General features: G+C 33.6%; 6 protein-coding genes across 7 annotated transcripts in view; 2 read left to right on the top strand and 4 right to left on the bottom strand.

The window, feature by feature from the left end:
- Positions 1-10,071, bottom strand: part of LOC130648907 (uncharacterized) — a 19,107-nt gene extending 9,036 nt beyond the window's left edge. Inside the window, exons 1-5 of the mRNA XM_057455036.1 lie at positions 9,737-10,071; positions 3,425-3,646; positions 2,583-2,887; positions 1,369-1,541; positions 175-352 (exon numbers count right to left, since the gene is read on the bottom strand). Coding sequence (XP_057311019.1) covers positions 175-352; positions 1,369-1,541; positions 2,583-2,887; positions 3,425-3,646; positions 9,737-9,806 — 948 coding nt within the window. The 5' untranslated portion in view covers positions 9,807-10,071. The remainder of the gene's footprint in view (positions 1-174; positions 353-1,368; positions 1,542-2,582; positions 2,888-3,424; positions 3,647-9,736) is intronic.
- Positions 10,072-32,273: 22,202 nt separating this feature from the next.
- LOC130648414 (uncharacterized) lies at positions 32,274-37,381 on the top strand. The gene is made up of 5 exons (XM_057454464.1): positions 32,274-35,582; positions 35,656-35,817; positions 35,990-36,175; positions 36,372-36,507; positions 36,609-37,381. Exons 1-5 carry the CDS (start codon positions 33,693-33,695, stop codon positions 36,902-36,904), a joined length of 2,670 nt encoding a protein of 889 aa, XP_057310447.1. The 5' UTR covers positions 32,274-33,692; the 3' UTR covers positions 36,905-37,381.
- Positions 35,656-39,903, bottom strand: LOC130648415 (uncharacterized). Its single transcript, XM_057454465.1, has 3 exons — positions 39,587-39,903; positions 39,288-39,386; positions 35,656-39,178 (listed from the first exon to the last, which is right to left on the bottom strand). The coding sequence occupies exons 1-3, from the start codon at positions 39,843-39,845 to the stop codon at positions 38,118-38,120; spliced, it is 1,419 nt and encodes a 472-aa protein (XP_057310448.1). The 5' UTR covers positions 39,846-39,903; the 3' UTR covers positions 35,656-38,117.
- Positions 39,904-48,750: 8,847 nt separating this feature from the next.
- On the bottom strand, positions 48,751-50,548 carry LOC130649260 (uncharacterized). Its single transcript, XM_057455513.1, has 2 exons — positions 49,460-50,548; positions 48,751-49,040 (listed from the first exon to the last, which is right to left on the bottom strand). The coding sequence occupies exons 1-2, from the start codon at positions 50,433-50,435 to the stop codon at positions 48,823-48,825; spliced, it is 1,194 nt and encodes a 397-aa protein (XP_057311496.1). The 5' UTR covers positions 50,436-50,548; the 3' UTR covers positions 48,751-48,822.
- A 7,804-nt stretch (positions 50,549-58,352) lies between these two features.
- Positions 58,353-67,444, top strand: LOC130649031 (L-threonine ammonia-lyase-like). Of its 2 annotated transcripts, XM_057455223.1 has the most exons (12): positions 58,353-58,493; positions 61,734-61,974; positions 62,291-62,364; positions 62,719-62,764; positions 63,291-63,532; positions 64,058-64,220; positions 64,357-64,453; positions 64,557-64,632; positions 64,833-64,958; positions 65,038-65,205; positions 65,753-65,810; positions 66,561-67,444. In XM_057455223.1, exons 2-12 carry the CDS (start codon positions 61,744-61,746, stop codon positions 66,672-66,674), a joined length of 1,395 nt encoding a protein of 464 aa, XP_057311206.1. In that variant the 5' UTR covers positions 58,353-58,493; positions 61,734-61,743; the 3' UTR covers positions 66,675-67,444. The 2 variants fall into 2 exon arrangements, with proteins under 2 accessions (XP_057311206.1, XP_057311207.1); XM_057455224.1 differs by lacking the exon at positions 66,561-67,444 and having other exon boundaries at positions 65,038-65,159.
- LOC130649030 (uncharacterized) lies at positions 67,262-71,895 on the bottom strand. Its single transcript, XM_057455222.1, has 3 exons — positions 71,099-71,895; positions 70,353-70,823; positions 67,262-69,409 (listed from the first exon to the last, which is right to left on the bottom strand). Exons 1-3 carry the CDS (start codon positions 71,169-71,171, stop codon positions 68,442-68,444), a joined length of 1,512 nt encoding a protein of 503 aa, XP_057311205.1. The 5' UTR covers positions 71,172-71,895; the 3' UTR covers positions 67,262-68,441.
- Positions 71,896-71,941: the final 46 nt, after the last annotated feature.

Genomic DNA, 71,941 nt, shown 5'->3' with positions numbered 1-71,941 from the left:
CCTTAAGATGATGTTAAAATGAAACCCTTGTAAATAAACAATTGTAATGGAAATCCATCATGTCGATAATTTTGATAGGAGGAATTCAGTCAGTCAATTGTGTTTAAAAAATGGCCAGCTAGAGAAAAAAAGTTGTCCCTTCTTGGTTGGTGCAAATTAATTTAAGGTACTCACAAATACGTTGACATTGTTATGACTTCTCATCATTGATGTTGGAGTCATGCAATACGGATGAGGAGTTGTGTTTACTTCGGGTTCTACATAGGCTTCATTGCTCAGCATTATAGTAAGATCTTTCATGTTTTTATTGCAGGTAGCGTCTGTTGTAAGAGCAATGGTAACAACGAACTCACTAAAGAAGGAGATTAAACATTAAAAATAATAAGCTTTCGAAAGTTTTATAAACAAAAGTTGTGCTTGTGAAAATTCAAAGGAAGAAAGGCGAATAGCATCTACACTTTATGCGATAAATGTGAACTCGACATTTTGCTGACACGAGAATATTTATAGGTCTTTGTTTTCCATGACTGAAGAGAACGGAAATTTTCGATATTTGAAACAATTCACTCGTTTCGAAATCGAAGGGTTGGTGACCTCATCAAAACCCTAAAGTATTATTATGTCTTCAGTTTTTTTCCCCGCAATTTCAGAAAAAGTTTTTTCTGTCGTTGTTTTGCTCTATGAAGGTTTACAGTGAATTGACCTCAAGTATTTGTATTGAAAGAAATTTTTGAAAAAACAAATCTTAATGACCAAGATGAAAAAATTTATCGCTAATTTATAATAAATTTATTAAGCGTGAAAAAATTCATGGATTATTGCCGCAATTTGCAATTTTAAATGCCGCATTTTCTTGCACAATACCAAATTCAGAATCTTTCCCTGCGCAAACTTTTCAACTCTTAAGTTACTTTTCAAAAGTTGAAAGTTTTTTGGGTTTGACTAATTGAGTGCAATTATGTGTAAATACTAGTGAATTTTTAATAGAATTTTACGTTATTGGTTGCTTAAAAATGGGTGTGTGAATACCCGAAACGTTGCATTTATGTAATTTCTTTTGTTGTTGCCAATATGCTATCGCAGCGATTCTTCATCTTCGCAGTGAATTTTTAAGGAAAATTCAATACCAGAGCTAATTGGAGTTCGAGATTTGAACACTCGGCGTTATACTGTAGTGACACAATATAACACATAATAAATTGAAACAATCTAATACGAGTGTTACAAGCGTCCTAGGCGTGCTGTGCAGAGAATGTGGCGATACTATGTATTGAAAGTGACACTTTCCATTTCTCAACCTAACGAAAGTTTGCGTGAACAATATAGCGTGCGGTATAAAAAATTTATTTAAAAAATAGTTGTATGTACCTCGTTGTTGGATCCACATAAGATTTAGATTCATTAAAAGTTATATTGCATTGAAATGGATTACTTCGTGTGATGGTGAGTGGCTTTGTTATGTCAACACTGATCATTCTATCATTTGACTGGATTGTAGCGAAATATAATGTGCTGCTAGCTGCATCATCATTGTCTGATATCTAAATTAAAACGTAAAAGTTTTACGGCTGGCGAGGGGTGGTGGCCAGTGTTATTTCTAACAAATTTTTTTTACTAAAACTTAGGTCGGTGAAAAATTTTTTATTCTATGTTTTATTTTAACACAAGGGAATTGCTTGCCTGTAAAATTTGATGGTTGCACTCTCCTATTGTATGGAGGTTAAAGATAAATCCTAATAAAATACCTAGATGTGAAGGCCTCATCTTATTTCAAAAGAAGCGTTTAATTCTATTGTGTGTTCACAAGACATTTCTTTGCAATTCGTGAACTCAGTGGATTCAAAATTAGTGAAGTTATGTGAATAATATTACAGCAAAATACTAATTTCAGATCATTTGAAATTGTCGTAACGGTCATTGAAAAGTCATTGTGGGGTAGCAGTATTATTGAGGTACCTGTATTATTGAGGTACTTTTATTATTGAGGTACATGCAATATTGACGTACCTGTATTATTAAAGTACCTACTTTATTGAGGTACCTGTATTATTAAGGTACCTACTTTATTGAGGTACCTGTATTATTAATGTACCTGCTTTATTGAGTTATCGGCCTTTTTTATGGTACCTGTGTTAATGAGGTACCTGTATTATTAGGGTACCTGTGTTAACGAGGTACCTGTATTATTAGGGTACCTGTTTTATTGAAGTACCATCATTACTTGAGGTACCTGTGCTCTTGAGATAGCTGTAATAATGAGGCACCTGTATTATTGGTGTACCTGTGTTATTTTAATATATTCTATTAACCGTGTAATAGTTATTCTATTACATGATTTGTCGTTTAGTACATATGCTTTCAACACTTCTTAGCATTTAAACTGAAATTGACGTAAGAGGCTTTTAAAAATATACACGGGAGTGCGCCTATCGGTATTGCTACTTGCAACTTTCATCTTTGGGAATGCGATTATCAGTATTGCTACTTGTAACTACAATCGTTGGGAATGGGCCTAAGGATATTGCTACTTGCAATACCATCCTTGGATTACATACAGACAACGGTTAAGGCGAATAATTTACCTTTATAATTGTACTTGCATGCGGGTGAAGAAAACCTTCTCCTGGATCAGGTGTCAAGACATATTTACTTTCAGTTCTTGTCACATCATGTCTCTTATAATTCAAAACTTTCACCGGTACAACAGCAGTGATAGGAGTTGTAGAAGAAATAACAGCGTACTTTGATTCTTCTAAAGGCGTGCTCAGGCTTTCAAATCCATGGATCGTGCTCAAATCATTTCCTCGAACGTAAATGCGTTGTGAGATCATAGGCTCATACGATGATGATACTTCAAGAACATTTTGCGAAATGGTGAAAGGGTCAACTAAAATTACATGCATTACAACATTATTAACTCGGGTTAATTTTAGCAAGGAGTTCTGATATGTCGCCTGAAAATGGATAACATGTACTACTTATTGTCGGTCTGAATAGCAACAAGGCATACGCCATTTAGTTCTACGATTGTTGTATCAATGTAGCTCTTGCAATAACGCGGAAAAGAAGTGATATATTACGCACAGTGTTAGTACGACAGCTAGCTTATCTTTACCAGTGTTGTAGTGGAACAAGAATTAGACTGTGTAATTTTGGATTAAGGACAACATTAGCATAACTCTGTGTCTGCAAGTACATGATCTCTGTTGTTGTTATTTTTTATTACAGTTCGGCAAGATTATGTTACTTTGGTTAGATTAATTAATGCAAATTTTTCCCCGCAAAATTATTTGTTATATTATACTCGCGTAAAATTCTCTTGAAAAAAAGAACAAATTTGTATTATAAATAATTTCAAGTAATAACCTACGCGAAAAATCCCTATTTCGCCCTTTTCCCTTTATTATTAAGGTGGTATACTTACAATTAAAATGCACATGCTGATAGCTACTACTGCTGGTTATAGTTCCGCCATTCTCTATACTGCAGTAGCAACTTGAACCCTGCGTTGATGCAAAAATCACTTTTCTTTCTACATCTCTCTTCCTGGTGTAGCAATCTTTTGCGCAATTCTGGTGGGAAGAATAAGTCACAGACCAGTGAGCGCTGTAAGATTGAGGATAACCATATTGCCAGTTCACAAAACCTGTCATTAAAAATAACAACACATGCACGTAGATAGTAATTGCAAATTACGTTAAACTCCTATCAGGCACGTTCTCAATGCAATTAATTATCAAGTTTTAATTTGTTCAAAAATCGTTACAGGACTTTCATGCTGGATATTTTTTTGCCAGAATCTCCGAAACAGATCTTTTTTTGCACAGCTAAAGGTTAAACATGCATGGTACCAATTTTTTGTAATGATCGTTGTAGGTATTAGCCAGTAAACATATGCATGAAAAAACACGAGGAAATAAAAGTTTATGGAGACTAATTGTTGATGATTTCATGACTGTTTATTTGTATTTGTTTGAAGATGAAATAACCAAGCTCACGGAAAGCACGGATAATTTCGAATTTGTCTGAGTTTCGCTACCTTCATGGGCAGCGACGTGGATTATTTCGTTGTAAGGGCGCTCTTTCGAATTCTACTGTGGAATTTCACACGCTCTCTACCTATCACGCTCTCTACCTATCGCGTGAGCAAATTGCTTGCAGATTAGAAATATGAAATAGTCCAGTATTTGGCCTTTGTTACGTCACCAGTCACGTCACCTAAATTGTATAAAAAAGGGACTAATTTCATTGGAACAGAAATTCTGCTCTAACTACTCCCAGTACTGAAGAGCAAAAGAAACTTTAGCATGAATAGAGTTACTCGAGGCCTATCTGTTGTATGACCTAACTGCATCAAATTTTTTTTTAAAAAAAATAGAGCTAAAAAGCTGTATCTAATTTGAGCTTTAATTTACAGCAAGCGATAAAAAAGTTCAATTTGTAATCGAACATGGCTTCATTTCGAACTTTTGTAGTTCAGAAAAGCAAGTTCAAATCGTTATTTTTAATAGTTAGAATCATATTTGATGGCCCCAAAAATCTGTTTTTTCGTTTTTCACATTCCTTATTGAGACAAGATTCAGTGTTAAATATTTTAAAAGAATACTAAACACAATTTATTTGATATATTATTAATACTACTATAAAAAAGTAAATTTTTACTGTTACTGTCTTATGTTTTATATGACTTCAAAGTGACATAAATACGACCTTTATCGTCTTAAAATATGGCTACAAATACCTACCCCTAATTCCGTAAACAAAGACTAGGACAAACGTGGTTTGTTTGTTTAAGGAAGTTTTGTTCCAATCGTTGATAATTTCGATTAAATATATATACTAGCAATTTAGATTTATTTTATGCTAAATAATCTAAGTTATTCACCCTTCTGTTGTACAAGTCGCTCACTCGTTAGACAAAGAGCTCAGTTTTCATAAGGTACCTTTAAAGAAAAACAAACGCTCTTCGTTAAACATGGTTGCAAGCAATAAGAAGAAAAGTGATCTTACTAAAAGTTTCTAGATTTTACATTTTACACCTTACTGACGATTTGTTCCAGATAAATATGGTGGTAGGACAAAGTTTGTCTGAATTTCTTGAATGCAAAAAGATATAGTTTTCTTCGTATGTGCATTTATTTATGGGTCATCAAGTCTATGCCATTGTATAACTTATGTTCACTTTTATCGATCTTATTTTACTCGTTTGCTCCCCTTTTCCATTCTTCTTTCAACATATTCTTTCAAAACTCACAAAATATAGTTTTTTATTTTAGTTATACGTCAATAAGAATCTTATTTTTGACAGAGGGTAAACACTGTAACATTATTTTGCTAGAGTGATCACCTTAAATTGTTTCTCATTTAATATGCAAATTCTCCATGTGAGGTCCATCACATAATAGAATAAAAAAAGGTATGAGCTTCTGTTCTCCTTCACCGATGTGGTCTCATTTTTTTCTTATAAATTTTGCGAGTATAAAAACTTGTAATCAACGGGAAAGTCACAATACATCAAAAATGTTTCAAAACAACCAAGTTTTTATGTTGATTATTTGAGAAAGTGATTTTTATGATTGTTGCTTTTAGTGTTTTTCTTGACAAATGAGAATAATAAATTTTTGTTAAAAAAAGCATTCAATTTTTATATTAGGATTCATTGATGTGTTCATAAATTTACCTTTAAAAGGTGTTTGTTAGTATCAAATATTTGCGATCGCTTGACGAACAATCTGAATCGTAATTATTTTTTGTTTATAAAATTTAGGTTAAAACGAATCGTATTGGGTAGGTTTCTTACTAAAATCGCCCCAATGTCTTCTCTAGAATTCATACTTTCGTTGCGGTTGGGCGAGTTCTATACTTTGCAACGTCCTTGTTGTTACTAGATCCAGTCTTCTTTTTTATGTGCCTCATTGAAGAAAAGCCATACAGTCGGCGCTCGTTATTTCGACTACCCGTTATCTCGATCTTTCCGTATCTCGACCAATTTTAAAGTCCTTTTAATACAATTTATCACGTTAGCACGACCTTTTCTGTGATTTTCCGAATTTTCTCACACAAAAAAATTCGATCAGGTTAACGAACATTCGAATTTCTCAAACTTTTCAAAATCAAGTTTTCGAATGTTTACAATTTTCTCTTCGTTTACACATCATGTCTGGGATAAAGCGTAAGGTCGAGGTAAAAACTTTGGTCCTAACAAAAAAGTTGGCAGGATAGCTCCTTGTTCGAAGAATGGGTTCGAGAGATCGATCGAAAATTCCAAAGAGAAAATCGGAAAATCGCCTTGATAATTGACAATTGTCCCTTAATTCCTACTACCCAATACAACGCCAGTTTCCCAACCTATAAACCAAGGAGTCATTAAGTGTCTTAAAGCTCTATACCGCCGTCATTTGGTAAAGATTATGATTCAACGTCTGGATCAAGGAAAGGATTTGCCGAAAATTTCCCATACTTCGTGGAATGCAGCTGCTTGTTTCCTTATGGGAGGATGTATCAAAAGAAACGGTCATTAATTGCTTTAGGAAGGCAAAAATTTCTACCAAGGATCAGATTGATGCTATTGAAGATAATGATGATCCGTTTAAAGAAGAGTTGAAGCGTTAACAGCAGAAGAATTTGTTGAAAATGACTTTCAGGTTATTACAACAGATAACCCGGTCACAGATGAAGAAATTATCCAATCTGTAATAAACGAAGACGACAAAGAGGGGGAGCATTATGGTGACGAAATAGAAGTGTATGATGATCCAATTAAAAAGCCATTAAAAATCGAGGTTGATGCTTCCCTAGAAACATTAAAGACTTTATCTTTTTTTAGCGGCAACGGCAATGACATGTGCTCTTTACTACAGCGTTTAGAATCCTTTGTAAATAAGGACAGAATATCTGCTATAAGACAAAGTAGCATTTTGATTTTTTTTAAATGATTAAATTCATATAGCCTTAGAATAGTAATAATTGATTCTTCTGAATAAAAGTCCAGCCCTGACCAGGTTTAGAAATGTGTGCATGATATTGGAAACTTTCCTTATCTTGACTATCCACTACCTCGAACTTTCCTTATCTCCACCTTCTTCACCAGTCCAGTGGAAAGTCGAGATAACGAGCGTCGTCTGTGTTACTGGGAAAGAAATTGTTGTTATTGAGGTAAAAAGAGACATAATTAAGGTGCACTTCTTTATTACTCTCCTTTTCTTTTTAGTTCAGGAAAAAAATGTTGACACTCATCGACACTCCGATATAGAATAATGTTAAAAGGAGTTATTAACGTAATATTCTAAATTTCCAATTAACATCCGGGTGTGCTTGAGTTATGTAATGACACAGGGGGGGGGGGGGGGGTGTTCTTAATGTAAATCTCACCCCCAGTGATCTTAGTTTTTTTGTAGTGATTCTGTCTTATTACAAAAACCTAACACACCCGGGGAGAAGACTGTTTTGACTTTTAAAGCCATGAATTAATGTAATGAAATTTAAAATTGGAGAGAACAAATTTGAAATTAGATTTTCAATTACTGTTTTTTGATCTTTTCTAGTTTTAAACTAATTGATTTTTGATTTTCATATTAATTGAAAAACAAAATTACTCACTAAACAAATTTTAATTATTGACTTTAAAATTAAATTGAAACAAGACGTATGATATACGCAAACAACCTCGCCAAAAAAGTGTATAAAAAGCTGAAGTTAGACACGACATATTTTGCTATTCGGATAGGCAATAATATTGATAGAAAATTTCTCGAAATTTCAATTTTCGTTAGGTCAGTCTGTAAACACGTCCTCGCGGGCGAGATAGTAAAAAGAAAAAAAAAGTAAAAATAGTTACCAAGATGAGATTCGAACATACGACTACTCCCGTGTCGGTGCTCAGAGAGGCAAAAATTTCCATTCTTGTAGGACACATTTGCGTTTTAATACAAGCTCACGAGCTTGTAATAATTAAATAATGCTTAGCAACTATTTCTGATTTTCAATTTGAATCGAAAATCTCTACATGTACATGCATCTTTAATCTTATATTTCAATTAATTATTTAGAGTTGAGGAAATTTTCATGATGTATTTATGTGTATTTATATCCAATGGTTTTATATTAAAATCACCCCCTTGTTTCTTATACACGGAGAATTATAACTGTTTAAGTTTCAAAATCGATTATGATTTTTTTTTTTTTTGCGTATTACAAAAAATATAATGCTATAAGTCATTTTCTCCAAAATTATCTCCTTAAAGGGGCTACGAAACGGCTATTGGTTTTCGACTTTAGTGACTTACACGAAAGTCAAGCTGTAGGCGGTGAAAAACAAACTGGTTATTTTTCCGGCATGTACGTAATTTACAGACTCGAACATATAGATATATCTAGAATTTTTATCTTCTCCAGCCTTGGTCATGTTTTCATCCAGAATGAGTCTCGCTGAAATATTTCTTTTATAATATACTTTTCGAAAAAAAATATTGAACCAGCGAGAAAAGTGCGCTGGTCCGTTCATTGCGCAAAACGCGTTTGCCGGATTTTTATTATATGCGCGGAATATACGGAATGTGAGCATTTTAATATACCTGTGATTCGACGATGAAAACTTTCTTTAGGGTATTAAGACTTTTTTTGCCATAAAATTGGGCTGTTAACGTTTAGCGTTTTGGATTTGTTTGCGGTTCTGCAAAACATCCCGTTAGTAAAATACTTTTCCGTTAAATATTGGTGGAGGTTTAGTTAGTGAATTTTGGAATAACTTTTCATTGAGAGTATTTCCTAAGATTATTAAAAAAACAACAACTTGATTTGGCTTGATTTTTTTTGTGTTATTACTATCAACCAGATTTGTTTTAGGTTTCAGTTTTTCGCGCCAAGCATGTGCATAAATTATTTACTGCGCTAAAGCAACCTAATTTCCTTGAAAAAGCTCTCTCTCTCACACACACACACACATACGGGTGATGCAATTTTTTCCAAACATTGTAAAACATTGTGGAGTAACTAATAATAATTTGGCTACTATTTCATCAAAATTAGAAACAATGTAACTGTATTTACATAGTCAGAAATTTTAAAAATTTTATACTATATAATTTTATATACTATTAAAGACAACGTTTCTCTTTACGTTATCGAAGCGTTCTTCAATAACTTTTAATAAGTGTAAATAGATGGTTATAAAGTATCACAATAGAAAAAGCGCGTACTTTGTAATACAGAAATAAAGACAAACTGATAAAACCGCAAAAAGGATAAGAAAGAGAAAGAAAAAAACAAGAAATATCTGAGGACTTATTTTTTTGTAGCCAAAGCGCGTTATCATTAAATTCATGTGTGTGTTACAAGTTGACAAAAAACACTGTTTTTTCTCAAAACCAGGAAATTTACCTTCATCCTCGAGTGTTCTTACTTTATCTAATTATCTAAGTTTTAAGTCTTCTAGTTGATTCTACAGTGCATTATAAATTTGTACGTAAAATTTCTAAAATAAAAAAAATTGCTTTGAATTGAATATTATTTCTTCCTGCATGTTGTGTGTTTTAGATAAGAAGAAGAAAACAAGGAAAATTTTAGCCCTGTCATTACTTGTCTTTGCTTAAAGTTTAGCATCGTACTTCGTAGAGAAATCTTCAACACACATTTTATCCTGTAGTTAAAAATATGAAAAGCCCGGAAGGAGCTAACTAGCTAAAAAAAGATAAAATGGAAAAAGATAAATATGAAAAAAATAATTAACAGTACTTACATTGAAAAGAATAAATTTTGGCAGCAAATAATATAACTTGAATTATCCTCGCCATGTTCTCTCTCATCATCAACTAACTTGTGTTGCTAACGTAACAAATGATAAACTGACAAACTACATTTAAATAATTTATGAGCGTCAAAATATTTTCTTTAGTTTTATAGAGAGATACTTTTATGACATTTGCGTGTTGATATGACTTTGACGGAATAAGAAGATTTAAATTCTACGAATGCGTCTTCAAGGAAGTAAAAACGCACATCTAGGAGTGTTTTCCCCACAACAACGTCATGTTTACAAATTTTCTGTGCAGATTCTGTAGAATCAAAGCTCCTAATATCCGTGGTGTTATTATTTTTTATTTTTCATCAGTTTTTGATTCATAATTTTTTTAACTTATTTATCAAAAAATAATTGCTATGGTAACAGAATGCGTATGTTAATATGGTACACACAGTTCGTACTGTGTTATTGAACATTCTTTCAGATTGATGAATATATACTTTTACTCAATGATTAACACTCTGGCACACTGTGTAATTACGAAATTGACATCTTATATTAGATGATAAAAAACCACAGGGCTATACACCACAGAGTTTTGATTTCAGGAGGTTCTGAAAAGTGTTCGCAAAAATGCGAAAAAGTAAATTGTGAGAATTATTTAATCCACTATTTTCAATCCACCAAACGCAAATATTTTACATAAAAATATCAAATTAAATGACGCAAAAGAAACATCATATAATCGTTTTAATGAAGCAATTCTTTGTGAGATCAGGGTACAAGCTTCGCGTCTAACGTATCTAACTGGATAAAATCCACTGAAGCAAGGCTGACTCAGTGAACGCAAATAAAAACAATTTCCTCTCTGTCAATAAGAAACATTCCCTCTCCATTACGTAGTTCTATAAAGTTACATACTACCAGTGACGTACGATGCAACGTCTGACGTGCATACATCATCAGCACAACATCCGGCAGTATTTGTTATACGATGAGTGAAGGATTTTCGGCCTTATTTATGATCGCGTTAGAACTTTTCCTTAGGTGCTACACAGCTGGCTTACTTTTTACAGAAGTTGAAACAACTGTTCGGCACACGTCGTACGTAGGGAAAGCTATGAAAAGAATATTTGAAATCTTTTCACATTTTCAGTTCCTGATATTTTCTTACTTTGAAGTTTTCTGTACATGCGTATTTCAGAATTTTGGTTGGATTACAGTCTCCTTTCGAAAACGCAGGCAGGATTTGGCAAAAACGTTGGTAGATCATATAATGGAATACGGGTTGAACTTGTTGGTTTTAGCAAGGACTAAACTTAAGAAGAAAAAAGCGACATTTGTTTCGATGCGTTTCAGGTGTCAACACCTGTTTTCAAGAATAACCAACATTTAAAAGTTAAAAAAATTATATAGTATAGCTAAGATTAAATGAAGCGTAAAAATAATTAATTGCAAAATTATGTTTTTTCAACTAACAATTGCCATGGAATGTATGTTTTTATTTGAAATGAGTATATCACGCATAATGACCAGGCTCTCTTTGAATTCAATATCAAAAGATTTATTCTTGTGAGCCAAAATAATGAAATCATCGAACGATAATACATGGAATCAGTGCAGTGGCGATATTTACTTGCACGCGCATCTAAGTCTTGAATGATGGTACCGCAATGCGGTATAAAAGGCAGGGCGAATCCGTGGATTTTTCCACGGGCCACCGACTAGTTAAATTAAATTTGATAAGATGAGAAATCACTCTTTACATATTTTATATCGACCAATTGTTTGGAACTTTAATATATAAGACACAAAACTATTCGATTAATTTTTATTAATAATTTTCTTGCTCTACGCATGATGGGACCACAGTAACAATAGCTACCCCTGCGCAATATTAAAGCTGCCCTGCGGACACACAAAATGCAATATATTTATTAAGGACGGGCGCCCCTGTTGATTTATCCACGTCTACTAAAACCGAGTCATGCTACACCGCACACGAAATCTTCAAGCTAAAAATAATGGATTATGTTTTTATCGACCTTGCCGTGGCGGTCGAATTGATGTGGATTTGCCACGGGTTAACCTAGACTCGCCATAAATTTACCGCGGGCTATTTGGATTTCGATTTGCCACTGGATAACCTGGATTTGTCACGAGATAACCTGGATTTGCCACGGGATAACTTGGACTAGCCACAAGTTAACCTGGATTTGCCACGGACTAACGTAGATTTGCCACGAGTTAACGTAGATTTGCCACGAGTTAACGTAGATTTGCCACAAGTTAACGCAGATTTGCCGCGGGCTAACGTAAATTTGCCACGAGTTAACGTAGATTTGCCACGAGTTAACGTAGACTTGCCACGCGTAACGTAGATTTGCCACAAGTTAACGTAGATTTGCTACGGACTATAATAATTGCTGTCCGATTGTGTTTCTAAGATGGTAGGTGTAAGTACGGTGGGGATTCCCGTAATTTCCTGTGGATTTACAACTTCGTAACGTTTTAGCTCACTAAGGACTAGAGAAGTGCAACAATTCTATCAGAGGAAGTTTTGATTATACTTATAAATTATACCCACTCAAAAATAGTCAAACGAGCTTTTTCTCCAATGATTTGATTATAATAAAACCTATAGTCATATTAAAAATTGTTGATGTCGATCTGAATAAGCGTCCCCTTTTCTTTTTAGTATCGCATTCTCGATTCTAATTTAAAATTCGATGTATTTGTAGTCAAAAAATTCTGGTGTAACGTAAATTTTGTAGATCTTTCTACAATGTCACGACCATAGGTGAACTGTTGTGTTTCTCTTGTTAAGATTTTAACTTGGTTATGATCTGTTCGTTGTAATTAAAACGCGTTTAAATACATGCATGTACGCGTCTAAATTTGAAGATGATCAGCGTTGATTACTACCGTCATCAGAGTTTCCGGCCTCTTCAAAGGCTGGACTTACTAAAAACATATTATTATAAACACGGTACTCATGGCAAAGTTTGTGCAATGAATTTGTTCCTACATTTTGTTTTTATAGCATGTTTCTATCAGGATTGCATCGCTCCTGTTTTCCTTTCCTAAGAACCCCGAAATCCGAAATACTCTGAAGCTTAAAAAGTATTAAAAATTCTCGTCGTATAAAGAAAATTAAATTAAAAAAAAACAGATTTGTCACAAAGAAATTAAAAAAAGTGTTAGTTAATAACATTGGAAGGGTTCCTTCACGTTGAGTGTTGTCAGAAGAAAGTGTGTCTCACTTGGTTTTGCACCATCGTCAGTGCACCACCAACATTTGACGTTTTTCTCTATTTTCTCATTAATTTACGGTGAGTAGTTTAACGAGTAAATTTCGTAATAGTTTTAAAAATCTTAAACCTTTCTCATAAACTTTTGAATTTATTTTCGCATGTATTGGCTAGATTACAAGATCTTCTAAAAAGATTGATAAAGCCATAGATGACCTCCACAAGCGAAAAGAAATGTATCCGTTTTGCAGATAAATCTCAATCCGTATAGGCTGTTGTCGACGAATATTTACCCGACGATCTTGCCAGCGATTCGTAGGATGATAAAAAGATAAAGGCGGCGGAAACCGTGCTCTAAGCAAGAAAAAGGAGACGAAGAGAAAGTCATCCTTAGAGCATGTTCCACGTCGTCCGCCATGACAGTCTTCCTTATTTACACCCTTCACAGCATCAACATTTTATCCCATTCAGATCACCATCTCCACCTATAGGGAAGCCTATCTTCAGTCTATCTCAACAGCAAACAAGATTATAAAAGCGGATACAAAATTGCCTTTTTCAGCACCCCTAAAAAGGCTTCTTTCAAAAACAACTCTTGGGCTTTTGACAATGAAGATTTTGTAAATAAGGAATTACCCGAATTCCTAAAAACCGGTAGAATAAGAGTGATCACTACTAAGTCGCATGTTGTTAATCCACTGATCGTTAGTTCGTTCAAAATAAAAAGATACTTATTGTTGATTTGAGACATGTAAACAAACACGTGTACAAACAAAAAATCACGTTCGATGATTGGAAGATTTTCGACGAGTTTACTGAGGAAAATGGTTACATTTTTAAATTTGACATAAAACAAGGCTATCACATAGAAATTGCCCTAGAGGATAAAAAATGTTTAAGACTTTTTTGGGTACGACAAATAGCGAAAAAAGGTATTTTGTTCTTACTGTCCTACCGTTTGGTCTTTCTTCTGTTCCCTTTATTTTTATAAAAACAATGCGAGTCCTCGTAAAACACTGGTGAGAACATATTATAAAAATTGCACATTTTATTGATGATGGCGCTGTCACAAGCAATGCCTATGAATAGACTCTGAGGGCGTCAAACTTTGTCCGAGATTTGCTAAAGAAAACTGGCTTTGTAGAAAACATCGAAAAATCTCAGTGGATTTCTACTCAAAACATGACATGGCTCGGCATTAATCTAGATCTGAAAAAAAGAACCTTCCCAGCGATTAATTTCTACTATTTTGAGTTTGCAATTCATTCTTAACTCCCTACCGTACATGTCAGCACGAAAATAAGCAAAATTTTGCGGCAAAATCATATCCATGAAATTTGTTATGGGCACTATGGCCCAACTAAAAATTAGACGAGTTTATTATCTTATTGAGTCGCGAATGTCATGGGACTCCCGAATTAGCATGTCACGCGCTTCAGAAGCTTTGAAAGAACTATTTTTTTGGAAAAACAATCTGCTAAAACACACTGAAAGACCCATGACACGGGAAAATAATCCCTGGTTTATCGTTTGTTCGGATGCTAACGATACAGATTTGGGTGCGCACACGTGGCACAAAAATAGAATGCATGTTTTTTTTAAGAATTTTACTTTATTAGGTAAGCCTAATGCACTCCACGTGGAGAAAACGATACGCTATACAATATTCACTACAATCATTAAAACCAACTACTTTGGAAGACGTAACAAAGTACTGCTACTTGTGATCTCACAAATGTAAAAAGAACAGTTTTACGATCAGAAGCCAGAAAATATTTTTTCCAAAGTTTTAAGAAGCAGATTTGCCGCAACTTTATCAGCGATTTTTAAACCGCTTTTTGTAAATTGTCAGTAAGTCAGTCAGTATATATTTTTTATTAGATTTAAACTTTCTAGCATCTTTTATATTAATGCGACAATTGTTTACATAAGACTGCAGCAGGGAGGATGATGTGTCCATTCTTCTTTTAATGCGACAACTGTTTACATCTGAGTGCAAGAGGCAAGGTGATGTGTTAATTTTTCTTAAAGGCATAGCCGAAAAAGTCATTATTTATGACGTTATGGCACGACGTCAATAACATAACGTCAATCGCTTAATTTAACTTAATGAAGTCATTACAATGCACCTAAAACTTTGAGGCCAAACAAATTAGTGATGTCAGAGACTTTTCACCGCGCGGGTTTCACAATCCTGGGTCACTCAATTTGTTTCGAAATGGATGATTATTTTGGTCAGCGTTTCAATGTACACACAATAACTGCAACAAACTAACAAATTCCCTTAAATTAATAAGATTTCGGACTACATGCGAGATCTTATTAAAACGGGCGATTTTTTTCTTCTTCTTCTTCTTCTTCTTGGCCGATTTTTTTAACCGAATGCCGTAACTTTACGACTTTTAAAGTCCGACCTGACCCCATGACCTAGCGCTACGCCGGCTGTGTGCGTATCTTGATATTCGTGAAGTTGAGAAAGAATGAAGACTGTGTTACGAATTTGATCACAAATATTAATTTAGACTGTTTTTTGAATATTTTGATCAGCTATGTTTGATACTCCTACAAAATTTCGTTTCCAGTTATGTTTTTAACAAGGCGGATTTTGCTCAACTAAACCGAACTCTGGGGGTTAAGGTACGAATCGTTCCTTTCGAGCGACCGAGTTAAAGGATGCCATATTAATTATACTGCGGCTTGTTCACCAAGCTGCAAATCATAATTTTTTATGAAGCGAAGAGAAATATTTGGTTGTGTTAGTACAATTTTTTAACTGCTTAAATTTCAGTTCTATCAATGTTTAAGATTCTCTTCATTGTGTCTATGTTTTCACATATTAAGATGAAAATTCATTACGTTTTTTAGCCATGTGTAAATCTAAAACAAACCAATTTCAAGATTTTTGCTGGCTACAAACGTAGATTTCAATGCAACATCCTGCTGAAGCCAACTAACTGTAACTAGCCTTACTTATTCTTATTATTTTAAAGTTTGGTATATTATTTTTTATTTTTATGTTGGAGTTGTGGCTCTCTAGCTAGCTCTCTAGCTACGGCGGTCGGAAGAGTAAAATTAGGCAAATGCAGTTTGGCTAGCTACAACAAAATTTTTAATCAATATTTCTTATGTTAAATGTAGTTAGTAGGCACCTTTTATTACTGGCAAGAAAACTTACTCTGAAAAACAATTGGTGAGTGATTGTTTTAGCTGGACATGGTAACGACAGACTGTTTCCCGTGCTTTTATTTAAACCAAAGTTGCAACAAAGTTTTTTTGAAAGGAGTAGTATGCCTATACATATGTGCAATACCGTTTACCTCTACAAGCGCTCAGCCCGTTGTCAACAGATTGTTTCCTGTTTGTTTTGTTTAAATGGAAGCTGTGATAAGTTTTTTGAAAAGGGCATTCTGCCTATATGGATATGCAAAACGGTTTACCTTTGAATGTATCCTGTGTTATTATGTTAACCGAAGTTACAATACATTTTTTTTTGAAAAGGATATTACCCATAAACGCATTGACGACACTGTTAACCAGTACTAAGTGCTCAGTCCAATTTTAATGATGGCTGCTTCCTGTGTTTCTGTTTAACCGAACTTACAATAAAGTTTTTTTTTAAAAAAAATATTATTATACCTATATGGAACGTTCTCCGAAAAAAATAAAGGTTGGCCAACTGTTTTTGCTATGTCAGAGTGGCAACGAGGTGTAAACTTTGTTTTTATTTCAGCTAAAGTTGTGGAAAGTTATTTTTTGAAAAATATATTAAACCAGAAAGACCATAATGCTGTGCGCCCATTTTTTTAAAAAATATATTACACCTGAAACACCATAACGTTCTGCGCCTCACTCGATTTATGACATCTATACTAAAGCGCTCCACCTATATGGGTGGCTCAGTTTACAGTTCTTATTAATCGCTCCTCCAGGCGTTCAACGCCGGGTAACATAGTTATTTGTGGCTTAACACGGCGTTTCGACTCCAGCTCCTCCGGCTACTCTAAATATTAATATCACGGAATTGCATTTTGGATTTAGTCTCTTTTGTTAATTCTAAACCCCTGAACGTAGCCATAACCTTTCTGTTTCTTTCGCCTACTTCTATTTCTTTTTTGTTTTTAAACTTTAGGATCCAATTTTATGGTAAAATCTTAGATATCTTCAAAACGGTTTTAATCTTGTCGCAGATATAATAAAACATTTCTGAAATATCGCTACACCACAAGCAGTAATATTTAATAAATTGATATGCCAAAACGTCTTGGTTTCTTCATTGTTTATGTTAAGTATAGCGCAGTATTGTTAAAGTATTAATTTTACAGATTACTTTTTACGAGCATCTGATTCTGAAGTCTGCGTTTTTTTACCACTTTGAGTTACTTAAACTTGTGACCCTTGCTTTGCCCGCTGACAGTGTTTGTTCTAGCCTGCATCTCACATACTACATGAAACATTTTGCAAGTTCAAGATAATACCATGGGATAAACCTATTTATTTGAAATGACTGAACAACATTGTAGAAGGTCTATACAAAACAGGCTACGATACGAACAAGAATCGGAAATCTTTTAGCCTGCAAGGGCTTTTCATTTTATTTAATAGCAGAAATACAACAGTAAACAAGAGACACTTCAGAATTCTCTGTTGCATTCATTTTCGACAACAATATATTAGAAAAAGTCTATCAAAATTCATATTTTTTTATTTTTGTTTCTGAACGAGAAAAACGCGTTTTGTTTGCTGAAATTACCATTTGAATTTTTGTCTGGTAGATAAAATATAAGTCGTGGGTTAGCGCTTTAAATTGTTAATTGTAATAGAATGAGATGAATAATAAAAACTTTATGGATAGTCATCGCCCTAACACACGCAAGTTTAAAACGCGCCACGATAAATTTGTACGGTTATAACACACAGCAATAGCGAACTTACGGAACCATCTGCGACAAAGAAAATAAAAATTTCCAACGCGCATGTGCAAATCAGGGCAAACTCCCAAGCCAAAGAAGAACTCCTTCGACTGAAAAAAAAACCTTTTAACGAAGAAAAAGCTTTTTTTTTAAATTTTGTGTGTCGTTCTTTTTTTTTGTTTTTTTTGTCTGCAATGTTTACAATAGGCATTTGTTTGGATTTTATTTCACGTTATCGCGCTCGTTTAATTTTTCGTAGTAATTATTTCGGCGAGTTTTCCATATGACGGAGATGTCATGAAAAGTTACTGACAACGTCGTTGCTGATTAACCATGTTCGTAAACTCCCTGATGTTCACTTTAGAATGGAAAAAGACAGGGTCCGTATGACATATTCACTTAATAAAATTACAAATTTCAACATCAAAATTTGTTCTAAAGCAATTAAAAAGTGGATTTTTCATAGAATCTTTTAAAGAATTTTTTTACAATACACAGTTATTGCAATAGTATGTAAGACGATAATTTAAGGTGCATTTCACGCATCAAAGAAAAAATATAACACTCTGTTTTAATGTTTACAAAAATTTTGTTCAGGGCAGGGAATGTAAAAAGAATGGTGTTCTCAGTAAATACAGCGCTATACATCGCTGTTTTTATTGTGGTGTTGCAACGACACACTTAAAGTTCGAATCATTAACACTCCTGTTAAAGACAATTATAAACCTCTGCTGAATGATTATTCTCACGCAAAAATATGTCCCATAACGTCCGGGTATGTAAACGGTATGTAAACAATATCGTCAATAACGCAATGCAATCTCTTAGATGTTACGCTGAGTTGAGAGGTTATGATTTGTATCAAATCCAAGAGAAGTCAGATGGCAACTTTACGGGATTGTAGGGGTGGACGATTCCCAAGCAGTGTCTTCAAAAAGACGTTACTTTAATAAAAAAGCAACATTGTTTTATGGCGTATTTGCTCTATCATTACGATTATGCTATTCATCTGGACGCAGATACCGGTGTTATCAACCCCAAACATTGTTTTGAAGAGTATATCACACCGGGAATTGATGTATTTCTATTAGAAAGAGTTCACTCGGGTGAAATACAATCTGGCCATTATATTGTAAAAAACACGACGTACGTGCGTGATTTTTTAATGGAGTCCTACAAACTAATGATTAAACCAAAAAAAGTCGAAAACAGTGAGACACTTAAAAAAAGAAAACACTTAAAATGATGTGGGCTTATATGCAATAATCTAGTGTGTTAAAAAATAAAAACAACGATTTTAATAAACACAACATATCTTTCTAAAAGTATAATAAAAACAAACACTAATCTATCTTAATATAACGATCGCCTTCTTCATTCTCGTCTACGATCGTCTCTAAGGGAGCCGCATCAATTATTTCATCGGCATCTGGGATAAATGAGTTGTCTTCTGTCTCGTTTACCAGTTGTATTTGTTTATTAAGCATTGCAAGACCAGCCTGACAGGGCTGATGCTCTTTGAAACAATGGAACTCTCTATCCTCGCTCCCATCAGTAGCAGATGTTACGACACACGGTTTGAACGATTTACGTATTAATTCAGTTGGCAGTTCCTTCCAAGAATCAAGAATTAAATTTACAATTGTGCTGCAAAGCAGAGGTTTCAAATTCCCGCCATCGGTTACTTGACGAATTTAAAGTTAAAGTTAAACTGTCCGAGAACGGTGTTTGTCCAACTAACTGACCGGTTGTCTTCATACTAACAGTATTTTCACACCATATCCGCCCACCATATCCGCCCAAATAGTGGTCTCATCAAATGCTATAATATTGACTGGTTGGTATAAATATTTCAATCGTAATTATCTAAAACGTATATGTACGAGACGATTTTAGCTACTAAAAGATCGGGATCTTTCTGTGCTATGGAGGTTTTTCTTCTTAACGATAAGTTATTTCGTTTCATAAATTTAAAAAGCCAACCATTCGTTGCTTCAAATTTTTCATCATACCTATCTGGATCTGTACGTTTCAAACCTTCATAGACAATAATTGCTTTCTTCCTGATAAGTTTACTTGACACACAAAGCATCTTCTTACGACGTTCAACAATTCATTCTAGTACTTTTTCCTCCATTACATCGCTCAACGGTTTTCTGCCAGCCCTTGTAAATGTTTTCTTTTCTTGTTAATGTCTTTGAAAGTTCTTGCAAATTCTTTTATTTCTTCCAATCACGAATACAATGGCGGTCAACTTTATATTTCACCGCAGCAGCCCCAATTGATTTGTTTTCCGCAAATTTAACAACTTCAAGTTTAAACTTAATCGTATAAGAACTTATTTTCTCTCCTGTGTGAGAAGTTGTTGCTGTCTCTCCTAGCTCCATTTTTGCAATAATAATAATAATAAAAAAAAGGAACAAAATTCTATTCAAAAACAAAACATTTGAATTACCTAAACATTTGAATTCGAATCCTTAGAGCGAGAACGATACGATTACAACGTCACGACGAATAAAACTTTCAAAGATGTCTAGAGCACTGTCAGTATCGTATGAAATGAATTTTAAAATTGAGTTCCAGACAGCTATCCGTGGACATCATATTTATAAAGATGCTTGGGCACCACATAATGGACAAAAATTATTATGCAAAACAGACAAACGGGAAGAAGCAATCGATAATGATAAAAATGCTATTAGTGTTTTTAAATCAACCGATGAAGTAACACTACTGTTTGCACATCTACCAATAGAGATTTCTTGTTTATTTACAAATTCTCTTAACACAGCGCCTGAAAACAAACTTGAAGCATTTGTGGTTGGAAAGAGAAAAAGAGAGGTCGGACTTGTTGTTCCAGCAAAGTATGTTGCTTTGACAGGGAGCAAGATATTCGGAAATATATTGTTCGACAAAAAAACACCCTAACTTTGAATTGGATATTATAACCACGAGTGTTATTAATACCTCAACCTGCGAAATAAATATCATTTAATTAATTGTTTATAGTAGTATTTTCTCAGTCCCTATCAACTATATTGAAATTACTGTGAATTCGAATAGCCCCCATGGGGGCTTATTCAGGAGTGGCGGCTTATTTGTCAACATGGGTTCTGGGGAAGGGAGCTTATTCGGGAGGGAGGTTATTCGGAAGTGGGGACTTAATCGATCATTTACGGTAGAAGAGCTCATGGATTTGTTAGAGATGCGTGGACAAGTAATTTCACTTAGTCTGACAACGACTTTTTATTGCATGCGATGAAATATGGAGACGATATGTTCTATCTACAAAGAAATTATCATCTCAAGATTGTTCCAATAGCACTTGGTTGCCAATAAAACATCTTTGTTTGCAAACATAGATACTATGAAAAGCATATGGAGAAAAGCTGATAAAAGTTTTCCAAACAACAAACTTGGTATTGAAGAATCCGATATAGCAAACTGCTGGCCTCATTGTTAGATCATTGTAAGTGCCAGGTAATCAAGTCGGGACGATTCGATGCCGTGGAAACATTTCTTTACAACATGAGATATATAGAACTTTAGCTGATTTAATTTGGTAACTATGTTTTAACTTATTCTCTGTAATTATTTTCATATCATGTCATACGTTAGGAACTGAGACTTTAAGGCAAAAAAAGATGGCGAATTTTAGTATTCTTTTTAACTCGTGAGTGTCATAATAACATCCTTTGTATGTTTAGAAATTTCCGTGTGCTTTGTCATCAAAAGTATTATAAAACAGCAAGAGTTACATGAAAACGAGACTGAAATAATATTCTTTCAGTGACGTAGTTGATTGGTCTTAGTGAATCAAAAGCATTGTAAATCTTGCTTTTGTTGTGACCAGAGGAAAACCCGCTAAAAGGGGAATTTATAGAAAATGTACAAACGTATAACTTTGTAAATATATACATTTCTATTTTTTACACTTGTTAAATGTCATTAACAATATTATAAGATAGATCACACTTCGTTCCCGGGTCTCTTTTGTCTTTGATTTTCTTTTCAAAATCATTAAGTAAGGGACAAAATTGGGACGAACTTTCCTTATTTTTATTATAACACATGTTATTATTTTATCACATTACCCGTCGTCCACTGCAGCAACCCAGGAAAAATCTATTTGTTATTGATGGTATTACTCGCCGAATGCATTTTTCCAGATGATTGTGTGCAAGTCAACAAAACTGCCGATACGCAGAATACCGATAAGTCTAGATAAAAGCAGATTTTAAAACACGAGTGTGCGAAGTTATTTGATGGTATGTAAGACTTTACTTATTCGGCATATTATTCCTTCTCGGAAGTCTACGGCTCTTCCTGTCATGCAGAGACACCAAGGTTGTCCAAAGAGTATTCTTCAATAATACAACAGCATAAAAATCTTCGCGGTCCCTAATACATTTAAAATAAATAAAAATAGCAACCTTGAATTTAAATGTTATTATGTTTTCAAGATGAAAAAATGAAACGATTAATACCTTTTAGCTGGAAAATTCTTATTTTGTCAACCTTGTGGCAGCACAAGTACTAATACAATAATAACCGATTACCCCGTGTGGTACCGCAAAATATCGCCCGAGGTCTAAGTGCCGACCGAGCCTGCGAGGTCGGTGCAATGACTGAGGTAACCAAAAACCTGAAGGAACGAATCTGCAAATGAGAGAAGATGTATTTTTTATGATTCCGTCGCCCTGTATTTAGTATTTTTGGTAAAACTGGATATCAGATCATCGTTTTTTTTATAGACAATGCAGTTAGTTAACTAGCCATATTAAAGAAGCAGCAAGACGAAATGTTGGTGAATCTGGTTATTTTAAATGTTAACCTGACATTGTTTTGTATCTATCCCATGAAAATATTTTTATCGATAAATGTATTGTAGGAGTTAGATATATAATCATTTCCAATGCTTCTTAAATATTTTTTTTCGTGCTTGTTTACATTTTAAGCTACCATCTTTCTTGACGACGGGCAATACAGCAATATATCAGCCTGTCATCAAGAGGGCTAAGTCAATCAGAATGCCTAAAAACCTGTATCGTCTGCTTGAAAAATCCAGATGGTTAACAATTCACATGAGAAGATATTAATTCACATTTTTTGCAAATGCTCCACTCACTGGCGTCTATATGTAAGGGAGAAGCAGTAAAGGGAAATTTGATATTTATAGATGTGTCGTTCTTGCTCAAACTGAAAGTCAATAATATTCGCATTTCTGTTTGTAGACGACATGTGAACGATAAACAAGAAGGAATGTGACTTGAAAATTTCCGCAATTAGCAACTCAGGAAGAGTCAGGAATAAAACAACTGGGAACATACTCTGAAGCCGGCAGGCTACAAAGTCGCTTATTTTCCACACAAGTAGGCGAGGCAGAGAGCGTTGAAAAGTTGCTAGTCACATTCTTTAGCACGCCTGCACACCGAAATAATTCACGTCAGGGACCACGAAGGCCCCGAAATTTGTGATTAATGGCTCGTCAGCAACAATTAGTACATTTTAAGAATTTTGTATTTACCAAATAACCTAAGATCCTAAGTCCACTCTGAGAATTGACAAATGAACTTTGACAAGATGTGTGAATCTAATATAGAATGATCCTACCCAATTACTTGTGGTGGCGAACTTCTAAATTCGTTGCCTTGTCCAAACATATTGTGACCACGATTGTAGGTAACTCTGAAATTTAGCACGAAAATGCTGGAAATTCATCTCGAAAATCCGTGTTATGTAAAATTGAAGACTTGAATATAATGTCTTCTGAACAAGGTCAATGAAACAAATGTTTCAATATTCTATTAGTTCCGCAATGAATATATGGTATTTGAATGTTTCAGTGTTTAGGCGTTTAGATTTTTTGAAAATTGCTGATGGTTTAATCTGAAAAAGAAAGAGAACATTTTTAAAATGAGTAAGAAGATCACAATTTAAGTAAAAACAAGATGGTTAAGCCAATGGTTTTGAGTTATAAAAGGCTAAAATTCCTCAAAATTGGAACAATTTTTCCTATCCAGGACCGACGTATTGATCACATCATCAAAAACCTTTAAACCATAATATCTCTAAAATCATTGTCAAAAGCATATGGTCATATAATCATCATTTCAAGATTTACTAAAGAGTAGGAACTGTCTTATTAAATTTCGCACGTCATCACAATTCAAGTTTTTCATCCTAATGGAATAAATTTTTTCACAGGTTAATCAACTATAGTATATATTATAAAAAGAAAAATACATGTCATGATGTACAAGACATGTATTTTTATTTTATTTAATTAGAAAATTTCTTAGTGATAAATGATCGATTAAGACTCCACTCCCAAGTACCCCTCCCCCTCTTCCCTTCCTGAATAAAGCCCCCTCCCCCTTAACCCATTTTGACAAATAAGCCCCTTCTCCTTAATAACCCCCAATTCGAATTCACAGTAACTTCAATATAGTTAATAGGGACTGAGAAAATACTAATAAACATTGATTATATCGTATTTATTTCGCAGGTTGTTATAATATCCAATTTACAGTTAGGGTGTTTTATTATTTATCCCAGATATCGAGGAAATGATTGATGCGTCTCCCTTAGAGACGATCGTAGACGAGAATGAAGAAGGCGATCGTTATATTGAGATCGATTAGTGTTTGTTTTTTTACTACTTGTAGAAAGATATGTAGTGTTTATTGAGGTCGTCGTTTTTATTTTTTTGCACACTAGATTTTTGCATTTTGTGAACATCAAAAGTAAAATGAGTCCTGTAAAAAGACATAAAACTTGCTGGGGTTAGACTGGTGAGAGATTCCATTAACTATATATTCCATTATTCCATTAATTTTCTCAGCCGATGACAGAGGAGGTAAGGAAGAAGCTAATAATTATTAGGCTGATAAAAAAAAAATCATTTGCTGATAGTATTTTTTTGAAAGAGAGAAGTGACGCAAAAAAGTTTTTAGGTTTTTGACTTAATTTTAGAGATAAGAATGCTCATATTCTATGTTGTAAACAGCAGAGGAATATTTTTGTCGACGATTTTGACGTCGAAGGTCAACGATTTCGAAATTCTGGTATTTCATAAGAATGCTAACTTAATAAAAACGCTTGGTAAGCATAGGTGAATTATGTATGTATTTTTGAAATGCCAAATTCAGAAAAAGTGATTTTTCGTATTCTTTTAAACTTTGGCGAACGTCACAAGTATGTGGTGTTAAGGTCACCCAGACAACCTTACTTTTACACCGCAATTTTTCATAATCAGAGTCGGTAGAACTACAACCTTGTTTAAAAAGTTAATTGAATAAATACTTAATTTCAAAGATTTTATATACCCACAAGCAAAGATTTACAATGTTTTCATATTATACACACACACATTAAACTTGTGACAGTTGAATTTTAGATTATTTGGTTAGATCCTATACGGCGATAATTCTTGCCTGACGTCAACATGACCTATTTTCCCGCTTTCCTGGACTTTCGTGGGCCTTTGCTTAAATTGTTCCACAATACTGACATCGCAGAAACACTTCTGCGACATTTTTAACGCTTCTTACTGGCCCTACACATCTGCCAAAGCTGAACTCTCCCAGCATTCGACAAGAGATACTGTTTTACTATTTCAAAAACAGAACTTCACACAGTGGAAGTGAACGCTCTAACGCAAGGGTACCAGTCAGTAATGCTTGTTGTCTCCTCACAGCCAGTACCCACTAATAATATCACGCTTTGCTTTAAAATTTTCAGCAAGTTGGCACCCTCATGTAATTTTTCTATAAGATCTTGAAAAATAAATAATTTGAGCAAGTTCAATAATCTCTCAGAACTTCTAATACACAATAGCTAATTCTTGCTAACCACCATCCAAACACAATTTGATACCTCTTATGTTCTGGTAGCTAGCTTGCTAAGTGAGCATAAGGGTGGTAGCTAGCAAGCCGTTTAACTTTTATCCAGCTAAAGCTAGCTAACAAATATGAAATAATTTTTACCTAATATAATAGATGACTTTTACAAAGAGTATAAACTTCTATTTCACAGAGGCTAGCTCACCACCCAGCAAGAATGATAGTTATAATCTGGTCACGGAAATTTAGCCGCACGAAGAATACAAACCATTCGTAGGCAACTGACTGGTTAAGAATGAGAAAAGGTGTTCTTATGGCTTTTGAAAAAATGGAAATTTCCCGAGGTTAATTTCTAGCGCGGATACCACTGATCTTGTCATGCATAAATCATGCATATTAATGTTTTTACTCTACACCTCTGACGCACTTAAAGCTCAATAAAGATTCTAGTTATGTAGTCAATGTAAACAAACTCAGTAAATCCTATTCGCTTGACGTGACGTTTATGTGGGCTTGTAATGGGTTATTGCGTTGTTCGAATAGTGGTGTTTTTTTGTAAATCTTAAAAAGATGCAAACATGTATATGTCGTATTAGTTATAAAATTATTTATCACATGTATGTGTCACCAGGCAGTTAGGTGTTGCTAAGGAGATATGTTGGCCCTAGGGATAAAATACAGACTAGATTTAAAGAAAATATAGATCAATAGAAATGACGTCATCATATTGGAACATCGATAGTTTGATCACATGACCATCAATATTTCAGGATATAAGCATATCTTTTGCATTAGAATAGGAAACTTACTTACGAACACGACGTCATTTTTCATTCTAATGACGACATTCAAAATTCCTCCTTATTATATGAAATCGATTTGTTTGTATTAAGTGAATAAGTCTACCAAAACTTAAGGACATTTCTACAGAAATCTCTTTAATAATAGCCGTATTTTGTCTGTCTGTCTGCGAAAGCCGCCTCCCGTAACGGAAACACGAAATTTTTAAAATGTGCACGAATATCAAATGCGATATATTTTTACCGACTTTGTTTTGACCGCTCGCGCGTGGAACACCATTCACAACGCCTGATTCTTTAAAAAAAAAACAAGATTTTCGCGACCAGAAAGAATCCAAGATCTTCGCGGAACGAAGGCCATTTTGATAATGGTCGTGTTTGTGGTCAGTGTGTGAGGTTTGTAGGCCTGTTTGACTTTTTTATCTTCTAAAAGCCTTATATATTTGTAATATTTGTTTTCTGTTTGTTTTCAATGTTAGGATAAATATATTGTCACGTTTTTTAGCCACGTACAGATCTTAAACGCACCAGTTTTAGGATGTTTGGCTAGGAACGAAGATTAGCTACTAGCTAGCTAGAGCCTCACTTATTGCTATTCTGTATGGTATAAGAGCTTTTTATCCTAGCCAACATTTATTTTTATGTTGAGGCTGTGGCTATTTAGCTAGCTCCTTAAAAAGTGAAAGTATAAAAATGCAGTTTGGCTACAACAATATTCTTAAGCAATATATAATTTTTATGCTAAATGCAGTTAGCTAGCTAGGTATAGCTACATATTTTATTATTTTTCTGCAAACTTTTTCTGCAAATGAAATGGCTGAGCGATTGTTTTGGCTGGATGAGTAACGACAGGCTGTTCCCTGTGTTTTTATTTAAACCGAAGTTGCAATGAACATTTTTGGAAAAGGGTAATACGCCTTATGCGCCTGTTCAACTGTGTTTAACTGTACTAAGCGGTTAGCCCAGTGTTAAAAACAGACTGTTTTTTGTAAAAGGCTGTTACGCCTATGGGCATGTGCAACACCGTTTACCTGTATATACTAACGTCAGCCCACCACTGTGACAATTAATTTTTAAACTTTCTTGGGAATCACGCCTGGACTAACCGCTCAGCCCTGTGTCTGCGAGAAAGTTTTTTTCAAAAGGGTATTATTACTATACGCTGTACAACACGGTTTAACTGTACTAAGCGCTCAGCCCAGTGTCACAATTAATTTTTTAACTTTTAAAAAGACTTTTCCACAAAATAAAATAATATTGACCGATTGTTTTTGCTATGATGGAGTAACAACACTTTGTAAACTCTGTTTTTATATCAGTTATCGTTGCGGGAAAGTTATTTTTTGAAAAATATGTTACAGTCGCACACTATAATGTTGTATGCGCTTCAAATGATTAACGACATACTGTATACCTGTACTAAAGCGCTCCACCTGATCGTGTGGGACAGTTTACAGCTCTTATTAAGCGCTCCACAGAGTGTTCAATGCCGGATCACACCTTTACTTGTGGCTTAACCCGGCGTTTCGACGCCGGGTTTCCCGGCTAGTCTCTTTAATAATAGCCGTATTCCGTCTGTCTGTTTGTGCGTGAAAAAAACGTTTTGCTACGGAAACACAAAATATGCGGACGGACGTGGATTTTTCCACGGGCTACCGGCTACCGACTGGTTATTTAATCCATATGTTATATTAAATTATTATAAACTTTACGAGTGACAACAAAATAGCTAGCTAAACAGCGAAACAAAGTTCTCCGTTTCTCAGACTGATACATCTATGATATGTCTGTATAATAATACGCCAGTTCCGTCTATCTGTCTGTAAAACATCGCCCATAAAATTGTTCTGTAATTTACCAAACTTTAACGTTAATGTAATATTACGTCAAAGAAAGTATATTATATTAATGAAGCCATAACAGTGCATTTAAAACTTAGGGTTTTGACAAGCCATTGCTGACGTCAACAAAATTTTAAACCCCTATATTTCATTAACCCTTCATCAAAAGCACATGATCATATACATTTTTTTGGTCAGCATTTTAAGCTCTACACAATAGAAGCAACGTGAAAACAAGGTTCTCATTTTATTTTATTTTTGTGGATGGGTTGCTGATGTCATCAAAATTCAAATGACGCTCCGGGGCGTAGCCAGTGTCAGTCAGGCTCTGCGATCGACTGACTTACTTTTATTTCAACACGTCGTTTTTTCCACTGCACATGGATGGGCGCACCAATTGTGCATCTGGCGCAAATCTTTTCCCGGGCGTTGCACAGAAGCTTCGCGCTTCGCACGTCGTTTTCGCAGGATTTAACAGTATCCAATTTGTTTTGCAGGCCGAGGCGTTGAATCTCTACTTTGATTCGCAGATAGTTTTTTTCGCAGGATTACCTGCGAAAATTATGCCTATGTGCGGTCTTGTGTCTTCCATTTATGGTCATTTTGGACGCATTCTATTGGCTAGTAAATTTCGCAGGGAGCTTAAAAATTCGCTCCATATATGGCTATAGAACATACGCAAGAAAGTCAAAAAAAAAAACAAGGCTAGCAAAGTTGTGAAAGTGAAGAAAGCATGATGTTGCTGTCAAACATGGATCCGTATTTAGCTTTATAACTTGTATAGAGCTTCATGAAAATTCTCTATATCCGAAACATCCAATTTTTGTACCTGTATGTAAATCTTCAGATTTACTTTCCTGTGTAGAAAGCACTTTCAAGTTTTCAGCTAGCTAGCTATTCATCCTCTTCTGTTACTCTGTGTAGACAGCAGATCTTGTAGCTATACGGAATAGAGCTATTCTTATAAGCCTTTATAACAGTTTATTAAAGAGAAATATTTTAACTTTTTATCTTGATTGTGGTCAGCTATGATTCAAGACGGTTTTAAATCAGAAGATTTTTCCTCATCTGCTTTCAAATAAAAATTTACAACCAGTATTTATTTTATTTTGCGACAATGCCAAACATTCTGGGCAATTTAAACCTAATCCAGTAGTTTCTTTAAGTTTGAGTAAAGCTACGTTAAAGCCTTCTGCTCAATATTTTAAGCTAGGTTGTCATACGTTATGACAACAAAAGAAAAGAAAAAGGAAACGTGTGTATCATCTCGAAGTTGTTCCTTTTGCATTAGCCCAAACGTTAGTTAATCAATGTGGTACTTCTAGCACCAATGACAAGACTTCTTCCATTTGTAAAAAGCAAACCTTTAACTTAAAATCTTTTTCGTCAAAAGGATTTCTAAATCGAAACCTATTAAACCTAAACAAGTTTTATCTGCAGAACCTTGGTAGATTCATTCCCTTCACGTTTTATTAACGGTATTGGGAAATATAATGTAGGCACTCACTACAACAAACTCCACACCTCAGTGATCACGATTATTCTTCCCATTGTAACTTGCGAGAGGACGTCTTAAGGTTTATTCATTGTAGTGAAGGCTCTCAGGTTTGTCTTTTTCAAAGCTCATTTTGAAAACCTTAGGAACTTTCTCTTGATGTATATACAGAATTGATAAGGTCAATGTTATGACGATGCTGGCAATGTATCTGTTAAATTAATAGTTGTCATGCTAACATTTTAAAGCAAAACAGATTAGCTTTATAAATATCCTTGTTCTTCTAGTTGCTTAAATTTAGTTGTCTGTAATTCATGTTTTGTGCATTATTTCTGAAACATGATGAATCGAATCTAACGTAACATATTTTTACAAATTTTCCAAAAGTATAGGTTAAAATTTTTACGCAATAATCTAATAATCCCAACTTTGTCCATAATTTTAATGTTTGTAACACGATGTGTGGAACAAATTATTAGCACGAGGGTTTTCAATGATTTGTATGAAGGCATTTTGTCCATGGTTTCATTTCATTATATTTTTGAATTTTTTATTATATTTATGAAGAAAGAAGATTTTGAATTGGTTATTTTTTAATGACCTCTAATCTGCAGAAAACTTTATTTTGGTGCTAAATATGAAGAAAGAAGAATGAACATTTTAATTATTGCTGTAATAACTTTCAATCTATAAAAAATATTATGATGGTGTTGTGTTGTCTTATTGCTAGTTTGATTACACCCTTGATGATAAAGATTTCAATGTATTTTATGTTGTCATTTCTCCCCCTTTTTCGATCAATTCGATCAATACTTAACGTCTATTGCGTATGTCAGAGAGTCGGTTTTCTGGTGTTTCAGTGCTTAAAGGGCGTAAAAAGACGTTGGCTGGAACCGTTGGGGGCTCACAACGCCCCCCAAAACCCCCAGTCGGTTTTAGATTTATTGAGCTGAAAAGAAACGCAAATCAGGGGGTTACTTTTTACATTTAATTCTTTTTTCTTATTACTTTTAAAAATAAAACTCTTTTTTTTTTGTTTTATTTTAATTAAAACTAATTTTTTTTAAACGTTTTTATTTATTTATTTTTTATTTTAAAAGCCCCATGGGGTTGTTATAGTTAGAATACGTTAATTACAATGTGCGCGTCATATCTTGCGGAAACAAATTGTTTATCAACTGAAAAAGGAAACCAAAGCGAAGAAGGTTGTCTCTTTTTTAAAATAATCCTGATAAAAGTTATTTGAAAAAAGGGTTACTCATCATAAGGTTAGCTTCCAGCTCATTTTTGTGTCGTACGATGATTTCAAATCAGTCGGTAGCTATCATTCTTTCAGGGATGAAGCAAAGTTTAGTATTCGAAGTAAAAAACTAGTTGGAGTTTTATTGAGAGAACGTTAGCAAGTTATTTCAAACAATGTTATTATGTATGTCACGTTTGCGCATTACGAGGATTGCTGTATGCGATAGACTATATAGCTGATTTGGTACGATGCATTAGAAACTGTACATTGTGGAAATTTTGAAATAACGGTTTTTGTGTAACTAAACGATTTTTCCTAATGTCTGGTATACTATTTTCCCTGGTGTACTTCTGGCATGGTAGAGCAAGTATATAGTTTTAGCAGATTTAGCTTTTTACATAACCGTTGTTAGACACCTTATATTATGTTAGACCTTTTGCATTTTTATTTTATTTTATTCTTATTTTGTTAAATTTTAAACGTTTTTTTTAGCGGGTATAAATACAATGCAGATTGTGAGCAACCTCAATCCCAGGGCTTTTTTTCTCCCCTATTATTTTTTGTTTTTATTGACGCACATGCTTTCTTTTTTGACATTTTGATCCAGAGGTTATAGATATAAAACAAGAAGCCCGATGGCTTGAGGATTTCCGCCATCAGCAGAGATAATAAGTATGGCATTAAAATATGTCATATAGTGTGAGATTATCCTCAGGGAAAAAAAACGCGATACATGTTATCTGCAACTAAAGTTTAAGAAGTTAAACAAAGAAAAAAAAACAAAGTAAGCCCGGCGTAATTATCTTTTGTTGTGAGGACGAAACAAAGTATATTTGAAGCTTATCTACAAATTTTTTTAATAAAAATATTAAAAAGTATAAAAATTTCAAGTGCTACACTCTGTAGTAATTATCATCAAATTAAGGTAACACCGTAAATTACAGAATAACTGCCCCTGCTGAATAAGCACTACTACTTAATTAAACACCCTGCCAATTAGGCGCCCGCCCCGAAATTAAATAATCTCCCTGCCCAGGTGCTTATTCGTCATTTACGGTAAATTAGAAACATCCCAAGAATATTTATATGTTGCATTTCAACCGTTAAAAAAATGGGCTTTCTTCCCAACCTCGTCCCCAGGGCATCTTGTATCTTTTCTGACCCCGGGACGGCGATACGAACATGGCCCTGGAGGAGGCCTCGTCACGTGACCCTCCAATACACAGTATTTCTGTGTGTAATATTTAATGAGATTTGTCTCAATGTACCAAAGTTTTAATATAACCTTGCAGAGCTAAGCGAGATCGGCCTTTTACGTCACAGATACGTGCGGCGAGTTTGTTTTGATTCCTCTCATCGCAACACACAAACTTCTCGCATATTGCCCTTGATTGTTTTGTGTAAATGTATAAATATACAATAATGTTATTTAGGCTGCTGTTTACTTAAAAAAATTCAAGCAATTTAGTTATGTGTATTTCACTGAATTGGTTGACTAGCAAGCACTGGGTTGCAAAACTTGTAGCTAGGGGAAACTTGGAAATTAGTAAATGATTTGCCCATCTGAACATAGCACTTCGTTGGTTCTCTAAGGTGCAGATATGGCTACATAATTTTCAAATGTTCGTATCATTCTAGGTGCCCGACTGAAAGTAGCTAGGCAGAAATTTAACCTCATATTAACATTTACATTTTTTATTCATTTTGGCTGAACTTTAGAATTCTCATTTACCGTGAGTTCATACAAGGAGGTTTAAAAAGAAGGAGAGAGAACTCGCGGCGTCCCTTTAAATTTTCTATTCAATTTTTTATTGTTTCGGCGCCCCTTTGAACTGATCCGTGTCTCTGATTTGGCTCAATATTTACCTACCGACTCTGAAACGAGTGTTTTAACGAGAAAAGATAAATCTTAAAAATCACACTTACAGCAATGCGGAAGAGCAGGAAAACATGTAGTTTAGTTAAACTACAAGATTCAATGAGGGTGAAGTTTGTTTTTCCACTTCCATAAGGACGCGGAAGGAGTAAAGTGCCTTCAAAGTGCGAAAAGCTGCCTTGGGAGATCGTAAAGTTTTACAACTTATAAACTATTTCGTATGTCCCCTCCTGGGAAAATGTTAGTTAAAGGGTTGATTAACGTTTTTGTGCAGGTCTCGTCAGGAGGGGTTATTTATAAAATTGTTTTTTTTACTCTCGAAGTAGACGAATTCTCGGTAGGGTGTCGCAGCACGTCGCAGCACTCGGTGATGTTTTCCATTGTCATGGAACAAAAGAAAATAATTATTAGTTCTAATTATGTATATTTAGGTAAAAGTTTTAAGCAACTTTTTTTCTTTTTTCCCCAGTGGGAGTAGATTTTCTGTTTATGTATATTCTTTCTTTCTCTCACACCAGCTGTATGTTTTGAATATATATTGAATTGAGTTTATAATTGTTTTTTTATTAGGTGTTACATAACCAGCTGGCAAGTGGTTCACATTTTTTTTTAATTCCCTTGACACCTTTGTGGGTTTTTTATGAAGTTTTTTTGAAAAATAAAGTATTCATATTTGAATTTTGCTGTGTCAACATGTCTGCTTCACATTCAGAGTATATTCAAAAGCTATGTAGATTGTGTGGGAAGAAAATTGTGAAAAGTAAACATTACGTTAATTTTAAATCTTGTGATATTTACAGTGAAGTGTTTCAATCTATATATGGAATAAATTGTGAACAAGAAGATCCTTGTGTATTTCCTAAATTTACTTGTAATGGATGTAGAAGAAAATTAGATGAGATGAAAACGTCAAAAAAAATAATTGGTACTGCTGCATCATTTTACCCTCATGTGGATGAAAATTGTGTGTGCATGAATTATGCTGTAAACAGAAAAGACAGCTTAAAAATACTGGAATTAGATGTGAGTATGAAGAAAGTTGGTTTTAGTATATGTGATAAATCGGATAACTATAAACGTGTCTATACCCTTTGTCAAAATGAAAAAGAATTAAACCATTTGCTTACAATACGTATAGACAACAGCAATGGTTGGGATTTCTCCATATATGGGAAACCTATGGAGAAAGAAACAATACAACTAACAAAAACTCTGCCATGTGTTTTGAAAAATGATGATATTTCAACTTTCTCGTCATTCTGGAAGTCAGTCAGTGTTTGCACGGGGTTACAAGGTTATGAAGATGTAATCAAGTCGAGATGTAATTTCGAACAGCCATTCATGAATCAGAGTGGAACATTTCCAGTAGCTTTTGTTGAAGACGATAAAATGGTCAGATTTGATGAAGACAATTTTAAAACAATACGCCATACCAACTGTCATTTTTTAGCTGAAAAACCTTCATCTGTATGTAGTATGTGCAATTCTTTTAAACCAACAGTTAAAAAAGTTAGAAGTAGACGGAAAAGTGATGATTCTGTGCTTGATTCCTCACATACAAACATTCGATATCTTTCCAGAGAAGAACTAGAGGAAAGATATCGCAATACTCAGGGAGAAAAACAGAGAGCAATAAAGAAAGTTGCCCAATTATCATCTTGGGTAAGAAAAATTACTGAGAAAGAATGCATCCATGTTGATGATGAGCAACACGAATTTATAAAAAATATTGTTTGCAATGAGGAAACATGTCCTGAAATACCCGAAGGCAGTCCCCAGTGGTTGTTATGGGAGCAACAAAAAGAAATGGCTTCCAAAAGTTCACCTAATGGCATGAGATGGCACCCACTAATTATTAGGTGGTGCCTCAGTTTATACCACCATTCACCAGCAGCATATAAACATTTGCGAAATCCGAATTTGAATTTTTTAAAACTCCCACATATTGACACACTTAAAAAATACATAAACTTCACTGATCCAATGTGTGGATTCAATCCAGATGTCATTGAAAGATTAATAGTGGATAGTAAAATTGCAACTCTGGATGATCACCAAAAAAACGTTTCGCTTATTTATGATGAGATGAAAATAAAAGCTGACTTGGTGTTCAGACAGTCAACTGGACAATTGGTTGGTTTCACTGATATGGGGGATATTAACGATGAGTTAGTTGAATTTCAAAAACGTGCTGAGGGATCATCAGAGAATGATCGTCACTTTGCTTCCTATGTGATAGTGTTTATGGTTCGAGGAATTGTTTCATCTCTGGTGTATCCTTTTGGATATTTCGCATCATTGGGATTTACCTCTGATCAGCTCTATCCATGTGTATGGGAGGCGACATATGTATTGGAGGCAATTGGTTTTTATGTTCGAGCATTTATTTCAGATGGTGCTTCTCCCAATAGGAAGTTTTACAAAATTATGGTGACACCTGATATTGGTAACACATATTGGACCAACAACTTATTATCATTGGACAGAAAGATCTTTTTTATATCCGATGTCCCTCATCTCATTAAAACAACGAGAAACTGTTTCGAGAACTCTCATGGAAACAATAATACACGCAATCTTTTTGTAAGTGTTTTTTGTTTGTTTGTTTCAATTTTAAAGTATATCTGTATACATATATCAATTTTCTATTTATTAGCTCGATCACATGGATATCAGCTGGAACCATCTTGTCAATGTTTATGAATGGGATCTGAATTTACATGGAGCAGCACCTGGATTAAGGAAACTTTATAAACTAAAAGAGGATCACATAAAGTTAACTCCAAGGTTGAGGATGCAAGTTAAGTTGGCTACCCAAGTGAGATATTTTTCTTTTCTTTTTTTATTATTTATTTGTCTGCTTGTTTGTATTAGTGTTTTCTGAGTGATAGTGGATTCACAGTTTGATTATTTTGTGGGAGTTGCAAATAATGATATACTTCTGATAATGTGTTTATCATTGCTCATGTAAATTATGATTTTGCATTTAGGTTTTGAGTAAAACAACTGCTGATGCACTTGAGGTTCAGGGGCTGCATTATACGAAAAGTACAATAAAGTTTGTGCGTATGTTTGACCAAGTTTTTGATTGCTTGAATGTATCTTCAATTAATCAAGATCGTGGCGGAAAAATAGCTCTTGCAGCATATAGAGATGTTAACGATTGGCGTTTTGAGGTTAGTAGTATCATTCGAAATACATTCAATTATTTTGTAACGGAATTCAGAAACACAACATTTTTCCCTCAAAAAGCTCAAGTTCATTTTGCATATTTGTAAACCAGTCCTAAAGAACTTGATCTCCATGTAAAAGGGTGTGCAAATATTTCCATTTTCATTTTTCATTTTTTTCACATCAACATGTAAAATTCAGTTTTTAGAGAAAGAATTCCTCGAACATTACCTGGGAAGGTGGGAAGAACAAGCCAATGACACACCTAATTTATCCCAAGATGAAAAAAATAAATTGTTATTGAGCAAACAGACGATAAATGGTTGGAAAATAACAGGTAAAAAATCTACATTTTTCTGCAATTGTGGTTCCAGGCAATGTTTCATGGACAAACGGTGTTGTTCTATAAATGTATATTTTTTTTATCTTTGTCCATAGTGAAATCATTCGTGGAACTGACCAAATTACTTCTCCAGAGTCCAAATGTCAAGATGATTTTGAGCGAGAAATTCTCACAAGATCCATTGGAGGAACATTTCGCTCGTCAAAGACGAAGTGGTGGTACATGTGACAACCCAACACTTTATCAATTTGGCCAACAAGAACTTTCTTTGCTTGTTATGAAATCTGAGTTGATCAGAGATCTACGTGGAAACACTCGACGTGGTAATCAAAATCAGATTCACCTAGACGTAAATGATATGAGGAAACTTCCACAGAAAAGAAAGAGATAGTTATTTATATATTGATACTTTTGGAAACATGATTGTTTGACTATTTTATTTATATTTTTTCTGAGTATGTCAGACATTTTTTCCATTACGCTTTTTCAACATAGAAGTTGTTTTGTTATTAGTGCCTTGTCTTTTGAGTCACATCTTTTGCAAATATTTTTAGTGGAGTACGATTTTGACTTTGATTTGAAACATTTTTTTGAAAACATCAAATCTTAGAAAATAATTGAGATTAAAAAAATTTAGGATTGCTACTTTATTATTGCTATGTAATTTTTATTTATGTCATCGGGAAATTACAACTATTACGGAATTTCTTTTATCTTCATTTCGAATGGATCCGCCATACGTGAATAAATATTACAGTTTTGTTTTGCTTTTTTACATACTCACTTCGCGATATGTAGAACAACCCTGGGGACAAGTTTCATTATATTCCCAACAAGAATTCATGCGAAGGAGTGTCGAAATTAATATTCGCTATTCGGGACTATGTTGATTTAAAAAAAGAACGTGACAAAGGCCTCTTGGTGTAAGGGTGTATACAAACCACAATAAAACATACCCGATACCCGTGTGAGATGTAAAACTTGTTTGCAAAGAGAGTTCGATACCCGTGTGAGATATAAAACTTGTTTGCAAAAAATTTAATCAAATGGAATAATCAAAAAGTGAGTTGATTTCATCAGGCCACAGTCAGGCATAGAGCATCCGATGCGGCAATCCTAGGTCCGAGGTTGCGGTCAGCTTTAAGTAGCGATTCTCGCGTAAGAATATTTGCGTCGGTAATTATGCACGCGCAACTTATTTTTCAGGGTCCCTCCAGCTGATAAAAAGCATGTTGTTTCATACCATCTTGATTAGCCTATCCATCGACCATTTCTCCGCGTTTTTATGATCTATTAAATTTCTAGCAAAGCGCGCAGAGTTTTGATCTCGCAGCATTATTCAGTTTAACGCTTGCCAATGTGCATAACTGAACAAAGAAGTAGCACAAAAAAAAGAAATGAGAGTGAAGTTCACAAATCTTGGCAAAAATTTAGATTTAAAATAAACAGCTTCAGCGAGATTGAATCCTTACTCAATCCGAAAAAAACCCTTAAAATAGTACAAACATAATAAGGGTATGATTATTTTACTAAGAAACACAGTTATATACATGGAAAAGATATATAGAAATTAAAACAAGTTATAGGTAAAAATGTTATGACAATTAGTTAAGTTTTTTTCTCATTGCTGGTTCACCTTTTTTAGATAAGACTACAGTCAACTTCTCTTTTTTCTCCGATGCTAGAGAAGCAAGTTTGCGTCGAACTACTTGTATATATGCAGTGACATATGCTTTTGCTCTGATGTCACACCATTTTTTAATGATCTGAGCTTTGAGAATTTTCGATAACTTCTCATTTCCAAGATACCGTGAAAGTATGACCCAGGCTTGATCAATTAAAGAGTCCTTCATAAGTTCATTTTCGAAAAGTTCCCGTATATCTTCTCCTTTATATTTTTTCAACATGTTCAAATTTAAAACTTTTCTAATAACGTTTTCAATTCTTCTGCAAAAAATAAACATGTCATCATTGACTTTTATCAGGTATCCTCTGCTGACTTGGTCCACCCAAGATCTTGTATAATCCAGAAAACTATATACCTGCAGTTTATCATCACCTGAAACTTTCAATGAGTTCAGAAACTGCAATGCAGCCACAGCAACAACTTTGTTTTTCGAATCTGCTAATCTTTGGTATTTTTTACGTAGCGAGAAAATTATGTATCCTGAAACATAATACAGAACAGTTTGTTCCTCAGTTGTGAGTTTCAAGTCAAGACTTTTTTCGACATGTCGATTTTTGTTTTCATGAGCTACTAGTATTTTTATTAACTCCATAACAAATTTCTGCAACAACATAGAGAATTCTTGACTGTCAATGCAGTATCCTTTAGGTAATACATGTTTCCAATGTTGTCTGAATTTATCGTCTTGTGCAAGTTCATGCACTTTTCTCCAAAGAGATTCTTTTCCTGAACCAGTCAGTAGGTTAGATTTTTGCAATTCTTTAAATATGCGACACACTACATTTTCAGAAATAATGTCCAAAACATCACTCCCAGCATTCAAAATTGAGTTGGCTAATTCTTTGACACGATTTCCAGGTGTTTTGAATCCTTTCACAACAATGTTATTGATTGGGTCTTTTGAAATTTTAACCATAGCATCACGAACAAAATTCATTTTTTCTTGCTGCAGCTCATGATCGGTGATGGATAAAGATTCTAAAAGGGTGCAAAAAAAAAGGTTTATACCACCAGTTCACAATATTTTGCTCTATATATAGCAAAAAAAAATTCCTTATGTTCTCAGAGTTCATGAATGAATACTTACGATTCGATTTTGATTTAACTTGTTTTGTGGAAATTGTTGTAGTTGATTTATTTTTTGAGTCATCAAGAGTTTTTCTTGCCACTGTTGTTGTTTCTGGATCTATTATTGGAATACAGAGTTGACATCAGAACACAGTTGTGATAACAAAACAAGACAACAACAACAAAAAGCATATCAAATGATGATAATACAATAGCTTTTCTATGAAATCTACATGCAGAGTCAAAAAACAAAACATTATAGCTAGCTAGCTAATGGTGTTTTAAAGAAAACATGACTTTATTAAACTGAAGCATTACCTGTTGGCTTTTTACATATCAGAGTATGTTTCTTGTAGTAAGCTTCTTTAAAATACTGTTTTTTGCACTTGCTGCACACAAACTTCACATTTTTGGTACTGTTGTTATCAACCACCATGTCCACATCTTCTTCATCAACGAATACTATTTGAGGAATACCCAAATATCCAGCATCTACTTCATTTTCTTCTTCCAACAGATCTTCCACAAACGATACTTCCACCTCACAACTTTCGTAAACAGTAAAATCTGACAACATTTCTTCCGTCACAAAAAAGTCATCATCCAATTCTATTATATTTTAAACGTCTTCGCCTGCCATTTCCCTTCTTGCTTGTTTATGATATGTAAAAACGACAAATTTATCAACTAACAAGCATTTACCGCTGAGAGAAAAATAGCCGCGGGCTCATAATTTATGCAAATAGTAACAAAAGACAACGGCTAATTTATTAATTTAAGCGCGAGATTTCAAATTTTGATTGACAGAATTCGATGTAAGAACAATAGAGAAAAGTAAACATGAGACACGGATGATTTCAATAGAAATAAAAGAGTTCTCTCTCCTTCTTTTTAAACCTCCTTGGTTCATATCTGTGTCTGCATTACTGCTTTTATATGATGACAAAGATTTTGCTGTATTTAAACAATACTTAGCTGAAACTGAATTCAACTATGGTGGACTCACTGCTTGCAGTTATATTGGGTGAAAAAGGCTTCAGAAGAGTATTTACTTTAGAAGTATTTTTTTCTTTTACATTTGTGGCCTTAACATTTCCAAAAAGCCACCCATTACTGATAAATTCTGCTTTTTCTTTTCTTAATGACATGTTTTAAAACGCCTTGCAGCTTTTTTATTTTTTACTCAGCAAGCTCACATTTATTTTGTATATACACTTAATTTGCATCTAATTTATACAAAAACAAGGTTTTTTTCTGTTTAAAAAATAAATAATTCAAAATTTTTATCAAAAGCATTATGCTGGTTTGAAAATCGAGAACGACAAGTCTGCGTGTGATCTGTTTTCTCGATTTAATGTATCACTGCCTTAATAGTTTAGAAAGAATTGATATACGACTTTACGAACAGCAAAGTATTGCTACCTTGAGAAAAAAATGTTTCGGGAATAATTTTTTGAGGAAATTATTTTGGGGATTTTGGACCAAAATTAGTTTCATAAATTCGCACTTTTTAGAGCTCATCAAAATTCTGCTGCTGTTCAAAAATCGATTTTTATTGATATATACATCTATTTATTGTTATCATTCTGCTTGGAAAATATTTAAAATGCCAAACTAGCTAACCGTGAAGATTAATTCAGTATTCTCATAAGAGCATCCTATCACAAAAAGATGTCAGCAAAGAGACATTCCTTGCAACTAAATTTTTTGTTTACTAGCATAATTTTAGGTTGAATCTTATCTGACATTTCTGAGGTTAGAATAGCTTTTAAAATTTTCTGAATCTGTATCTTGGTCAAAATTGATATGCTGTCAAAACGGCGTCTCTGAAAAGGGCTAAATTCTGAAACTCAGAATGTATGATGATAATAGAACTATTTTTTGGCTCAATTTCATCAAACCAATCTAAAACCATATCATACCTAATCTCAAGTCAATATTTTAATTTTTACTGAAGTTATGGGGCGCTATATAAACTATATACTCGGTTTAGACTTTTTTTGTTATTTTTTATGTTCACTTCTTTGTAATTTGTATTAAAACTCTTGAGATAATATATCACAGTGGTGAGCTGTTAAATATCTACCACCATTTTCAGTACATCCTGGATTTAACCATATGCCTAATTGAGCGCTCAATAAAATTTGATTGAGTTCGATTTTCTGAAATTTTTTCATAGCGTGTTAAAAAAGGCCTAGCAAAATCAGTTTAAGAAAATCTTCCTACCTTTTTCTCTTCCTCAAAATGGCTTTTTAAATTTTTCATGCCTCGTGTAAAATTATATTTTATCAGATAGGTTTAAAAGTACTCCTTAACAAGTTTCAAGTCAATAACTTTATTTTTTTACTGAAGCTTTTGCAATTTGAATTTTCTTGAATTAGGCCGGATAAATGTGCATTCAATGATAAAATGGCTCCGACGGTTAACCTACTGGCTTTTTATATCTTTTATAGTAACCAAAGCATATAAGGTAATAAAACATGCCCACTAATAACAACCTGATATAATTTAAAACGTAATGTATATATATATTTTGTAAAAAAAAACATTTTCGATATTTTGTGCAAAATTATTTCGTCTATAAAGGACATGGGCGGCAATTTTATGCAACGTCAGTCTTTGCAAAAAGCTGCAAATCAAACCTGGCCACTTGGAAACAAATTGAGTTTCTTTCTTTTGTTCTTACCTTGATAGTGTGCTAGGTATAGTGTGCTAGCTAGCTACTTTTCTAGCTTTATTAAACATTCCCAGCTATTGAAATATTGTCATGTAAGCAGTATTACTTTATGATGTCTTATTTTATACTCGCATTGCTTAGTAATGCTTTTTATTAAATTTTTCACTTTGAAAAAAACTGGATACTGCTGATACACCTCCGCCATTTTAATACGAACAGCTTCCTCCTGTTGGTCACAGACTCACCGCCTCGCCAAAATGTTTTGTATGACGCAATAATTATTTGACATATCCGCCCCAGCAGGTTTCATATCGGACCAGCCTCCTCCAGGGCCATGTTCGTATATTTAAGAAAATCTTCCTACCTTTTTCTCTTCCTCAAAATGGCTTTTTAAATTTTTCATGCCTCGTGTAAAATTATATTTTATCAGATAGGTTTAAAAGTACTCCTTAACAAGTTTCAAGTCAATAACTTTATTTTTTTACTGAAGCTTTTGCAATTTGAATTTTCTTGAATTAGGCCGGATAAATGTGCATTCAATGATAAAATGGCTCCGACGGTTAACCTACTGGCTTTTTATATCTTTTATAGTAACCAAAGCATATAAGGTAATAAAACATGCCCACTAATAACAACCTGATATAATTTAAAACGTAATGTATATATATATTTTGTAAAAAAAAACATTTTCGATATTTTGTGCAAAATTATTTCGTCTATAAAGGACATGGGCGGCAATTTTATGCAACGTCAGTCTTTGCAAAAAGCTGCAAATCAAACCTGGCCACTTGGAAACAAATTGAGTTTCTTTCTTTTGTTCTTACCTTGATAGTGTGCTAGGTATAGTGTGCTAGCTAGCTACTTTTCTAGCTTTATTAAACATTCCCAGCTATTGAAATATTGTCATGTAAGCAGTATTACTTTATGATGTCTTATTTTATACTCGCATTGCTTAGTAATGCTTTTTATTAAATTTTTCACTTTGAAAAAAACTGGATACTGCTGATACACCTCCGCCATTTTAATACGAACAGCTTCCTCCTGTTGGTCACAGACTCACCGCCTCGCCAAAATGTTTTGTATGACGCAATAATTATTTGACATATCCGCCCCAGCAGGTTTCATATCGGACCAGCCTCCTCCAGGGCCATGTTCGTATATTTAAGAAAATCTTCCTACCTTTTTCTCTTCCTCAAAATGGCTTTTTAAATTTTTCATGCCTCGTGTAAAATTATATTTTATCAGATAGGTTTAAAAGTACTCCTTAACAAGTTTCAAGTCAATAACTTTATTTTTTTACTGAAGCTTTTGCAATTTGAATTTTCTTGAATTAGGCCGGATAAATGTGCATTCAATGATAAAATGGCTCCGACGGTTAACCTACTGGCTTTTTATATCTTTTATAGTAACCAAAGCATATAAGGTAATAAAACATGCCCACTAATAACAACCTGATATAATTTAAAACGTAATGTATATATATATTTTGTAAAAAAAAAAACATTTTCGATATTTTGTGCAAAATTATTTCGTCTATAAAGGACATGGGCGGCAATTTTATGCAACGTCAGTCTTTGCAAAAAGCTGCAAATCAAACCTGGCCACTTGGAAACAAATTGAGTTTCTTTCTTTTGTTCTTACCTTGATAGTGTGCTAGGTATAGTGTGCTAGCTAGCTACTTTTCTAGCTTTATTAAACATTCCCAGCTATTGAAATATTGTCATGTAAGCAGTATTACTTTATGATGTCTTATTTTATACTCGCATTGCTTAGTAATGCTTTTTATTAAATTTTTCACTTTGAAAAAAACTGGATACTGCTGATACACCTCCGCCATTTTAATACGAACAGCTTCCTCCTGTTGGTCACAGACTCACTGCCTCGCCAAAATGTTTTGTATGACACAATAATTATTTGACATATCCGCCCCAGCAGGTTTCATATTGGACCAGCCTCCTCCAGGGCCATGTTCGTATCGCCGTCCCGGGGTCAGAAAAGATACAAGATGCCCTGGGGACGAGGTTGCTTTCTTCCATATTCATGTTTTTATAAAAAAAGAATGTCTATATATAAATTAAAAAATAAAATATTTTACATATAGTATTGTCGAAAAAAATAAAAGCTTTAACTTGATGTCTTTGAAATTATTCTAGAAAATTTTGAACTTTTTATGATATATACAAATTCTTTTATGTAACATTGTAACATTCTTCCTCTCTCGCTCAATTTGAAAATGTTGACGGTGGATGTTTTGATAAAGGCTGATCTAAAAAAAAAGAAACATTCAAAAAACAAGGAAAAATAATACAGTTAGATACTTTTTCATACACAACATATTTATCCTTCGTTTATCCCTCCATCAAATTTTAAAACCATCAGGAAAGATAACGTATATACATGACAGATATATACATGATTTTATTCACAATGTTCACACCATATTTCACATGTAAAAAAGACTAATACAAAAATTATTATTAATTGTGAAAATATTTCATTTTTTTAGCTAGACTCCTTCAAGAAATTGTACAACATCGGTAAAACACAATTTTAGTGAAACATCACCAGAAAGACGAAAAAACATATTTTCTTCTAAGTTTAAACCTGCTTTCATTTTAGTAGAGTCAGGTTTTTCATAAAAACGGTGAAATTTCAGCATATGCTTTTGTCCTTACTTTTTAAGCTTTTTCAGCTCCATGTGTTCTTTAATTGTATGATATAGCGATTCTTATAGTGTATGAAGGTATTTAAACATCAGTCTTTCTAATTCAATTTATTTCTTGTTGGCAAAACATTCCCAACATGAACTACCATTTGCCTACTCTAAGTTGGCAAACTTGTGTTTCATGTGGGCAATTTATATATATATTATATATATTATATAATATTATATTTATATATATATATTATATAATATTATATTTATATATATATATATATATATATATATAAATATATATATATATATATATATATATATATATATATATATATATATATATATATATATATATATATATATATATATATATATATATATATATATATATATATATATATATATATATATATATATATATATATATATATATATATATATATATATATATATATATATAATCGATTTTAGGCACGTTGTTTATATGACGGGATTTCATAAAGAGTCACTATTGCTACTTCAAAGGTCTGTCAATTAAACATTGCTGCTACCTAAACAGCCGTCAGTCTTTGTGTCTCCGTTTCGCTGATGTTTTTTGTTATTACCTGAAGAGTAACTAATAAGCATACAGATTGTAAATAATCTGATCTTCTCGACCTTCTAGTATTCTACGTTCCTTGACCAAAGCTTTGGACTAATGCCAAAAACACTTTGAATTCTGGCTGTACGAATCGTCCTTTGTTGGCTGTGCCTGTGGGGAATTTCTCTTAGGGTTGGCTCGCTGGTGGGAATTCCAGAGTACTTTATATATTATTATGGTTTACTTGATATAAGGTAAGAAGTATTGTATTTTGAGTAGGTGTTTATATTTCCAAACCCCAAACGCAAATGGACAGGCTAAAAAATGCAAGTGATAAGCCATAGACTATTATATTTCAATCTTTATTTACAAGATTTGTGTATTGCTCACTTTTATATATATATATATATATATATATATATATATATATATATATATATATATATATATATATATATATATATATATATATATATATATATATATATATATATATATATATATATATATATATATATATATATATATATATATATATATATATATATATATATATATATATATATATATATATATATATATATATATATATATATATATATATATATATATATATATATATATATATATATATATATATATATATATATATATATATATATATATATATATATATATATATATATATATATATATATATATAAAAGTGAGCAATACACAAATCTTGTAAATAAAGATTGAAATATAATAGTCTATGGCTTATCACTTGCATTTTTTAGCCTGTCCATTTGCGTTTGGGGTTTGGAAATATAAACACCTACTCAAAATACAATACTTCTTACCTTATATCAAGTAAACCATAATAATATATAAAGTACTCTGGAATTCCCACCAGCGAGCCAACCCTAAGAGAAATTCCCCACAGGCACAGCCAACAAAGGACGATTCGTACAGCCAGAATTCAAAGTGTTTTTGGCATTAGTCCAAAGCTTTGGTCAAGGAACGTAGAATACTAGAAGGTCGAGAAGATCAGATTATTTACAATCTGTATGCTTATTAGTTACTCTTCAGGTAATAACAAAAAACATCAGCGAAACGGAGACACAAAGACTGACGGCTGTTTAGGTAGCAGCAATGTTTAATTGACAGACCTTTGAAGTAGCAATAGTGACTCTTTATGAAATCCCGTCATATAAACAACGTGCCTAAAATCGATTACGAAAAATAAAACGAAAGCGACGACGTAAAAATAAAATAAAAATAAACAACCAAAAAAAAAAGAAAAAAAATGGAACTGACAAAGAAATAAAAAAAGTTGAACACAAAAATTAGGAAAAATATTTATTCGCTTTCTCTGCGTGCTTTTATTAGTGGAATTTTCGTTTCACATTTTTACTTCATTAAAAAGCATGACATTCTAACCACAGCTTACAACCTCAAAATAGTTCTATTCAATTCGAGGGGAAAACGGCAACTTTGTTTTAGGGGTTTACCCTGATCTGCGCATTGAAAATATACATTTTTGCCTTTCTGAGCACCGACAGTTAACTATTTTTACTTTTTTCTTCTATTTTTACTATCTTGCCTGCGAGGATAGATTTCCAACTCACTATGTCCGCAATGGTCAATTGCAACGTCACAGATTTAAACTTCGTACCTAAACTCTCTTGGAAGTCATCTAAATAACATTTCAGGCAAAATTAGTATTTTTTTTCGGCAAAATTTGGCACAGTTAACAAAGAAAGTATGCTGAACATAATAGTGACATCATAATTTTGATTTTTGTCACCTAATTTTCAATTTAGGCCAAAATTGGTCCAAAAATTAAAACTACTTTATTTCAAACAAAATTTGGCAAAGTTAACCAAAAAAGTATACCGAACATGATGGTAACATCAAAATTTCGATTTTTTGCCTCCTAAATGTCATTTTAGGCCAAAATTGGTCCGAAAATTAACACTACTTCATTTTCGACAAAATTTGGCACACTTAACAAAAAAAGTATGCTAAACATAATAGTGACATCATAATTTTGTTTGTTTGTCAACTAAATGCTGTTTAGGACCATAAATGTTTTAATCGCGCGACTTTCAACCATGAATGCTGTATTTTTTTGTTAGCAGAAATTGTAGAGTTGGGTCGCATTGTCGATGTTTCAAAGTTGTGCACTTTTGAAAACGAGAACATCTTGTTTATTTTTTAAAAAGATAAGTGTTCAAAAGCTTTATTTAACTAACGTAAGTTAGTTAAATACTTTTAAAGTAAAGTAAAGGCGTTTCCCCCCAAAGTTTTCAAAAGTGAATGTAGGCAGAGTTAAGGTCTCCCCAAATGCCTGGAAAGTAGTCTGCGAAAAAGAAAATTTCGACAGCAATACGTAAGAGAAAAACGAAGACGTTCCACCATATATAAATAATGACGAGAACGGAATTTTTTCACTACGCTAATGACACAACAACACAGAGAAATATGATTTCGTTACTGAATTACTGAGTTTCGCACATTATAGGTGGGGCTTGTGCTCTTTCTTTTTCTTGTCAGTGAGTTTACCCAGACTTGATCCAACGAAAATTGAAATTTTGAGGAATTTTCCGTTCAAGAAGATCTAACAAATCAATTTTGAAAAATAACTGCGTAGTGCGTAACAAATATTACATGTCGTGTCTAACTTCGTAGCAGAAATCACAATTTGATAGACAGCCTTTTGTAAACTTTATTCGCGAGCTTGTTTGCGTGTATCATACGTCTTATTAAAAATTGGTTTCCATTTAAATTCGACCATGCTTCGATCGATGGTGATTCATTCAAATTTATTTCAAAACAAATAAAAAAAATTTGATATGAAATAATGATATTGAGATTGTGTTTGAAACTTCTCGAGAAAGTGTACCAAGACTGAAATGCGCGGATTTATTCTACAAATATTATTTCAAATTCCTAAACATTCAACTGCTTCTCAGTGAAATTCATTTCTTCGTCGATTTGTACATCACGTGGGTATAAATAAATCTCATTGGATAAATTTCAATCGATCGACAAAAAAGTATAAAGAAATCCTACTTTTGAATTGAATCAATTAGACCACATTCGATCGAATTTATTTTGTGGTTTTTAACTAACTAAAGCTAGAGGGACCAATTCTCGTATTATTTTTCTGAATTATTCTGCACCTTCACAACGGTAAAAACCTAACTAAACTTAAAACTCCAAATTTTACCAAAGTTGTTGTTGGAAAACTTTTTTACAAGTCTCCTGCTGAGATTTCAATCAATTTACAGGCCAGAAAAGTAATGACGTCAAGAATAATTTAACAGTTGCCATCTTACCCGAATTTTATTCCAAATTGCGATCGGGTTTGTATGAAAGTAACTTTTTTTATTTAGTGCTCTATGCATATCACAAATTTTTACATACTAATATTACACGCGTTTTTTAAGAGTGTTTTCCAAGGGAAAGTAAATTTCAGCAATTTCTATCCGTTTTATTCTCCTTTGTTCGTGGTTACAACAAGCAAACGAAACTAAAACTTCAGAGTTTTAGTTTCGTTAGTAATTAGAAATTTGAGACAATTAGCAGTTAGTAGAAACTTTCGTTTAAATTTAAAAAAATACATAACAAACAAACAAACAAACGCGAATATTTTAAATATTAACTAATGGCTTTAAAACATTTTCCATGATTTGTCTGTCCGTTTCGCTGATGGCAGGAGCAGATATTCCATTCTTTAAGATCTTGTAATACGCTTTATAGATGTCGTTTTCCGTCGATTCGTAAAATTCTTTAATTGGAGGCAACAAATACCGTATCTTACCTTCTCCGAGGTCTTTCCCCATAACAAAATCTGTCCTTATTTGGTCGCCTATAAAGTAATTCATCTATTATTTTATGATTATTAAATTTTAATAATCCAGGAGCGAAACAATATGTATCCACGAAAACACACCATCGTGAGCGAAAACAACTTTTTATCATTTTTAGATTGTTTAGTTTCGTTACGAGATGTTTATTCGAATAAAAGAATTTAATAGTCCTGTACCGTAACATTATTTTAAGCGGAGGAAAAATTCCTTTCGTAATTAAAAGCAATATTTTATATTCTTTGCTGTTCATAGACTGTTTAGTTTGGTTTTGTAATCATTTATGTTTTTTGCTAAAAAGCTCAAAACAGGCGATTAGAATTTTTTTCAATCCAGTTTATAATCAATAAACCGGTACAGGCAGTTATGTTATTTTGTCACTGTAAGCTTGATGTGAGCATAAACGAAACCCGTAACTTACTTGTGAAAAACTTCGAAAACTTAAACATTGCTTCTCTATATTCATCGTTCCCTTGTTCATACTTTGCTTTGTTTAACACCAAGGCATCGGTGTACACCAAAACGTAGTTTGTTTCCCCAAACGGTGGCGAGAGAACACCAGTTGCTTTAATGTTGTGATAATTCCCCTTTTTAAAAATAACACTTAATTTTTCAGAAAAGCCAAAATAATACGCGTCCTCTCCGTCAACAACATCCTCTTCAATGTTTTCTTGATCAAGATCACCGCAGTTATTTTTGAAGTATCCAAAAAACTGGCGAAGCCTTTGGACTGTTTCGCTATGAGGGTTTCCTGCTAAGACATCCTTGATTTGAGAGTCAATGCACTTTGGTCCAAGTATATCCACAACACCATCCAAGTAAATAAAAGGCAAGTACCAACCAGCAGAATCATCTATTTTGCCACCAAGCAGTCTCGCATGTTTACGTTTGGGTACCTTCTTTCCACAAGGTCCATCGTAAACCATTTGATCCTCAGCCTTTTCAGCTGAGTCTATAAAATCCTTGTATTCAGTTCCGTCCAAAGCTACCACGTGCTCATTTTTCTGTTGAATCTCAATAATGAAATTACCACACGCTAATGTAGGAAACCCAAGGTAGGTATTACCTCGCTTAACTGCATCAACGGTAGCCGGAATATACCGTTGGGCATTGATCTCATTATCAGCTGTCCCTTTCTTTATTTCCAACACTTTCCCAACCAGTTCTTTTGCCCGTGCCATATCTGTTTCGATTAAGTCAAAACTCTCCGCGCCTGTTCCAAGGAATTTGTTGAGATCGCCGTACGGATCGTATTTTTTCCCAGCAACAATTTGAAGGGTAATACCAGTGTTGAGAGCATTCCACTTCTGTTGAACGTAATCCACGTACGATTTCAAATGATCATCGCCAATGTCAGGGATAGAATTGTACAACCCAATTCTTAAAGAGGCAGGCATTTTCACCAGCAAATGAGTGACTGTATGCGAACGTGCGACAATGAACACTTACTTTCTTTTTGGTGTGTGCAATAATTTCGTAAAGCAACATGTTCTAAACGTACTAAAAAGACAAGTGGTGATTAGTATAGACAACCGGTTTCCACATGCGTTTCAATTTCAACCAAAATAACAAAGTAATCTGTCAAAAGTCGTCTTATAAAAGATTTTTTTAAAAAATGTAAATATAAATACCACATGAAAGGAATGCTATTAATTGTAATATGACTCAATCCACTTAACAAATGTTTCCCAGGGGAACTTTTAGAATTTTTAATGCAGAAAAACAATTATATTGAAATACACAAGAATTTGAACAAACTAGTTTCGATTTGTTTAATTAGTATTATATTGTGTTGCCACATTAAAGGATTAAGGATTAAAGTATTTGAAAAATTAACAAATAATTAAGTGAATCAATAACTCGATGAATGAATGAATGAATAAATGAAGGAGACTGGATTAAAGTTTGGTTTTTAGTTTTTAATTCGACTTCATGTATGGCAAAAAGAATATGGAGAGTTAAATGAAAACATGGGGTACCCCAATTGAGGTAGCATTTGGGGTAGTGTTGGGGTAGCTAATTTGATATTCAAAGAGTATATTTTGTAAATGTTCATTATAAATTCAATTTTACTGCAATACAACGACGTTTAGCCTGCTTAACATACTAAATTTTGCGCCCAATTGTTAAAAAGAAGTTTCAATTTTACATTCGGTTTACAACACGTAGCTCCGCCATACATAAATTATACATAATAATTTGCAGACCAGATGCGTTTGGAAAACTGAGTCGCTGTGTAAAGTTGATCACTTTTACGAAAAGATGGGCAATGTTGTACGTTGCGGTTCCTAGGATGGTTATTACATGTATAATTCAACCATTTTTTGTGTCTATTTTAAAGGCATGACTGTATATTTATGCGGTGTCGTTAAACTCTTACACAGCTAGAGCCTCGTTTCCACGTTATTTGATTGTTGTGAAAACAACTTTATTAGGAGAAAATTTGACATAAGAACTTTGCCGGCGACAGGGCTAAGCGTCCTTTCCAAGTTATTTACATTCTTAAATAATTGCTAGCCTCGTTCCCATGTTACTTGGTCATTGATAAGAGAACATTATAACCAGAAGATTTGTTACGAGAAACGTGCATGGGGAAAGCCTTTTTTTCAAGTTGTTTACATTTGAAATTATCGATAACAGAATCGCTTTAGTGCGACGGTTGTTATCTACAAAACTAGTCAGCAACAAAGGAGAGCACACAATTGTCTCGTCTGTATAAAAATACCACCCCGAACACAACCTCAATTGTGGTACCCCATGGTTTTAATTAACACGAATGTGGACGTTATACATCATCAAAAAACAAAAAAAGTACTGAAAGTTCAGAAAAAGAGCTAAATATGAAAGCCAGGTATCACCTTAATTTTGAAAAAGATTAATTGTGGTAGGTCCTCTTGTACACACATTACAAAGTTGCAGGATAATCACGAAATCCTTTTGCCTCTGCAGCCCAGGGACTCGAACCCGGGATCGTCGCATTAGGTGCAGCGCGGGCTCTTATCCACTGAGCCACGTCGTCGGCAAAAGGATTCGTGAGAATCCAGACAACTTTGGTATTTCGGCTAACAAGCCTTCGTCAGCGGATAGCAGAGCCAGTATTGGGCACTGCAGGAACTCTGGGGCAGCTCGAGCTATATATATTCCAATGTGGAGAGCAATTGTGAGTGAATATCATATTGACGGGATACCATTACAAAGTTGCGGGATTTGTGTTGTCTTTGAACCACAGCAGTGTGTTTATTGAGAAGTTGCAAATGCAAATCTGCAATCATATTTGTTAACGCAGTGATCGTTCTCACAACACCTGAATACCCTGGTACTTGATGAACTTGTCCAATGTCTAAACTTTTCGCAAACTTATCTACAGCTTCGTGTGAAATGGGGAATTGTTTCAAAGCAAATTTGGAACGATCAAAACTTCTGCTCTTAACAAGTTTACCTTCATCATAACAGCGTTTTTGGATGTTGCAAAGAAAGTTGTATTTTCGGCGGGATAGATGGCATTGAAATTTTGTTGCAACTGCTTTTTTAGGTTGGAATCTTTGGTTCCAGAAAAACTACCCTTTAAAAGATTGTCTAAAAATTTTCCTCTTTTATGCATCGTAAACAGCTTTTCCACAAGTTTTGATTGACAATAGCGAGATATAAAATCCCAAGCACCGATTATTGCTCCTTCCTCTCCTCCATGTATGAATTCCGAAAGATTTTTAGTCTCCTTTTGTCTGCGGTAACGCGTAGAATTGGAGCTGTCACTAATAGTTTCCAGATTTAAAGCAGTATTCTCACGACGTTTTCTGGCATAATATTTTTGTTCTAATAAAAATCGTAATTTCTCATACTGCTGGTTTAGTAAAGTGATCTCATTTTCTAGTTCAGTTTTCTCCACAATAGTTTTATCACATTGCTTCCTTTTTTTGAATTCTTGAAGCGTCAGCTCATTTACAGATAATTCCAATGTCTCCTTCTGGGCAATCAGCGTTCTAACCTGACTATTTTTCAAAGTTGGGGAAGACTTCCAAAACACTAACTGCACCTCTATGTTACATTTACTTTTATGCTCGATGGCCTTTGAACACTGGCCCTTATTTCTATTACAACGAACATCACTAAAAATAAAATAAAAACAAGGCTAAGTTTAGCTACATAGCTATATAGCTAGCTAGCTATATTTTAGCTAGAGCTCTTCTATACTATATGTTCTACTCTAACTGAATGCAAATAATCTTAGCTAGCTATTTACTAACTAGTTTTAGGCCGATTTAAAAGAAGTAAAATGTTTAGCTACGCTTTTTATTGGCTAAAATTAATAAAACATAATGGCCAAAACATTTTCCACTGCTAGGACTCGCACGAAAAGTTATGGTGTTCGGTAGAAATTAAAATGCCCTTTATATATTGATTTGTAACTCCAGTTTTACCTTAAACCTGAATCTGAATTTTATTGAGCAGACTCCATAAACATTGATTGCAATTTCTACCTTGTTAAAATTTAAAAAAGTTACGGCAAACTTGATATATGACAACCAAATATTCAAAAATCCAAAAATTTGACATATTTTGGCGCTCGGGAATAATATTTTCAACTTCTATAAAAAAGTCACAAAGTAGAACCACGCAGAAACCTATCCTGATAGAGATTTCTCCTGTTTTATTGTTGACCGAGGTGATAGCTTTTAGTTACAAATCAAAATAGAGGTCAAAAACGATAATAATGCAATGTATGGCTGCTTTAACTTAGGTAAAATTTGCAAAAATGGCCATTTAAGAGGTTAAATGAGTTACTCTAACATACTAATATTTAGTTAGCTTAATTTTATGATGCCGAAATCATACATAGTCAATACATTTCTCAAGGAATGAGAGGGTTGTGTCATCGTCTTTACGGAGGCGCCATTATGAGCTATTGAGATGACGTCACTTGGGAAAAAATTCTGCCAATCTGACCGCCGTGTTTTTATTAAATTTTTTACTTTGAAAAAAACATGATACTGTAACAGCTCATCCGCCATTTTGATACGAACAGCTTCCTGCTGTTCGTCACAGACTCGCTGCTTCGCCAAAATGTTTTGTTTGACGCAATAATTATGTGATATATCCGCGCCAATCAGGTTTCATATCGGACCAGCCTCTTCCAGAGCCATGTCCGTATCGCCATCCCGGGATCGGAAAAGATACAAGATGCCGTGGGGACGAGGTTGAGAAGCGTTTACTCCTTTTGCTTTGAGAATGCCAATGTTTGTTCGGAATAAAAGAATGCATACAATTGTATCTGTATCATTGTATGTCAATTTGGAAAATGTCAGCAAATAAAGTTTTTCATTGACATTTCCTTTGCCAGTAATCCTTTATATTTCCCTGGATTTTCCACTCGAAAAAAGCACCATTTCGTTGTTTAAATGCAATATAGATTATTGGACTCGGAGTTATTGCCATTCATACAATAACAAATTGTTCGTTTTTTGATATCATAAGTCGCTAATGCCCTTTACTAGTGTAACTTCGCTGCATCTTATAACTGGTACTCGTCACTTATATCCGCAAGTTACAACTCTCACCACCACTTACAACTGTCGCTTTATCCTTAAATTATACGTATCGACCAAAAGACTTAAGCTTGTTAAATCAGATCAACTGATTTCGGTATGGTACACGTATCATTTTTTCACTGGTAGTTCTAATTTCAGTAAACACACGCAGCCCCAACATGTGAACAAGCAGTCGTTACCTTTGTAGGCTATGCGCACAAGTATATAAATTTTGTAAAATTTTGTTATAACAGCTAATAAAGCAATAACAGCTACGAGGTTGAACCCCATTCGGTCCCCTATTAGTTTTTCTAATAATTCTTTTTTATGCTTAGTTACTTCTAGATATCGACAAGAACTAATTATAAGCGATAATATTTTGCAGTTCGAACACCACGATAAGTTATTATATGTAGTACCACACGATATACACGAGGAAATATTAGGATTATGTCATTTACAATGGTTTTCAGGTCACTTCAGTGTAGATAAAACTCACCGCCGCGTTTTAGAATCTTTTTGGTGGCCCAAGTTAGCTACACCAGTCTGTTTGTAGTTTTGTTGCTAAGCGTGAAATGTGTATAAAGATCAAACCGCAACATCGGAATCCAGGAAGAATGGGAATTCGCCCGTTTCCCGCTTCTCCCATGGAGTTGGTCTTGATTGATTATTTAGGCGAACTACCACCGACTTCACGCGAAATTAGACACATTTTGAGCATAAATAATATTTTTAAAATTTACTCAAAGATACCCAGTAAAAGATCGTACTGCGAAAACTGCTGTGAAATGTGTTTTTGATTGCTTTTTGAAATTTGGCATACCTTTAAAATTATACTCAGATAGAGATCCGTCATATGAAGCAGCTTTATTAAAAATTTGGCGTTAAGAAATTAAGAACTACAGGTTATAATCCTAGAGCAAATGGCGTAACAGAAAAAACAAATCAGTTTGTTAAGAACTATTTAACAGCTTTTGTAAACACATCTACAGAGGAATGGAATCTGTAGTGCAGAGAAGCTGCATTTGCTTACAACAGCAGTGTACATTCTAGCACAGGGTATACTCCGGCCTGACTTATGTTTGGTCGCGAATATAGAATCCCTATCGATGTTATCTACGGAGTAACTAAGGATGATCATAAAATCACATCTCTCTTTGAATACCAAAAGACAACTTTAACAACTTTATATTGTTGCTAGGGAAAACATGAACACTAGGCAAGTTAAGTATTCAACGTATTATGATAGAAAAGTTAAAGATGATGTTTTGAAGGAAGGTGATTTAATTTACGTTCTGCTTTAAAGTAACACTTCTTAAAAGTTAAAAATGAATTGGGAAGGGCCGTATAAAGTAAACAAGGTTTCACACCCTTCTTACGAAATTAAAACTCTTAACAACAATGGGAATAATTGCCTCAAGTGGGTTACAACAGATAAGTTAAAATTAAGACCTCCCACCGTTGTTACGCCACCGGATACAATACATGAAGGTCACGTACAACCGGTATTAGTAGATAAGGATGAATCATCTGATTCAAAACAAGAGGAGGAGAATGTAAATAATCGAGGCCGGGATGGTTAACCCCCGTACAACGACACGTTATGGAAGTAATATCTTTACACACACGGCTAGAGTTATTTGTAATATATGTTTTATGAACATGGATGTGTCTAACAGAATGGTGAGGTGCTAAGATTTTTTTGTTTATACTCGAAATACGATGTTGTTGCATGAAACGTCGGGAAATTACCATTGCATTTTTATATTGTAATTAATTAATAAAAGTGTCGTATTTTATATGTTTGCTCGAATTGATGTATGATGTAACTCATACCAAGGAGTTCCTGCGAAATCAACGTAGTCCTCAGTTTCGAATGAATCCACGTAAGAGAAGATGACCCGTAAGGTAACCTCAGAGTTTGGGTCAGGTTTGGATCAGGCTCTCAAGCTACCTTGCGTGTCCTCTTTTTAACTACATCGGTAGGTATAAAATTAATTTATTATAAATTGTTTTCTTGGGCTGTGTATTGCTAAGAAAGGAGGGGAATATAGTGCCCGCGGCCAATATATGTGACGAAACTTGGTACAGTTGCAGAATTTTTTAACACAAACTTACTTTAGGTAAAAAAGTAATCTAATGATGACCTTTCAGAAATCAGAAATGACGTTACGTGTACCTAATGTATCAAGTATTGGACCGTTTCGTCAATTTTATAATATACTTAATTTCTCACATGAATTAATTCTTGGTAGATTTTTGTAGCATGTGTAATAAAAAATTTATTTAATATAAAAAATGAATTCAATGATGTAATTGGGATTAAAAATGACGTCATATCTACAAAAAATTTGCTATTTTAACGATAGATATACAAAAAGATTCGTTTTTCCAGAAATTAGAATACCGCATTTGAAGATGAATTTAGATGCAAGAAAAACAATATAATGACATTATTTGGAACAGAAGTGACGTCATTCCACCTGTATTATTATGTTTTTCAATCTCGTTTACATTTCTACTACCTATGTCCTTAGCATCCTTTTAGTAAAGACTTGATGAATTACATATATATACAACGCCTAATGTAAGTACTTTTTAATATTCCAAAATATTTATCCGCATACCAAGAATACAATACCCTATGCAAGGCATAATTTTTTCTATAAAAGCAATATTTTCATCACAAGTCTTGTACTTGGAATTATAGCATTTAATCACTTCCCCAACAATGGTTATGTGTGCTCAAACGTCTGTCTGTCAATGGTAACGGCAGTAGCGAGACGCACGAGGACGGGCAGACTCGTGGACTTATTCAAGGACCAACGAGTAGTCTTATATTTAATATTGGATTTCTCCTCAAATATCAAAGTTTCTTACATAATATAAAAATAATCTATTTACAGATTAACATAATTTTTAGTTACAAATTAAAATTCGTCCTAGAAGTGTGATAATCAACGCATTTATTATTCCGTTTCCACTGGATTGGTTCTTTCTAACAAGTTCTCGCATTCGCAACAATCCATCTGATATTGTTTATTTGCCATCAAATCCTAAAATTTAGTAGTAGAGATATCCCACTTCACTTTTTGGATTTTTTGCACAATTTTAGACATCTGTTGGGTCACAATCAATTTTTGACAAAAGTTTTTTTTCTTTGATGATGATACCTTAACTCAATTAATTTTTGCGCCCGTTTTATTTCATAGTTTTTTTTTTCGAAATTGCAAAATTTCAAAGGTAATAGTCAATTTACGTGGATAGTAGTAAACCTGCATAGGAATTCGAATTACAGGGATAATTGTTTCGAAGAGACCTTAAATTTCGTTTGAATTACGAAAATATTTAAAACAGAGAAAATAAAAAATATAAAAGAGTTTCTTAGAGAAACTTCACTTTGATCTTCCAATTATCTGCAGGAACTGGATAAATCTCTATAATAATAGCCGTATGCGTCTGTCTGTCACGCAAAATGGTAACCGCAGTAGCGAGACATACGAATTGCGGTGAATAAAACACGGGTGAACACGTGGATTTTTCCACGGGTCACCGACTAGTAATTTAAAAATGTGGATTTTTTAATTTTCTGCTGTAAGAAGTTCAATTTTTTTTTAAATGAAGATTTTTACAATTGTGGTCTACAATAGATAAATTATAAATACAATTAATAAATCAGGTTTTGACGTTTATCACAAATTTTTAATTTTTTGATAAAGAAGTTGCTAAGCTGGATAATAATATAAATGAACAATTTTGTTTAAAATCATTAATATTTAAAAATAGTCGGTAAACGACAATCAGCTGAATTTATTGCTAAATTCTACATAAATATTTTTAATGTATCGCAGATGGTTTTTTGCTGTTAGATCCTAAAAATACCTGGTGACATAAAGAACTCGTACAATTTGACGACACACCGTAAAATAGGTAAGTTTGGCAGCCTTTCTAGTAATGGTTTGGACAGGTGCATTTTTTTTAATAATGTACATCACAGCTAAGATTCGGTTAAAAAATATGGATCACTTTTCAAACAGTAAATAGCTACAATCCTGGTCAAAAATTATGGCAGTAAAACCTTCCTACATGTATAGCAAAGCAATGAATACTACTACTACCTGTTTTCCCATAGTATCAATGGGAGTAGGAACATAGCTACTCCACCTCGTGAAGCTTACTGCCATAATATTTTGACCAGGATTGTATCAAAGAGATTAAAAAATACAGTTAAAAAACTAATTCAAGTGCATTCATTTTATCTTGTGCTTTTAAAAAGACTGTATGAATTTCAATAACAACAATTTTGCTCACAAAGTATGTGCACACATGTACACAATTTTGAGTTTTGCAAACATTGGCAAGTCATCTATAAAAGAACTGAGCGTCAAAAGAGTCCTGAACGTTCTTAAGGCTCATAGAAAGACGATGGTAGGCCTATAAATATAGGACGTACAGCCTGCAGGCAAATATAGCGCATAGTATATAACCTTCGGGCAACAAATAAAAAACGCAGGGAAAATTTTTTGTGAAATTAAGTTGTTGCACCGAGCAAGCAAACACGTTCAATAGATAATAAAAATGAAGAGAACTAAAACGACATTAAGCTTCAAAAATTTGAATTGTTTATAAGATAAAACACGAGGTCTGTTTAAAAGGAAATAAATAATATTTTTTCAACTATTCCTAGATACAAAACCATGCAAAGCCTACGATGTTCTGAATAGACTTTGGACATTTAAATGCTAATGATTTAACCCTTTTTTATCCTTTGTTATGGTAACAAAACTTAAGCCATGATGAAAATATTATAACGAGTTGACGTAATTCTGATTGAAAGATCATTCTTGATCGTCATCACGCTTGAAAGGCATGTCGCGGGTCGATCTCATTAAACCCTGAATTTATTTCTTTTCAAAGCATTTTAATTGTAAAGCAATTAGCTGTAGAGTCATGACAATTAAATTCCTATGTAGGTCGTGATTATCTATTTATCCCCTGATTGTTGAAATTACTTGTTTAATGTTGTGTAGAATGAAAATGCGTGGAAATAAAAAAGCGTGTATATTTTGGTTGTGTGCGCAAGAAACTTTTTGTAGGAGAATGTTTGTTATTAGAGTTTGAGTACTGGTTTAAGAAGGATAGTTTATACCGTGGTTATAGAAATTGCATAATTTAGTGTTACTATATTATTTAAAATTACTAATTCTTGATGAAAGGAATTTACCGCATTTTATTTTGCATGTGGTTTCTTTACTTGTAATGTTCTTAATTCAATGTTTAAGTTTAACTAATTCTCGAAGTAGTTATGCAATTCGGCATTCAAAGAGGGTTTTTTGGTAAGCTTTTAAAGATGACATTTGTAACGTAGAAATATCCATTCCTATGTTCTCCGCATATCTTATATGCGCACAACCATGGTATTTCTAATATAAATTTTTTATTTAAGCCCTATTTTAGCTATTGACTTTAATAAACAAACGAGTTATTGAGAACAAGGCTAAGGTTTGAGTTAAGAAAGAGATAACTAGATGTGCATATTTTACATGGCTAGCCTCATAAATGTCGAGGGATATACCATGTCTATTATTTCCCGGAGGGACCATGACTTAGTCGGGGGTCCTAGAGTATTTAGTGCTCAATTTGAGCTATGCAGACCCATTTAGGGTCTGCGCTCTTCCAAACAACTTCCTGCAACATCCAACGGCCCACATAGTGTGTCATTTTTCCAATGTTCTCCTCATATGGCTTGGATTAACCCGGGACTATGGTAACATTCACTCGCCCATTGTATCACAGTGGAATCGAAGGATCTTGCATGTTATAAAATTATTTTTTTTTAAAAGTATCCTTTTTGCTTTGTTGGTACTTAAATGGAAATACAAATACTAAAGAAAGAATGCTTTACTTATTCTCGTATCTTTTTTTTAACCCCATTATACCTGGGGGGGGGGGGGGGGGCACAAAGTGCCCGCGGCTATTTTGACTAGGCATAACTTTAGATACACATGTGACTAAGTGCTAAAATTTTGTGACTATACCTAACTTTTATTATTGCTTCTGATGAAACAAAAATTTTTGAAAAATTTTTTTACTTTGCTGGGGGTATTGCTTTTTTTGGACGGGGGTAAATATTTTGGATTTTGAAAACCGTTGACATTAATGTAAGAATGTTATAGGATGCTGTATTGGGTATATAATTATTTACTACATATATGTTGGTTACTAAGGTGATATATGGTTACTAGGGACAAAAAACAGACCAGATTTGAAGGAAATATCGATCCAGCAAATTGACGTCATTTCGGCTTCCAATGACGTCATTATATTGTTTTCCTTACCTCAATTATCTTTAAGTGTCCTGTTCTACATATATGCCAAGTTTAATGACATTAGCATCAATATTTCTGGTAGAACGGGTCTTTTTATCTTTATCGTTAAAATAAGAATTTTTTTACCGAAATAACGTCATTTCTTATCCCAATGACGTCATTAAAATTACTTTTTTTATGTGAAAATATTTGGTATTCATTCCATAAATCTACCAAGAATCAAGGCCATATCATTAGTAACACCCGAGAAATTAAAATGTACTGAAATATTGGGAAAATGACCATTTTTCACATGTGTGACGTCATTTCTAATCCCTATGACGTCATCAAAATATTTTTTTACCTGGATGGAGCCAAGCCACTCAAGCGCAAGTGGTTCTGGATTTATGGCCCGCGGGCACTTTGTGCCCCCCCCCCCCAGGGTTACAAGGGCGAAAAAAACTCAGGTAATAGGGTTAAATTTGAAGTGCAAAAGGGGTAAGGAGTGTTTGTTCTGAGCTAGACGTAACACGTGATGATGGGGTGGGTATGTGAAAATGTTGTATTTTGTTAAACCTTCACGAAATGACTTCCTAAGGTGATTGTATAGGGTTTCTTATGTAACAGATGTATTTACAAGTCTTTGCATTCTTAGAAGCACGCGGTAGACAAAAGCGAGTTGTCAATAATTACTTTATTTTTCAGGCCTATAATGTAGAATAACTTTTCCATTTATAAGGTGTTTAAGAACTTGTTTTCTGCTAATGTATGTAATCTGTAAACTTGAATCACAATTTTGTTGCAAATAAACATGATCTTGTGCACTTTGTGTGTAATTTCCTATAACACCTTTTAAAAATAGGGACATAGATATGCAGAACGGGGTTGACACACACGAAGATAAAATTTTTGAGTTACCAGTACAAAATAAAAACGATATTACTGCAGAAGATAGTACCAACAAAACAGCTGGCAAACGATCCCGTATGAAAAGAGATATGTTGTTAAATGGTGAAACCACCAATCCAGTGGAAGTGACATTTGAAGATGTTTCTGCTGCCGCTTTTCGAATCAAATCTGGAATCCGACGAACACCCTGCGATGTAAGTCATATTTGTTTTTCCATTGCAAATATTACGCGTTTCACTTAAACAAAGCTGTCCACTCTTTTATTTAGTTTGACTTTTTTTATAAAACAAGTTCCTAACTCTTTGATCCTTCCAAAAGGCAAGTTTCTATTATTATTGTTCTTATAGAAATTAACATTTTAAACCGTTATTATTAGACTATTTCTACCTTTCTTTAATTTTCATGATATTTTAGTCCTGCTGTAAAAGATTTTTCTCAAAAAGGGGACTAGCAATATAGCCAACTAATGAAATGACAGAATATGTTGTGGTATATTATTTCTCCTCTTAGAAATCGGAACGTTTATCCGCTATGCTTGGAATGGAAGTTTATTGCAAAAAAGATTATATGCAAGCAACTGGAAGGTAACGTGTCTCTTAAGAATTGTTTAAGACGCCTTTAATGTTACTAAAAAGTCGCTTAAATGTTTTAAAGATTTGTAAAAGCATTTGCGAAGACCATAAAAGTTACATACATGTAGAAACGCATCGTTGTTTTGCATTTTTTTTACCTGTCATGTTGATTACGCCTGATTTTTAAGTTTGGAAATGTTGAGTATTGGAATAGGCATTTCTTCGATCCCTGTAGGTGTTTCGGCAAAAAAATAATTATTTTAATCAGAGAATGACAAAGTATAACTTTTGCAAACCCAAACAGGATTAACTGCAATGAAGTAAGTAGCCAATGTAACTAAATGGTGCTGTTTCTTGATTTTACAGCTTCAAAGAGAGAGGAGCAAGAAATACACTTTTAATGCTACCCAAGGTAAGTGCTTAAAATAATCCTGAATATTTATTATGTTATATCTGGGATCAAAATAATGTGATATCAAGAACATCTTCAATTTCACGAATCGTTTCTTAATTATTGTTTTTAAAACTTGAAGCGGTCATTGTGTTTATGTGTTAAATTACTACGACGATTATTTGGGGTACTAGCTACACTTTTTTAATAAAAAGATAATTTACTTTTGTTTCCTACACATATAATTATAAATTAAGATCTCCATTGTTTTTCTGTGAGCCCAAATGGTTGCTAACAGCAGTAACGGACGAATCTATGAAGTTTTCCAATACAAAAGCGAATAACAAAAATAACCAGTAGTTCCCACTTGCATCATACCACATGTAATGTTCAAGACAATAAAATGGCCGTCTGCCCGTCCGCCCGTCCGTTCTTAAAGTTTATTTTTTATCTGGATCTAGTCAGAAGGTTGTTTAAATTAAAAAGTTCTATTTAAGGTGAAGAGGCAGGTAATAAGACTGCTAGATGATATGGTTTCTTGTAATAGGATCAGAAAAATCGGGGAGTGATTGCGGCATCGGCTGGCAATCATGCTTTAGCATTGGCTTATCACGGAAAGAAGCTGAATATTCCTGTTCAAGTATGCATGCCCATAAATGCACCAATCACAAAGGTATCACAATGTCGCAAGTACGGTGCTGTAATCCATATGATTGGAGATGATATTATAGAAGCAAGAGACTATGGTCTAAACATAGCTGCCAAAGAAGGCTTGGCGTATATTAACGGGTAAGTATTATAAAAGTTATTTAATATCCGTATTTATTTTTAAGTTTCCAGCGTAAAAATGTTTATTATTCAAGATAAAACAAAATTTTTAAACCCAAATAATTACCTGGCAGCCTGGAATTAAATTATCTGGCATGTGATATAATCAATTTTTCTTGAATTTCCAAAAATCAAGTCCAAAGATTATCTCTCTATGCAGAGTTTTCTTTATAAGAATTTCTAAATTTAAGCTGCAACTTGAACAGTAATTCGCGAATCTAGAAATTCTTGTTCTTTATTTATCAATAATTTAGGTTGAATACGTTCTCAATATATTCTTTATCAGTCACAACGTTCCCACAAGTGTAGGACATTTTTTACGAGTGAATGTCATAGAAATTTACGGATTATCACAAATAATTAACATGGCTTACCAATGTTGGAATAAGAAGAGGCAAAAGTTTTCCTATTTCTTTTGAAATATCATATGGAGTAAGCATATTTAGCACTGCTATTAGAAAATTTTGTTTTTGTTCTGTTTTCTAGATATGATCATCCTGATATTTTAGCAGGACAAGGTTCTTGCGGGTTGGAAATAGCAGAACAAGTTGATGATATCGATGCTGTAGTAATACCAGTAGGTGGGGGAGGACTGATAGCTGGGTGTGCAGTAGCTCTCAAAGCCCTCCATCCAAACATAGAAATTATTGTAAGTTTTTTTCTGTATAACGTGCACAATTACTATTCAAAAAGCACTAACCATTAAGAGTAAATTTGATGCTTATAAAAATACTATGCAATGTTTATTATGTACTTCTTCACTTATTGTGGCAATTTTGCAACAGGGTGTTGAAAGTGAAAAGTGCGCAAGTTTTGCTGCTGCCATGAAAGCTGGCCAACCTGTCAAAATATCTTCAGATCAATCGCTGACCTTGGCAGATGGTGAGTAGAATCAAGCAGAAGGCAATATGTGAATTCAAAAGTGTGGATGGCACCAAATTTTGACAGCGGTGACATTAAATCAACATTAATACTTCTTTTTTAGGTCTTTGCGTATCGAAAGTTGGATCTAACGCATTTGCTACCGCTAAAGACAACATTGATCGACTAATTCAAGTAAGGTAAGCTAAACACTAGGTGATGAAAGAATACAAAGACCTATTAAAATATTTATTGCATTAAAGCTTTCATATATAGGTCTGAGCCAATCGTTGCTTAAGGAACAATAAATTTAGTTGCTTAAAAAACAGACAAATTGTTCACATTTTATATAAGTATTCTTGAAATATTTTCATATTTTTTTTTTCAATTCTGCTTTCAGTGAGTCATACATTGCCATGGCTGTTCTGCGTTTGGTTGAAGAAGAAAAATGTGTGGTAGAGGGTGCAGGAGCTACTGGGCTAGCTGCGGCATTTGCTGGCCTATTACCAGAGTTAAAAGGAAAAAGGTACAAGAAATTGTAATTATCTTGTTAAATTAATAAGTAGTAAAAATCACTTTGGTTGTTCAATGTTTTTGTCTTTTAGAGTGGTGTTTCCATTATGTGGAGGAAATATAGATTCGACTGTACTTGGCAGAGTGATAGAACGTGGTTTAGCTGCAGATGGGCGTTTAGTAAGATTTTCGGCTGTTGTTTCAGACAGACCAGGTGGGCTATCAGAGTTAACAAAGATGTTATCTGATCTACGAGTAAGGTAAGAAGAAGAAAAAACAGAAATTTGGTTGGCTTTTTCAGTAAACCATCAATAAATGTAAATATCTTGCTAACTAAATACAGAAACGTCTATTTTTGACGCTCCAATTGCAGGGCCATTAACACGATAATAGAAGGAGAGAGGGCAGATTTAGGACCCGGCCGGCCACCCTGGTAGACATGAGAACACGCGCAAGAGAAAATATAACAATTTGACCTTCCAAAAATATTAAATCTTCACTTTCATCTTATGCGACTCTAAAAAAGCCTAAAATGTCAAGTTCTAAACAGGCTCTTGGTAATTTTATTTTTGATAACAAACAACAGGTAAAATATAGTAAAAGAAAGGGAGGTGTTTTTTTATGACAATTTTGATAACAATAATGATGACGATGTTGATGGGTTGTTTATAAATTAACATACCTACTGTCTTCGAACTAAGTATGATGAAATAATGTTGTCTGCATTGCCTTCTTTGCTTTCACAAAAGCAAATCTAGGATTTGTTTGTTGGATTGATAATTTGAACTGTATCTTTCTATGATTTAGTGTAAAAGATATTTTCCATGAAAGGGCGTGGTTAAAGACAAGTGTTTTTTCCGTAGTAGTAAGTTGGACTAGGTTGTTCTTTTTTTCTGATATCTATATTTTGTCAACTAGGATTTGTGACGACTAGTTTTTCGATTTTTAAAAAGAGTGTAATTTAACTCAATTTAATTAACTGGTTTTACATCAACAGGTTAGGTTTATCAACTTGCAATAAACAGCCTTCTGAAACTATAACGAAAATTTCAAGTCAACTCTTGGTAGCACCTCCCAAGCATTCTTAGACTCCCTTTCCCCTGAACACAATGTTGGCGTCTCGTATGCACAGGTTTAGCACTGCTATACTGTTCTGCATTCCATATCAGCATTGAGATTAGGCAGGAGGAACCATGATACTAAACTAAGCCGCAGTTCATATTTTCGGACGAACGTGAGACATCACCCATTATTTAAACCTCGTATTCCTGAATCAATCATTCATCGTGAATCATTCTCGACCCACTCCTCCCTTTGACTTTTAAAAAGAAAAAAAATTATACTGTATTATATTTATCTAGATACACATAACGCACAAGCCACTTTTGACTTTTATTATTAGCTTATCTTTAGTTGCAATTTGAATAATTTCTTTTTTTCTGGAACCAGCCTTGTTTCGACTAAACGAACGAATGCTTTCAATTCTAACATTTCTGAAGTAACCATTTCCTTGGCGCTATAAAGATTCGAGTAAGGCAAAGGCTAGGTGTAATTCTGGAAGATCTTTAGCAATATTTTATTGCACAATGGGCTATATAAGCATATTATGTTATAGAATAAAGTGGTATGCGAATGTCGTGATTATGAGCATGCGCAAGAATTAAAAAAAGCTCTTGAGGATAGATATGATGAAGTTTCGTTCAGTACCAATGCAGTGCAAGAATCGTAGCAGAAGCAAATGAAATGATTATCATGAATGTATCTGTTAGTCAGCATCTAAATATATATATGACAACTGCTTAATGCTTTTATAGAGCGCAGTGTTATATTCACAATATGTAGCTACACTATTTTTTAAGCATGTTTTGATGTCGAACTAACAGTCCTATTTTTCTCGTTGTATTTCATACGAAGATGTTAGTGTTTTGTTAATTGTCAACTCAATTTGTTCGTTGCTGTTCTGTGGGGTTATTTTATAACCGCTTATTCTCCAGCTAGACTAATACTAATGATTATTTTTGACGCGCATTCTATCTGCTTTTTCTCCCTCTCTCCATGGTAGGCGGGCTCTGAAGTATGTGTGTTTATATAACAAGTGTACATATTTTATAAGCAGTCTGGAGTAGAATATATTATATACAATTATACATATATTAAAACATCGTCTTGTGTAATGAAGGCTGGCTTCAATTAAATTCATAAACTGTATTTTGATTACATATTGTTTTATTGACGAAATTACAATACTTGTTCGTTGCTGTTCTGTGGGTTTTTTATAACCGCTTATTCTCCAGTTAGCCCGATACTTATGATCACTTTTGACACGCATTCTATTCTATCTATCATTCCTCCCTCTCTCCATGGTACGCGAGCTCTGGAGTATGTGTGTTTATAACAAGTGTAAATATTTTATGAACAATTTGTGGTAGCATATATTATATACAATTATACATGTATTAAAACATAGTCTTGAGTAATAAAGCCTGGCTTTCATTAAAACGGTCTCAGTCGCAGCTCGAAATGTTTAGTAACTAGACATGGACATTAAAATTTTTTTGTGATGCTTGTATATCCCACTGCATTATCCATTTCTTTCGGGCTAAACAACAGTTTCCAGGAGCATGACAATGCCTTTTATCATGTCATTTTATTTTGGAATATTTTGATGAATTTTTGTGAGATTAGTGAAAGCTTTTACTTCTGATGAAGCAAGTTTTGTTTGTTTAGAATATTATAATAAGCAACAAAATAAATATTTGCACTTTCTTTCACAAGTGTAATTACTCTATCCAATCGCTTTGTGTCTCGCACTCACACACGTTCATATCTTTTATATTATTTAAAGAAAAACTATAAAGAAAGCAAGAGTTAAACTGATCTAAGATTTTTTTAGCAATTAATAAATACATTTTTACATTTAACTACAAATATAAAACACTGCAAATATAGAGTAGTACTCCTAAGATGTTTAACTATAAAAAACGAAATTTTTACATCCACTGATTTTTTATCCCGATTTATGGCTGAAAGGCCTCCAAAAATAATTCAAAAAAGAAATAATTATTAGATAGCAAAACATTAGAAACAAAATAACAACGAAAAAAGGAGAACAAAAAATTGCTTTGTTTAATTAATTTAGTCATGGATAATCTTCAATAAATCGAAGAGTTGGAAACCATTTCACATAAAGCAGATAAAATTACTTATAAATAAAGTTACTCTAAAATCGAAGTTTTGAATAAAGAGCTCATCATAAAAAATGAGTATTTATTTGTGCGACTTTAGTTATTTGTGTCCTATAGTGGTTGAATCATGAACAACTAGTTGTAGCCCATTTAACCATAAGTATCGGATAGTGTTTGAAAATAACTCCCTAATTAAAGGGTGATCAATAGTTATTGAGGCATATTTGTTAGAAATTCACTGTTACAAATTTATAAACTGTTTTTTATTAAATTGTGTTTTATTCACAAAATTAAAATATTGGGGAATCTAATTAAAATTTAGTTGCATTAATAACTAACTTCCCATACGCTTCTGATGTGTGTGGTCCCGGCAGTGAAGTACAGCTAAGTTCCTTTCCTACTTCTAAATCACTTAAATCAAAACTATTTTGGCTGCATGGTAGTTCGTAATCATGAACTTCTTCAGGTTGTTCTTGCTTATAAGGGACACTCTCAGGAATGTGGGTGGGCGGATCATGTTTTAATGCATTTGAGGGTTTTTTGTACATTGGACCGTGTCTTTCAACTTTAAGATATTCAGCGAACGCTAAAGTGTCAGGCTTGATAGCCTTTATGTTGTCTTTTGAATAAAATAATTGGAAACTAGAACTTGGCTCATATCTCGCTGTGTTGGTATCAAGATTATCTAAAGTTTTACTTTCTCTGTTGGATGCTAAGGCGTCTTTCAGCCTCGAGTACAGACGAACACTTCTTCTATTCGAATCGTTTTGTTCTACTGGTTCTAAGTAAATACTTTGTTCTTGGATTTGCATGGCGCTTGTAATCGATGCTTGTGATTGCCTATCTGTGTTATTGTCTTGCGTTTGTTCATAAACTCTTTCGTCGTGGTTTGGAAAACTCTTCCGTGGACGATCTATCGTTTGAAAGGTACTAAACGTATCTAACGATGTTATGGAAAATCTTACTACATCACCACGGTACCCTCTGTTATCAAATTCTTTTCGACCAGTCTCGCTAGCGTTCGATTTACTTATTTCTTTATTTATTTCATCTTGGTTCTTCTGACGTAACCAGTTTTTTATTTTTCCATTTATTTTTATGGGTTCTTCGACTTTGGGCGGTCTGGTTATAGCTTTTGCTCGATATTGTTTATAGCAGAAACACCCTGCTGTTATAGTTATGATTAGAAAACATAATGCCGAAAGTGATCCGATGATGATAAATAAGTTGGTATGTTCTTCTTCTTTCGTTTTTTGCAATGACGTCTTTGGAACGTTATCTGAAAAAATTTGAAGTAAGAGAATGAGTATGACACGCGTTGACATCATTATGACATAAAGGAGATTAAAAAAAATTAAGAATGATATGAGCTATTTAATGAGCACATAATTTATATAGAATAAAATTTTGGGGGTTTTTCAATGTTTTTTTTTGTGTATTTTGATTATGCCCTAAAAGCTGCTTTAAACTTTAGTACATTATGACGCGAATGGAAAGATTAATTTATCTCTAGTTTATTAAAAGATGCATGTTTTGTTAATTTATGGGGAAAACAATGCAACTTCTTTGGATGTTATTAGCTTGGGTATTATGGTGAACAGTATGTAAAAGCTCTGTCAAAAACCTTTGTCTGCATGCATCAAATTTCTTAAATTCAAAAACAGGAAGTGCTGTTTTGATAGCATCGTCTTAACAGCTAAAAGGATCTTTCATTTTCGAGCGTTTCAAGTTGGCATTTAAACACATATCTTTGTTCTACGTATCCAAGAAATTAGTCTCGTGTCAGACATGTCAACTTACTTAATTGCTTGACGTAATATAAAAGCAACCACATATGATTGTAATGTTCTATCAATGCTGTATAATCGTCACATATCATGCAGTGGATATTTTAATGGCCTCATGACACATACAGCCAACAATTTCAAATAACAACAACAACAAAAACAAAATCGAAAAAAGAGCAACAGCAACAACAGCTAACCTTCCCTTCAAACGTTTGACTTATTAGGACGCAGGAGTAGCATAGCTCCATTATGGAAATAAGATTTTATCTTAACCCTAATAAAAATATTAGTGGTCAAAATCATTTTTTCTTGTTTTGCAACTACGATAACTAGTTTAACGAATTTTGCTACAAATTAAGAGAGAATTTTAGTCCTAAGTTTTGCATTTAACTTTAAAGGTAAGTGTAGCTGATAAACATGAAAATGGATTCTTACCTAAAAACAATGTTATGTTAGCATATTCTTGCAACGGTCCATAGCCGGCTTCTTCGAATCGGTAAAATGGAATCTTTTGCGAGTACGAACCATGTGGACACTCCTGCTGACATGTGATAACAACAGCTGTTTCATATGAGTCAGCTTTTAAGCTTTTTAAGGTTAAATTTGAGTTTTTCTGTATGAAGTTATACCAATTTGCATTATTTGAAGAGCACATTGTATGCATTGTCATAACGACAAGTGACCGTGGTTTGATAGTTTTTAGAAACAGTTTTAACTTTTCTCTGCCATCTATGAATTTTATGTTTTGAAAATTTCCACTTTTGTCAATGTTTCCAGTCTTGCTATTAACAGCAACTATACGAAGTCCAGGATGGTTATGTGTATATGTGACGTCATTGACTCGTGCATACGATCGGCAGTCGACGCATTTGTCACGGCAACCAACAGAACGAGCGAAAATAGAAACTAAAATACAGAATAAAATTGTCAACGGTTGCTAGGAGAAGAAGTAATTGGAAAAGGTTAAAGAAAAAATTTAGAGCTGTATACTTTTCTTTGAAATTACAGGTATTAGTATACTGTTTGAACGTAGATTGTGAAAATGTGAAAAACAAGCATAAGGTAAGACAAAGTAAGAAACAAAAGAGGAAGATAAACAAACAAATAAAGAAATAGAAATAAAAACAAAGATTTTATGGACACTATCAAATTCGCTAAAACCACGGCCACAAATGTCTTACCTGATTTATTTCTTGCCAAAATTCCTTGTACCAAAATTGCAGCAATGAATGCCAAAGCGTATTTATTATTCATTTTCCAAAGCTCTCGTCTGCTTGATTCACAGTTCCACTAACTGTAGCATATCATGAAATGTTACAACTGCTCTATAACGTATTCAAAAATATCACAATTAACATTCTATCAGGATGTATAGAGGTATTGAACGCATCAGTAATACCGTCATTAATTTTCATAATTGACAATAGACGACGCGGTTTTCATTTAAGCGCTGTAACATTCGGAAGGCTATTAAATTGATATTTTTAAAACTTATTAACATATTTTGACATCAAGTCCCAATTTGAGAGAAATGATTTGTTGACAACTATTTCCGTGAAGGTTTCTGAAGTAGATAATAGCATATTGAAAAAATAAAAAACGAGATCAATAGTGAAGCAACAAGGTAGATTGCTGTAGATTGTGTTATTGTTCATGATAAATCAGGTTGATTGACAACTGTAATTTTACATGTATAGACAGCTACGTTGAATGCAAATTATTAAAACAAATAAATCAAAAAAAGAACAAATTGGAAACGTATTTTATATGTTTTCCTTCACTTGTTTACATAAATAGATGATTTGTTAATTTTTCTCTCATGTTTCTTTACCTTTATCAAAGAATTAACAGAGTAAAACTACTTTTGTCTTTTGTGATTCACTATGAAAACATCATATTTAGCATTTCGCATCTAAATATGATTTAGAAGTTTGCATTTTTAATCGTAAATGCTGTGATACTGGCAAGCTTTTGCTTTCCAAAGAAAAATTTAATATGTATTATATAATGAAGTGATATCACTG

The sequence above is a fragment of the Hydractinia symbiolongicarpus genome, chromosome 7 (genome assembly GCF_029227915.1).
Source record: "Hydractinia symbiolongicarpus strain clone_291-10 chromosome 7, HSymV2.1, whole genome shotgun sequence".
NCBI lineage: Eukaryota > Metazoa > Cnidaria > Hydrozoa > Anthoathecata > Hydractiniidae > Hydractinia > Hydractinia symbiolongicarpus.
The sequence above is the reverse complement of the archived record's forward strand: the minus strand, read 5'-3'. Positions and strand labels throughout refer to the sequence as shown.

Bases quoted from the DNA above. Each gene is read 5' to 3' on its own strand.
- LOC130648414 (XM_057454464.1), top strand. From the start codon at position 33,693: ATGTCTGCTTCACATTCAGAGTATATTCAAAAGCTATGTAGATTGTGT. The intron at 35,583-35,655 runs GTAAGTGTTTTT...TCTATTTATTAG, and splicing joins ATAATACACGCAATCTTTTT to CTCGATCACATGGATATCAG. The intron at 36,176-36,371 runs GTTAGTAGTATC...TGTAAAATTCAG, and splicing joins TTAACGATTGGCGTTTTGAG to TTTTTAGAGAAAGAATTCCT.
- LOC130648415 (XM_057454465.1), bottom strand. From the start codon at position 39,845: ATGTTGTCAGATTTTACTGTTTACGAAAGTTGTGAGGTGGAAGTATCG. The intron at 39,387-39,586 runs GTAATGCTTCAG...TTCCAATAATAG, and splicing joins GATATGTAAAAAGCCAACAG to ATCCAGAAACAACAACAGTG. The intron at 39,179-39,287 runs GTAAGTATTCAT...GCACCCTTTTAG, and splicing joins AGTTAAATCAAAATCGAATC to AATCTTTATCCATCACCGAT.
- LOC130649260 (XM_057455513.1), bottom strand. From the start codon at position 50,435: ATGCCTGCCTCTTTAAGAATTGGGTTGTACAATTCTATCCCTGACATT. The intron at 49,041-49,459 runs GTAAGTTACGGG...ATTACTTTATAG, and splicing joins GTTTTCGAAGTTTTTCACAA to GCGACCAAATAAGGACAGAT.
- LOC130649031 (XM_057455223.1), top strand. From the start codon at position 61,744: ATGCAGAACGGGGTTGACACACACGAAGATAAAATTTTTGAGTTACCA. The intron at 63,533-64,057 runs GTAAGTATTATA...TCTGTTTTCTAG, and splicing joins GGCTTGGCGTATATTAACGG to ATATGATCATCCTGATATTT. The intron at 65,206-65,752 runs GTAAGAAGAAGA...TCTATGATTTAG, and splicing joins TTATCTGATCTACGAGTAAG to TGTAAAAGATATTTTCCATG.
- LOC130649030 (XM_057455222.1), bottom strand. From the start codon at position 71,171: ATGAATAATAAATACGCTTTGGCATTCATTGCTGCAATTTTGGTACAA. The intron at 70,824-71,098 runs GTAAGACATTTG...TCTGTATTTTAG, and splicing joins TTTGGCAAGAAATAAATCAG to TTTCTATTTTCGCTCGTTCT. The intron at 69,410-70,352 runs GTAAGAATCCAT...AAATTTTTTCAG, and splicing joins TAACATAACATTGTTTTTAG to ATAACGTTCCAAAGACGTCA.